At 37.2% G+C, this 72,089-nt stretch overlaps 1 pseudogene; it reads left to right on the top strand.

Moving 5' to 3' along the window:
- Window positions 1-12,197: 12,197 nt before the first annotated feature.
- On the top strand, window positions 12,198-22,086 carry LOC110575550 (annotated as a pseudogene).
- The last annotated feature ends 50,003 nt before the right edge of the window (window positions 22,087-72,089 follow it).

The following is a 72,089-nucleotide window of genomic DNA, read 5'->3' on the forward strand; positions in this document are numbered from 1 at the left end:
GAGCATGAGAGGGAGGAGGGTTAGAGGGAGAAGCAGACTCCCTGCTGAGCAGGGAGCCTGATGTGGGACTCGATCCGGGACTCCAGGATCATGACCTGAGCCAAAGGCAGTCACTTAACCAACTGAGCCACCCAGGCGCCCGAAAATTCCATTTTCTACCAGCCATCATTATATATCTTGCCTGAACTATTACAATAGCTTCCAACTTGGTCTCTCTGCTTGCAGTCTTGCTCCCTGTGATACAGTTTTAATACAATAATCATAATGATCTTTTTAAACTATGCATTAGATTATTAGCTCCTTTGCTCCAAATCCTCCAGATGATTTTCCCTGATTTTCTCACATCCTCTAGTCTGAGTCAAGTGTCTCTACTTTGTGCTTTTATAATATTCTTGTATACTTCTACTCTGCTATGCTGCAATAATTATTTTACTTGTGTCTCTCCTGCACTGAAATCTTTGAATTCAATTTATAGTATATTATCTGTTGTATCTACAATGCCCAACAATAATGAGTGTTTAGTAAATGTTTCCTCGAAGAGTGAAAGAATAAATGAGTATATTCTGAAACTGTAGAGCTAACAATTTTCTTTTATCAACAACTACTGAGTGTTACATTTACATGTTCTTTCTCCTTCTTTAGTATTCTCCACTCTAAATATAGCTGTCATTTCTTTCACATGTCATGCCATCAGAGCAAATGATAATCAGTCTTCAAAGATAGACGAAGATTGTTCAAGGGGAGAAAAAAAAAAAAAGCAAAACTTGGACTTAGAAACGAAAGACCTGGATCAAGTCTTTCAGGATTTGCTCATTGTCTGCCTTTGGTCATCACTTACTTTCTTAGTTTCTTCATCTTAAATGGGATTATTGACTTGTTATAAGATTCAAATGATAATATTTGAGAAAACACTTTGTAAGGTGTCAACTTCTACATAAATAGTAATATATATAAGACATTATAATTTAGGCAGCTGACACCATTCTAACGGTGTCAGCTATTTTAACTTAGTTAATACAACAGCTTTACAAGGTGACATGTCCCCATCTATATATCCCCGTTTTACAGATGAGCACATTGAGGCACAGAAATGTTATATGAAGCACCTATGAAAACACGGAAAATAAGTGACAAAGCCAGGATTTGATCCCAAGGGATCTGGCTCCAGATTCTGAGTTCTCAACCTCTCTTTCTCTTATTCCGCTGTACAGTGATGGCATCTATCTCTGCCAGAACGTACTAAAGGGACTTTGAGACTTCTGGACCTTCCTTGCCTCTGTAGTGTTGTTTCTCAGGAATAGCTCTGCCATACTTTATGAGCTTTTCTATAAAGTAAGCTTGAGGAGTGAGATGAAATGATGTAAAAAACAATCAAACAAAAAACCCCAAAACAAACAAGCAGAAGTTCAAGAGAAAGAATGACTCAGAAACATCATGGCAGGACTGTAACCTACCTCACTGTCTGGTTAGCCTGCTCTTACTAAAAACTATTTTTGAGGAAGGACAAGGCAGATTGAGGAAACCAAAAGTGTAAGTTATTTTTTTACACCTCCATGTTCTCTCTGTCCTCTTTCCCCAAATCAAGTCTTCCTGGATTTTTCTTTTTTCTTGCAGTTCACAGAGACATTGGAGCCAAAGGTGAGTGGTGGGGCTGGAGCTTGGCAGGCAGCCGCTATCAGGGCCTTGGCCAGCAGGCAGCCAGGATCCCTGCAAGGCTGGACGCACATCCCACTTCACCGTAGGCACTGAGAGAAGCATACCAAGAAAAGACATGTCAGGCAGAAACTCATGAGAGGGACAAATCATCTCAAAACCTGGAAATAGTAGTGTGTAGTCACTTCCTGAAAGCCACCCCAGTGGCTTTCAGCTCCCAGGTTTCACTGACCTGGAGCACAGCCCTTGTAAAAAGATAAGAGTGAGGAGACTTCTTAATTAGGCAACTTCTCAGCCACTAGAGAAAAATCTACTTTCATCCAGTTTTGTTTTTTTTTTTTTCTTGAATGGTAGAGAGATATTTAGATATTAGTTTTAATTTATAAATTTTAGTACCTCATAAACTCAAGGTTAGAGCAGTCAATGCATCAGAAAGGAGTTTTGTATAATCATTTGGATTAAAATAGTGATTCGTGCAGTAGCTCCAATCCAACAAACTAAAGAAAAATAAATATAGTTTAGCAAACGCAACACAATGGTTGATCATTTGAATTAAGAAACTAAATGTAACAGTTATATGGAAGGAGTGAGGAGAATTAATGATGCATGCCCCACAATGATATGCCACAGTTCGCACTGGACAACTTTATTCTGACTTTAATAAAAGAGTCACTAAAGGGGCACCTGGGTGGCTCAGTCGTTAAGCGTCTGCCTTCAGCTTAGGTCATGGTCCCAGGGTCCTGGGATCGAGCCCCGCATCGGGCTCCCGGCTCAGCCGGAAGCCTGCTTCTCCCTCTCCCACTCCCCCTGCTTGTGTTTCCTCTCTTGCTATGTCTCCATCTGTCAAATAAATAAATAAAATCTTTAAAAATAAATAAATAAATAAAAAATAAATAAAAGAGTCACTAAAATCTCATGGCCATTTTCAAGGACTGCAACAAGAAACACAATTAAAACTGCTCACTGGAATTTTTGTGCTTTCTCTGTGATGTGTGGGTAAATACAGGTCTTAAAAATTCTAGGAAGAAAGGGACGAAGGGGATACAAAAAGAAGGATTATTACTTCAATTTTCAGATTGAAACAATTTGATTTGAAAATAAAATTTTCATTAAGTCTTAGATGTAACTTCTCAGTACAAAACAAAACAAAAACAACAAAGTTAAATATATTAAAATACAAGTCATTTAGAGCTTCCTAATGGCAAACATTATCTCATAGTAAGTATTTTGACAATTGTTTATAATATGTTCATTCCAAATAAATCTTGGTTTTAAAATTTCTTGGAAGTAATTAATTGCCAAGAATGTATTTCATTCTTTTAACCCAAAGTACTTCGGCAGGGGTGTGGGGACGAGAACGGGGATTGCCTCATTATTTTCCTTGATATAATTTCTACAATTTAGTCTGTGTGCTGTGCATTACTTCTATAAGATACATACTCACTCAATGCAAAATAATAATTCTAAATAAATCTTATTTTTCGGTAGTGTGCATGAAAAGTATCCGTAGTTTCCAATGTTAATGGTGAAAAGTTTGACTGTGGTTATAGAAAAGATGGCCAGAAATTCAGAAGCAAAGTTAAAAATACATTGAAAGGAGCAATGACAAGATAAAATAGCATCAAAAGCTTATTACAGTGAGCAAAATACTAAGTACACGAGGATAACAAAAAGGATTTCAAGAGGAGCAGTCATTAAATATCGCAGTATTATAGTATCCTAAGTAAAGAATAGAGTACAGATTATTATGAACATTTTCTACATCCAGGATCCAAATCAACATCGACAACTGAACATGATCAGTATCAGTTTGAGTTTTGTCACAGTTAACAAGGCAAATTGATGCAGATCAAAACACCTTTTTCATGTTGGGAATAGAGCTTGGTTGTCAAAAAAGCATAGTGATGAGTGACCGTGGGGAAACATCCTGGCAATAATCAATCGTCAATCAGTCATGGAAAGTGCTTATTCTGCTCTTGTACGAGCCTCTTCATTACTGGCTGTGCACTGATCTCAGGAGAGAGAAGATAAAGGTTCCATTCAATGAATAAAGCAATAGTTTCTGCTCAGAGAGAAATGGAGAGAAAAGCAACCTAGATTGGGTTTAGAAATCACTTTTGCTTTCTAATTGTTTGGGGTTTTTTTTCCATTTAAAAAGATAGCTTTCTAAAAAAGTGGCAATAGAACTAACTAAAACGGTGCTAAAATTTGCCTTCTTCAAAACCAGTAATTCATCATTTCCTTAAATAAATGTCATAAGTCAGAGATCTAAATCTGCACAGTGGGAGCTGATTAATTGGAGTGAATATGTTCTCTTTAAATATATACATAAGAATATTTCTTTACGTGTATATGTGGGGAATGGAGTGATGGTACATGGCAGCAATATCTTAAGAATATTAAAAGGTTAATCATAATATTAGTTTTAGGTAAAGGTTACATAGTTAAATAAAATGTGTACGATTCGTAAATGTAAATGCAAAGGCGGAATACTCAAGTGGCTTGAATTTACAGATGCCCTTTTTTGGGGATATTAAAATTCTGTCCTCTTGGGATCTGTACATAATAACATTGAATCCCACCAGAAGGCCCAAGGAAAAAAAAAAGTCATTTCTTCTCTTCTGCCTGTTTATTTTTGAAGCAGATGCATTCTTTTCCCCTTAAGTGAATCCACAACCGCTTTGGCACCTACCCTGAGCTACTAAGCATAACTGAATGCTTATGGTAGGAAAGATGGTAAGGGAAATAACTTTCAATGTATTTTCATAGTGGAAAACAGGTTTGCCAAAATAGTTTGACTTTATGAAAGAGGAGAACAGCTGTATTTGGTTTATAATAAATCTTTCACAAATCAGTAAAAGCAAATAGACAGCACAACTGCAACCCATAAAAGTGGAAAATATTAAACAACAGGCAGTGAAGTTGTTAAACTTTCCCACAGACACTGCAGGTTTGTGGGGGGAACGGAAAGACTGTCTAGAAAATCCACACATGCAACTCACGTGAAAAAGTGGACCAAATCACATCAGAAGAGGAGAAGGAATTATTGCTGATTAGAAGCAAAATCCTATTAAGGTGACTTTTCTGGGCATCAGGATAAAGGTGTCCACAGCAGTTTCCTCCTCCTATTACCGAATGTTAGTGCAGCATAATTACTTGCTTGCCAAAAATGACAGGACATTGACCCTGCAGACTTATTGAATTCTCATTGCTTGCCTCCAGGCCATGTCGGGGGTTATTCAATTTTGCCTGAGGAGGACAATCTATTATGAGAGATGAGTCAAGAAGGCAGCCTCCTTGATTGCCCACCAAAACCATTATCCCAGCACAGAGAGGGCATCGGCAGGGAGTGGACAGACAAGACAACACTGATCTCGATTACCCAGGGACAAGATACAATTTACATTACTTGAAGCCACAGGACAGAGGGCAATCAGCCCTTGGGAATAGGGCGGCAGCCCTAGTGTGAACAGGTATTAACAGCAGAGTGGCATCCGGGCTATTTGCTTATGCTAGACGTGACCTTTAGCCTGACGAGGTAGGAACTGGTTTGATCTGTAATTACGTAAATAATTTTACATTTATAACCAGAATTGTTCTCAAAAACTAGAAGCAAAAACCAGAATCCTAAAATATGAAAATCTATGGATCATATTTACTTTATCATGTCTGGCTTAGATTTTCTGTTCTAAGGCAATTTCATAGCCATAGCATTATTTTGACCCATGGAACTTGTTGCAACCCAAATTGCCTTTTAGTAGAGAAAACAACAGCCTCAATCCTAATATGGTCACAATCCCCACAGCCTACAATCCCTCCTCCTCCTCCTCCTCCTCCTCTTCCTCCTCCTCCTTCTTCTTCTTCTTTTAAGTTCTGGATAATGAATGAAAGTATGAAAATATCCTTTGAGCGTAAGGCCCCAGTGTGCAACGTGCTGGGAGGGACGTTGTAAAATTTTGATTTAAGATTCTGCTCAATAAGCCAATTTTACGGGGCTAATGATAACATAGAAAAAAATCAAGTAATGTTTCTCTTTAGACTTGATCGTCAGCTAAACCTTACTGGATCCCAATATCTTGTTAACCTATTCTACTAAATTAGAAAATCGTACACTATTTTTATTTCAGTCAATGAGAAATGCTTTATTACATGTTCTGAAAAATGATTTAATTGAGAAAAACAAATGCTTATATTTTTCTGTGGTTATAAGGGTCAGAGACTATGGCAGGGTTTCTAAATATAACGATATGTTCAATTTAACATATTGGAATAATAGTATGCTCAAAAGACCTAGTAATGGGTAGATTTTTCTAATCTTGGGAGTTCCTGTCAGCATGAGATAAAATTCCAATAGAAACAAGGGTTCACATTTTCTAGATAATTATGTAAGAATCCATGGGAAACTGCTTCAAATATGGAAAATAATCCATGTTATTTCAGAATTCTCCTGCTATGCTATTAGGATATCTGCAGAAACTGAAAAGCAAATAACCTCTCATTCCCCCACGAACACTGGTTAATTAGGGCATGAAACCAGGGTGATTTGTGAAAGAGCTTTGCAAAACAAAAGCTTTGTGTGATTTTATGCTTGACTCCTATTCTGAATCAAGCGGCTCAAGAAATTATAGTAAACCACTGACTTAAAAATTAGAATATGTGTTAGACGTTCAAAAATAACTGTCAGCCCCTCTTTTCAAGTTAGAATTTGTTAAATGATCAAAATGCTTTGTTTGGGTTCAAGCCCTGCGTATGCACAGATTCATAGGCCCTCAATCCTGTGTCCAAGGCAAATGTGTCATTCAGTTTAAATGGTTTATGAAATTGGAATCGAGAGAAAGAAAGAAAAAAAAGATACTACTGAGTTTGGCACGTAGTAGACACTGAATAAATGTATCGATTGACTGATTATACAAAACGTAGATTTTTTCGCAAACCTTGTATTAAAGATCACAGTGTAATAAGATGTATAGGTGGGCCTGCATTTTACAGTTGAGGAGATGAGTCCCTCGTATTAAGTCGGGAGGGCACATACAATTTAGGGGTTAAGGGTAAGTCCCTGGAGTTAGACAGTTTGAGCTGGAATCATACTGTGTAGGTTGGGGCAATTTATTTAACCTCTTTGCGCTTCACTTTTCTCATATACAAACTAGGGATAATAGAACTTACTTCGTGTGGATGTTGTGCAGATAACTGGACTAATACATTCATAAGAGACATTTATTAGGCACTTGGCACAAATTCCGCTCTTAATAAACTTTAGTGTTTACTGTTAAGTGTAAAGCCAGATGTCATTCAGTTAGGTGAGGTTAGGGCATCCGTTGAAAAATAGGCTCCTCTTTTATTAGAACACAATAATCACCTCTCCTGTGAGGCTTTTTGTCATCATTGATGCTAATTGCATCAATTTCGTACATCCATTTAGATAAGATAGAAAATTCAGATCAACAAAACATATATATATTTTGAAATCATCCATAATCTCAACACTAAGAAAGAAGCAGAGTCAGCAGCTTGGCATCTGCTTTACCACATAGATTTATTTGTATGTGATGTATATACAGTAAAACTCTGTCATATAAATGGGGTGTAAAACTTGCAATATATAAAATATATAAAATATGGATAAATTTTCTTGCAAGATTAATGAGAAGACTAGGGTGAACCTGCACAGCTAGATGATATCTGAATAGGGGAGCAAAGGATCTGGTGATCAACTGCCAATCACAGGGGCTTTATCACATTTATTTGACACACACACATGGGTTCAACTGTTAACTCTGACACTAGCTGTGTATCTCTGAGGAAGTTACTAAGCCTCTATTTTTGCATTTGTAAAAAAAAAAAAAATTTAATCATCCCTACCCATCAGTTAGAATAATCCGTACTAAACACATAGTAGAATTGCATGACACTTAATATACTCTTCCAAAAAATATTAGTTTTTTTAATTTTATCTCTATGGTAATCTTACATGCCTGCCTAGTAGTCCATTTTGTGGCTAGAACATTTTAATTATCCAGTCAAGTCCTCAAACCTTAGATGTTTAGAGTTTTCCTATCATAGAAAATGCTATAGGTGGCCCTTCATTTTACAGGTAGGGACATGAGCCTCTTGTGTTAAGTTGGCAGGGAGCTTGCAGTTTAGGGATTTTGAATCACCTTATATATGCGTTTTTACCATTGGTCAGATTCTTTCCTTAGAAGCAGTTATTAGAAACAGGACTTCCTGGGTCAGAGAGTATAGGCATTAAAAAAATAAAACTTTGTATCATCTTTGAAATTGCTCTCAGAGAGATTATAACTACTCCATTTCTACCAGCATTATATAAGATTCCCATTTCCATATTTTCAATTTTCTAAATTGAGGTGCAATCTATACAATGTAAATTGCAAGATCCTAACTGTACAGTTTGTGGATTTTTACATACGAATACATCTGTGTAACCACAACCCCAATTAATACACAGAAAACCTCCAACACACCAGGATTCCTCTTACCTCTTTCCAGTTAATATGTTTCCAACACGGAGTTAAATTCTATTTTGACTTCTAAAACTATAAAAGTCATTTTGTTTTGTTTGCATCTTCTTGAACTTAAAATAAATGGAATCACACAATATGTATTTTGTGTATGCCATCTTTTGCTCAACACATGTTTTTGGGATCCATCCGGCTGTGTAACAGTAGTGTCTTCTTTTTTATTGTAATACATTATTCTACTCTATAAACATACCTCAATGTGTTCATATAGTTTCATAAGTTTAGACATTCAGATTGTTCCCAGATTGGGATATTAAGAATAAAGCTGTTGTCAGCAGCCATGTATATCTCATTTGGTGGACCTATGCCCTCATTTAAAAAAAAATTCATCTATGAGTGGAATTGCTTTTTCATGAGGGTGGACCTAAATTTGGCTTTGGTAGATAGTAACAGTTTTCCAAAATGCATAAAACAATTTGTACTCTCTTCAGCAAGATTCGAGAATTTTAGCTGTTCCACATCTTCATGGACAATTGATATCATCAGTCTTTTTAACTTTAGCTGTTTTGATTGGTACATATCTCACCGTGGTTTTAATTTACATTTCTCTGATGAGTAATGGTATAAACACTTTAAAAATATGTTTTTTAGGCATTTTGTAATCCTTTTATAAATTACTTATTCAATCTTGGCCCACTTTAGATTGCGTTTTCTTACTGACTTGTAAAAGTTATTTATACAATGTAAATACAAGGCTTTTGTCAGATATATGCATATCTGACTCTTTCTCTCTATATATTATGTATCTTTTTCCAGTTGTGGCCTGACTGTTCATTTTTTAGGTGATATGAAAATGATATGTTTATATAGCAAGAATATTTGAAAAATTTATAAACGTATTAAAGTAATATGGCTCTTAGCAAGATCTCTAATTTTCAGGTCAATATAGAAAAAATCAATAGAATTTCTGTACACAAAATAAAAAATTTCAATTTCAAATTGAAATCTAAAAGACAATACCAATTACAGAAGTCAAAAAAATATCAAATAACTAGAATAAATCTAAAGAAGAATATGGAAGACTTCACACTAAAAACTAAAAAAAAAAAATTGGTGAAATTAAAGATGATTTAAATAAATGTCTAATTAGAATATTTTAACAGATTAGAAGATCCAATATTGTTAGTGTACTGATTTTCCATAATTGATCTAGATTTATTGATTTAGGGTCAATAAAATGGAAATCAAACTCACAGCAGGAATTTTAAATAGATAAGTTGATTTTAAAATCTATTTGGAAGTACTAAGGACTTACAATAGACAAGACAATCTTTAAAACAAAGTATAAAATTTAAATAATTATGATAGAACCATAGTAACTATGGGAGTGTGATATTGGTGTAAAGGTAGATAAACAGACCAAGATAACAGAACAAGGAACCAAACTGTAGACTAGCATGTATGTATTCACTTGACTTATGGCAAAGGCATCAACACCATTCAAAGAGAAAGGATTTTTTTTCAGTAAGTCACCGTGAAGCAATAGGATATTCATAAGAAAAAAAGAAAACCTTGATCCCCACCTAACAGGTGCAAAACTTTAATTGGAGATTAAGGGTTTTTTCTTATGAATATCCTATTCCTAACTTAATACATAAAATGATGTCTTGATGATACTTCTATTTGCATTTCTTTGAATACTAATATAGTTTAACTTCTTAAATTTTCTGCTTATATATTTTTTCTTTATAATATCCCTCTTTGGGATTTTTTTGCTTATTTTTCTAAGATACTCATTAATTTTGTAAAAGCACTCTAAGAACTAAGAATATTAACCCTTTTTTATTATATGTGTGATTAATTCATAGTTCATAGTATTTCTGTGTCTCTAAAATTAACAGATAAATTTTATTTAAGCAAATTTATTAATTTTTTCCTTTATGGCTAATGTCATACATAGAGATCCTTTCTCCAATGTAATGGAGAAAGTATATTTTCTTCTTGTATTTTATGGGTTCATTCTATGCACTTAAATCTTAATCCAGTTAATATTACCTTTGGTATTTTATTTAAATTATGGCTATAACTTTATTTTTAAGTAATAGTTAGCCTGTTGTCTCACTTATTGAATGGTTAATATATTTTTTTCAATGTTTTGAGATGCTATCTTCATTACCTTCTAAAATTGTATGTATTTTTACATCTGTTCCAGGACTTCCTTTTTATTCTTTTGATCTGTGTGTTTTTACCTCTGACAAGAGCATTATGTAAAACTATCTACTGTTTGAAGGGGATAGATAGAATTGTATCTAGCACTGGCTGGAACTTAAACAGTATGTTAATAAAATTGATAATAATGGCAATCCTTGCGTCGTGCCTGACCAAAGCTTCCAGAAATGATTAGAAGACTCAGATGACTGACTCACACAAGAAAGAAAGAGAATCAAAAGTCCTGCTTCTTCGAGCACAACTTTATGGCAGCAATGTGACCAGGAGAGACAGTAGTTACCATATTAACAATAGTCGGCAAGTAAGAAAGGTTTCCTGTGGGTCTTCTTCAGTCCTTTTAAAATTTTATTGAAGTACGATTGACATACAATATTACATTAGTTTCAGGTGTACAACATAGAGGTTCAACATTTATATACATTACTAAGTGATCATCACAATAAACCTAGCTACTATCTGTCACCATACAAAGTTGTTACAATAAGAAACACCAAAAGTTGGGACGCCTGGGTGGCTCAGTCCATTAAGCAGCTGCCTTCAGCCCAGGTCATGATCCCAGGGTCCTGGGATCGAGTCCCACATCACGCTCCTTGCTCAGCAGGGAGCCTGCTTCTCCCTCTCTCTCCTTCTGCTTGTGCTCTCTCTGTCAAATAAATAAAATCTTAAAAAAAAAAAAAAAAAGAAACACCAAAAGTACTACATGGTTGAAACTTTGTTATAAAAACAAAATAAAACAAAAAACATTCCCTTAGTTTGTATTTTTCCTACCACAGATCTTATTGTGATTCATAGAGCAAAACTAAAAAGTTCATAGTATGGGTAGGTATCTTCATCCCTCAAAATGAACATAGTTAACATTTTAAAAACCAGTGGTCTAGAATAATGCATGAATCTTTTGCTACTGATTCCCAAGAAAGGCAAAAGGGAATAGGAAAAGAGTAATTAAAATGATTAAAATTAAAGATACTTCCATACATTTAATTATAAATTTCACTTATGGTTTTAAACCCATGAAGAGTATAAAAAGGATAAAATACTAAGTTGAGTAATGTATTCCTGAATGGCAAGAAAAGGAGGAAATCCTTTAGCCTTGAAAGGATTTATTGTGATACTAATACAAGTACATTACATATTGAGAGGTAAATACACAGAATTCGTTATTTCATGATGAGATTACAGGTGCTAAATAGACAGGTTCTAACAGGGCCTTAAAAATTCAATAGTGAGATGTACAGAGTAATTTAGCAGTGGAGTATAGAAATGGTATTTTAAGCCCTTTGAAACCAACAATTGGGAGGATTAAACCTTTGCTTTCCTCAAAATATTCTCTGGTACCTTCAGCAAGAGAGCAAACACTGAGATAGGAGGCATCATCAGTGTGACAACTTAAGCATATCCCCTCATTGTTCCATTCATTTCTGTAAGTTACTGCTTTTGATGGAACGAGATAGCATATGCTGCCTTATTTAAATTCCACTTTAAACTGAAGAACTCGGCTTATATTCCCTACAGAGGGATAATAGAACGGTATTACAAGTCAGTTCTCCCCAAAATGTCTGTAAGTTGGTGAAAAAAGAACGACCCTGTGGTTATACATACAATAATTCTTATCATACATGTTTCTATTTCTTTAATTTATTTGTCTATTCAGTTATCTATTCAGCAATTACTGTGGAGCTCTAGGCATATAAATTTGGCAAGGCTTTGGGGCTATCAAATACCTTTAGATTCAGGACTACTCTGGAAGAAGTCTACAGTCTAATGTGTCTTGTGACCATCAAAAATGAAACAATGTAGGTTCTCTCTTTCCAGACCTGGCTGAGCAGGAGAGCCATCATGAGAGTTGACACCTACCACAACAAGGACAAAGAGGTTCTGCGCAAGGAGCCCAAGAGCCAGGACATCTACCTGAGACTGTTGGTCAAGCTGTACATACAGGTTTCTGGCCAGATGAACCAACTCTACCTTTAACCAAGTTGTGTTGAAGGGGTTGTTCCTGAGTCACACCAACCTGCCGCCTCTGTCCCTTTCCCGGATGATTTGGAAGATGAAGTTGCTTGGCCAGGAAAACAAAATAGCTGTGGTTGTAAGACGTATAACCAATGGTGTGCATGTCCAGGAGGTGCCCAGACTGAAGGTGTGAGTCCTATGCATGAGCAGCTGGGCCTGGGGCTGCATCCTCAAAGCTGGGAGCAAGATCCTTACTTTTAACCAGTTGGCCCTGGATTCCCCCAGGGCTGTGGCGCCATCTTGCTCTCTGGTCCATGCAAGGGCAGAAAGGTATACAGGCATTGTGGCAAGGCCCCAGGAACCGCTCACAGCCACATCAAACCCTACGTGCGAGCCAAGGAATGGAAGTTCGATGGCACTGGAGGCCACAGGTCCAACTGGGACTACAAAAACCAACCCCAGATCCTGCCTTGTTACTACAAGATTTTGAATGCTGAAAAAGAAAGAAAGAAAGAAGAAAGAAAGAAAGAAAGAAAGAAAGAAAGAAAGAAAGAAAGAAAGAAAGAAAGAAAGAAAGAAGAAAAGGAAAGAAAGAAAAGAAAAAAAATAAGAAAAGAAAAGAAAAAAGAAAAGAAAAGAAAACAATATGGTAATGAAGATAATGGGCAGACTAGGCACAGAAGATGGAATAATCAACATCACCTAGGAAGGGAATAATTATAAATGGTCTTGGAACCAAAAAGATCAGGACTTGCATTTTAGCTGTGCCATGAAATAGCTGTGTGATTGAGGGCACTACCAGCTTACTCCTCTGTAAAGTAGATCTTTATTGACTACTACCTCATAGGACTGTTGGATGGACTCTGTAGACAGTACAAAGTCCTTAGCAAAATTATTACATGAAAGCTATTTTTAGCAATTGACTGTCCTCAATTTTCATTCATTTTTGCAACAATTTGACTCTTTGCTTATTTTACTCTGACAACCCCAAATTGCTTTTTAAATATCCAAATGAACCATTGATGCCAAAACTATCAAGGCATAGCAGGCCAATCAACCATCCCATTTGTTTAGTGTTATCATTTTTCTCTGTTCAACAGTTTGATTAATTAGTTGCCTCTTTAATTGTAAACTACCTTTACTTTCTTACAAAAATGTTTAAAAAAAGAAAAAAAATGTTTAAGAAGAAAAAAATGAAAATGACAGGAAGGCATTAGTGATAAGCTGCTAATTCTCATAAAATTATTGTAATTTAGGCAAGTTTGGGAATTATTAGGATTGACAGAGAAGCTGACCTTCAATCTCAAATTGAAGCCTACTCTGCAAATTTGATGTTTTATAGATATTTTATTTTATTTTTAAATGTTTTATTTATTTATTCATGAAAGTCAGAGAAAGAGAGAGGCAGAGGCAGAGGGAGAAGCAGGCTCCCCGCCTAGCAGGGAGCCTGATGCGGGAGCCTGATGCGGGACTCGATCCCAGAACACTGGGATCATGACCTGAGCTGAAGGCAGACGCTTAACTATCTAAGCCACCCAGGCGCCCCTTTATAGATATTTTAGAAATGTGTCATGGACAGTAGGAAAATACTTGTCATATTGTGAAGAGTTAAAGATGATTTAATCATGAGAATGGGAATGTCATTTTAAAAAGAAAAGGAGGATCTATCCAGATAGAGGAAATGTGGGTAAAAGCTTAAAGGCTTGGGTCATTTACATCACATGTCAATAGAGTTGTGAAAATTCAGTGTAATGAGAACACAGAAAGCATGCGGGGAAGAGAAGAATATTAGTTTAGAGAGGGAATGGACAAGTTTATGAAAAAAAAAAAAGTGTGTCAGGCTAAGGAGTTAGAATAATTTAAGAAAATTTGAAGAAATGATAAAATTGGACTATTACATGGCTAGGATTTTACAAAGAAACTTCTATTTGTGTCTATATAGGGGACATGAGTAGGGGATCGTTAGACTCATAGGAAGGAAAGGAGGAAGGAATTGTGAAAAAGCCATGCTTGGTAGAGTAATTTTAGAACAGTCCAGAATCCAAAAGCTAACATGGTACCTGGTTATTAATAGGCACTCAGTAAATTACAGCATGAATATAGAAAAGAGTTTAGAAATAAATTGGGGCTTATCTTTGATCAAATCTAGAAGCTATGATCTTACTACTTTTGCTGTGAACCAAATGTCTTGATTGTATTCCTAGAGCATCCTTCCCCCACAATTAAAGTAAGAAGATGTTATGTATATACATAACTATTATAACTTTTATAACCATAACTATTACAAATAAAGACCCTTGTCTCAAAGCTAAAAGTAAATTAAAATCCTTCATTTCAAAGTTATGTGTTTAAGAAACATATTTTTTAAATGTTTAAAATATATTTCCCGCTTCTAATTATTATTTTTTTTTAACTAACATACGATGTATTATTTGTTTCAGGGGTACAGATCTGTGATTCATCAGTCTTACACAACAGCCAGAGCTCACCATAACACATACCCTCCCTAACGTCCATCACCCAGCCTCCCCGTCTCCCTACCCACCTCCCCTCCAACAACCCTTGGTTTGTTTCCTAAGATTAAGAGTCTCCTATGGCTTATCTCCCTCTCTGGTTTCATCTTGTTTTACTTTTTCCTCTCTTCCCTTAGGAGCCTCTGCCTTATTTCTTAAATTCCGCATATCAGTGAGATGATATGATAATTGTCTTTCTCTGATTGACTTATTTCATTTAGCATAATATCCTCTAGTTCCATCCATGTTGTTGCAAATGGCAAGATTTCATTTTTTGATGGCTGCATAATATTCCATTGTATATATATACCACATCTTCTTTATCCATTCATCTGTTGATGGACATCTAGGCTCTTTCCATAGTTTGGCTATTGTGGACATTGCTGCTATAAGCATTGGGGTGCAGGTGCCCCTTCAGATCACTACATTTGTATCTTTGCGGTAAAAATATATTCCCCACTTCTTTAAGGGTATAATTCCTTTGTATTAAGCTATTAGATATATTTTTTTCAGTTTGAGGTGCCATATTTATTGTAATTCTTGTGAATTTCTTAACCACTTAGCCAGTATAAAACTGTACTTTTTTTAAATTAAGTTCCTGCCTTTTTTTTATTAGCTTCCTGTCTTTTTTTATTATTGTTGTTATGTTAATCACCATACATTACATCATTAGTTTTTTTTTGTTTGTTTTGTTTTTTTTTTTTAAAGATTTTATTTATTTATTTGAGAGAGAGAGAATGAGAGACAGAGAGCAGGAGAGGGAGGAGGGTCAGAGGGAGAAGCAGACTCCCTGCCGAGCAGGGAGCCCGATGCGGGACTCGATCCCAGGACTCCAGGATCATGACCTGAGCCGAAGGCAGTCGCTTAACCAACTGAGCCACCCAGGTGCCCCACATCATTAGTTTTTGATGTAGTGTTCCATGATTCATTGTTTGTGTATAACACCCAGTGCTCCATGCAGTACGTGCCCTCTTTAATACCCATCACCAGGCTAACCCCTCCCCTACCCCCCTTCCCTCTAGAACCCTCAGTTTGATTCTCAGAGTCCATCGTCTCTCATGGTTCGTCTCCCGCTCTGATTCCCCCCTTCATTCTTCCCCTCCTGCTATCTTCTTCTTCTTCTTTTTTTTTTTTTTTAGCATATAATGTATTATTTGTTTCAGAGGTACAGGTCTGTGATTCAACAGTCTTACACAATTCACAGCACTCACCATAGCACATACCCTCTCCAGTGTCTATCACCCAGTCACCCCATCCCTCCCACCCCATCCCCCACTCCAGCAACCCTCAGTTTGTTTCCTGAGATTAAGAATTCCTCATATCAGTGAGGTCATATGATATGTCTTTCTCTGATTGACTTATATTTTTTAAAGACTACTTCTCAAGATCCACAAATGGCATAGAAATTAACAAAACTAATACTTTGGAAACTTCCACACATTGTTTCAGAACAATTCTCACTCATTCTGTGATTTGGGGCAAGTGATTTAACTTTCCTGAGTTTCACTTCCCTCTTTTCTTTGGTAGAAGTGATACTCTGTTTCCCAAAGACTAGTTTTATTAATTAGTTAATATTGGCAAAGATTAATAGTATGTGAAGATGCAAATTATTATTATTTTATATTTTTATTCCTGAATTCACATTTCTAGAATAAAATTTGGCTTGGCTAATTTTGGTAATTATAAAATTAAACTTTATTTTTTTTAGCTATCATTTATTTAGTTTCCATTATGTGCTGAACACTAAGTTAAATCTATAGAACAATTATCTACCAAAAAAATCCAGATAAGTAATATTCTCATTGTATAGAATAGAAAAAATGAGGTACAGAGGAATTAATAATCTGTTCAAGGTTACACAACTGTAAATAAAGAGATTTAAGACCTCTGCTCAAAACTAACATATTAAAGTAGCTATTATTAATATCTGATATTCTGTATCAATCATAAATATTAATGGATCTGCTGCCTCTCACAGTCTCTAAAGGTTAAAGCTTGGCTAATCAATTTAGTTCATTCCTTTTAATCAGATATCATGTAGGTAATATGCAATCACTCACTGTTTGTTTTCACTAAATTTATTAACTGTCTGCATATACCTCTGTAAAATTTGTTTAGTAAAATTAGCCCAGTAAAGTAAAATAAGTTTTATTTAGTACGATAAGTTCAGTATCTTTATAGGTTCTTTATTTCTAAAACATAAAATAATTTTTATTATTACCAATACCACCTCCATTAATATTTCATTGCTCTAGGCCTATCAACTCATATGTTCGTTGAATATTACATGAATGAATATACATAAATATTATTCATTTGATATCTCAATATGTAGTGGTTTTTTATTTTAAAGAGTCCAAAATAGTCCCTGGTCCAAAATTTTAAAGGACTAACAAGTTGAAATTGTCACCACCTATGTTTTAGTATATACCTACTACAGTCTTTTATTTTCTTCTTTTGTATCTTTAAATCAAAAGACTTTCCCCAATATTACCATTTTTAATATAACAAGCCACTTTTTTCTTTTTCTTCTATTTTTTGGATCTCATATACAACGCTTATTCCTCAAGTTCAATTTCCTCTTAGTCTTCTTTATAGAGTATATTTTACCTACCAGTTTTGATATTCCAATTAAGAAAATGTTATCTTTCCATTTTTATTATGCTCAACAGGTCATATTCTCCATCATTTAGAAACATTTCCAGTTAATCTTTTTAATTTCCCATTTACTTTGTAGTTACTTATAGACAATTAAGTCCAGTATGTTAATATTACTTATCACTTATCTTATATTTCATCTTAGCTTGTAGAACTCCCTATTCTCTTCATTGTGCATGTTGAGATTATTTGGGCTAAGCAAAAGATCCTCCCTTAATACCCAATTTAAAGCCAACTTAATGAGCCCTGCCAGTTCCGAACACAACAGGGAGTTTGGTATCCCATCTGGTTAAGTGGAGACTACAATAACTTCCATGATGAGGACATCTGTTTAGAAAAATCAGAGTTCCATAAATCTAAAACTCTCCTTCCTGTACCACTAACACACCCATAATTTGTGCTTTATCTTTATTCTCTTCATGGATGATACCAAGATCTTCAAGATGACTCCCTTTCCTCGATTCCCTTAACTAAACTTCTTGGTACATATAAAATAAAAATAAAATAGCAAAGCTGAAATCATGTAACTGGTCCAGAGTTGTTCTTTTCATCCACAATGTTTGTTTCTGTCAAATACATTTAGAAAATGGTACAAGTATAGATCTGACGATGATAATAGAAACCATACTCAACATCTGTACAGTGTTCACTAAGTTAAGCCCTAGAAATTCCATATGCATTATTACCTTTAATCCTGACAATAACCATAAGAAGAAAGTAAATGAGTATTCTGATCACTTCTCCAATATTCATTCCATTCCTCATTAATTCTGTAGCAAAAAAAAGGACAATTGGTAAAAATACACCATAAAACAGCAGCAGCAACAACAATAAAAATAAATAAAACCCAGAAAGACAAAACTCCCTGCCTTCATGAAGTTTACATTCTCTCATTCTCCTGAAGCTTGAGCAACTGTGGACTCTGATGTATGAGCCAAGAAATCTCCTCATGTTATCTACTTTAATGTTATTGGCACAATTTTACAGGGAAAACAAATAAGGTTTGTGCTTTAGTTAAATAGATATGGGAACACAATGAATACCTTAACCAACCAAAACCAAAACAATAAGAGATAACAATAACAATACCTTTAATGTGTCAGATACTATAATCATCACTGAAAACACAAATAAAGTGAAATGCATGCCCAGGTTTTCAAGCAGAACACATAAGGTACCAGAAAGCAATACTTACTTAGTCTAAAGTAAGTAAAAGTAAGTAAAAACTTACCTCAAGAACCAACACGCATGAATACTACTCATTAACAAAAGACTCAGTCTCTCTCTCTGACCTTATTTACCTCTATGTTACATATCATTTTAACCTCCAGAAAGCCATAATGTCTAATATAAAAAGAAATTAAAAGAATCACTTGCTTATTTTAGTGAAAAGTGATTCTTTATCGCAGTAAGAGAAAGGCACACTTTAAAGGAAGATCTACATAGTTAAAATAAAAAAGTAAATGGAGAGACATAACATAGAGGCCAACAAATGGCAATAAACCCTAAGGAAAATACTCTTCTATAAACACATTGAATGATTAGTGGTGGTAGTAATTTCAAGTCATGTAATAGAGTGAAAATTACGACCAGTACATTACATTTAACAATTCAGGGGAGTATACCTTTTAAGTACATTTCTATTAAAATGAATTCTTTTTAAAGGATTCAACTTAAAGTTGTTAATCATCAGTTATCCAGTAAACTCGGTCATGCTAAATATAAAGTAGGTTTATTTTTGAAACTAAAATAATCTTAATAATTGTGAGCAGTCCCCAATGGTATTATGTACCTTTGAAACCTTCACTCCACTTTCCTTCCCCACTGATTGTAAACATTTCCCAGGAAACTCTCAGGAGGAAGCTGAGCTTTTACATCAATGCTTTTGGAAATTAAAAAAAAAAAATTCTTTTTTTTTTTGTCCACATACATGTTCTTTCTTATAATCTTAACCCTTTTACTCTTCCTAGAAAGAGTTAGCTCTACTCACTATTCTAGTTTTAATCTACATTTTCATTCTAAGCCTACTTCACTCTGGCTTCCAACCATTTTATAAAAGACATAAAGTGTCTTGCATATTCTTTTCAATTTTCATCACACTTCAACAGCAGTATTCCCCATGGTTGACCATGTCCTCCTTAAAATCTGCTATTCCTTTGGCTTTTGAGATACAGATTTCCCCTGCTTTCTGAAAGTAGAGCATTCCCCTGAAACCTTTTGTAAGTGGAAATGGCATAAAGCAAAGAAGCAATTACCATTAATTTATATGGAAATTTTTTTAATTAAGTTTTTTAATTTTAATTCCAGTATAGGTAACATACGGTGTTATATTAGTTTCAGGTGTCTAACATAGCGATTCAACAATTCTGTATATACGGAAAATTTTTTAGCAATCCCAGACCCAGTAAACAACCTCTCCTAGATTTTTCTGAAATCTGAGGACACATCTTGTGAAGGAATGCACAAAATAAATTGAGATAAAGCACAGATGCTCACAGACACAGTTCAAAGCTGTGGTGGCTGGATGCTGAGTGTCGTTCCCAGGGAAGGGGTTCGGCGGCGCCACTCTCGCTGCTTAGGGTGTGTGCTGCTTCAGTAATATCTCACTGATATTGCTGAATGCTGAATGCTATTTTTGCTTTCCGCCTTTTTTCATAAAAGCAAAAATCCTCTTTGGATTCTTTCAGTTACCAAAAAGGTATTGATGTAAGTCTTTCATAAAAGCAAAGTGGCCTAACGTGAGCTTTTGAAAAGCGGACCTGTATAATTCATGTTTTTTACCTATCTGGCTATTCTTCTCCTTGCTGGACTCATCCTCCTCTGCTTGTCTATTGCAAGTTAAATTCCTTGACCCTAAAATCTAATCCATCTCTACCTCTCATGCTACACTTTTTCCCCAGATGGTCTCATTCAACTAGATAGAGATGACCCATAAAATTTAACTCCAGATAAGGCATCTCCTCTGAGCTTCTGACTCATAAGGTTTTCTAACGGTTTAACATTTCTTGACTATCTCAAAAGCATCACAAATTCAACATAACCAAGACTACATTCATGACCTTTCCATTGCTTCCTTCCTCTAATCAGTGAATGACCTTATGCTCCATCTAGTTATACCAGCTAAAAAACTAAGACTCATTTCTGAGATCTCTCTCTCCTTCAACATCCTCAACATTAATTATTTTAATTAAGTATTAATTAAGTATTAATAATACACTCTGTCAATTTTACCTACTAAATATTTCTTGAATCTTTCCATGTCTTTGTTTCCCCCCACCACCTTCTTAGGCCAAGTTGCCATCACCTTTTGCCTGTTCTGTTATATTCTACTAATTTGTTTATCTATACTAACTTGTCTATCTCCATCTGTTTTGGTATCCTACCCACCCATTCTCCACAAAATAACCAGAGCAATCTATTCTGGAAGTAAGTCAATTTATATCATCTTCCTACTTAAAACTGTCCAGTAATTTCCCTTTGCTCATAGGTAGGCACAATTGAGAATGATCTACAAGGACTTATGTGGTTTGGATTGCTAGCCTACTCCAGTCTTATCTGGAACCATTACTATCCTTCTTCCTGCCCGTCATATCAGACTTTGGCTCGTTACTGTGTATATGCACCATGGTTGGTTCTGTCAAGTGTTTTTATCTGTACTGTTCTCTCAGACTGATACACTATTTCCTCCCCTCTTACCTAGCTAAGTCTTATTTAACCTTCAGATGTCAAATCACATGTCCTTTCTTAAGAAAAAGCTTCCTTGGCTTCTCTGAAAATATTAAATCCCCATATATTATAATATCACTCTATTTTTAAAAGTACTTTCCCGGTTCTTAGGTAGTGTACATTCTAGAGGGAGACATAAACATTAATCAAACACACACAAATGTAAAATTGAACCGGGAATAGAACTATTTTGACTCACTATTTAATCCCAAGGCCCAATACAGTGCCTAGAGCAGAGTTTCTATTCAATTATCAATAATCAAGGCTGAATGAATAAATGAATGACTATCTTCAATCTCCTGCTTAGTCTGAATAGATGAATGCTTTATTGAGCTTCCACTTGTGCCGAATTTTCAATATCTTCTTCCATTTCAGATAATTTAAGCTGTAATGAACCTTAAGTAATTTAAGGAGCAAAATCTTGAGGAAAAAAAAATGACTTTATTTGGTTATATACTCTTTACATTCCCTATCATTTTTAATCTTGATTTTAGCAATTTATATTTTCAGAAGCTTCTACCCCCTGTATTGTCCCACATTAAACAATATTTTTGGTGCATAAATGGTATCTCTTATTAAGTGACTTAACCACGATACAACTAAATTGTGATAGATACAGATCTAAAATCCTACTTATCTGACATCTAATTCTGTTGTGTTTCCTCCAAATGGGCAGCTATGAATTAGCCACTAAAAGAGAGAACAGACCATAAGAATTGCAGGTAATTCTTCTAAAATATTATGTAGGTCTATTTACCCTTTTTTTCACTTATAGGAAACATGAAGGCTGCCATTTTTCTACTAGATTTAGTTCAGGCATACAGGCCCCCAAAAGATTTGACGAGATACTCTTGTGGCTTCATGAGAAGTTGTGTTGAATCTTAATGTCTGGTCCTATATCTTCCTATTCTGGTAGTCCTATGGGTCCTTTCCTACTTTTTAAGTAGAAGATAAAAATAGAAAATGCTAGCTTAGTGTATGGCTTCCAAGAGATTGCTGATTCTTTGTCTATACCAAACTTCATTTATATGACTTCTTAAAGAAAAGATGTCCAAGAAAAAAGTGGTTCAAAATCACAGATTCATATCCAAGCACAGATACTTTTAGTTAAAATGGTATTTCTCTTTGATGGAAATATTTCTAAAATATAGTAATTATTTCATGGTTTTAATAAACTATATTTTTCAAAATGGAATGAATTTTGGTAAATATTCTCATTATGAAAATCATACTGGTCCCATATAATTGGCATGGTACTTGGCAATTTTCAATGTTCTCTTTAGTATTTTCATTGCACTATCCTGGGATTCATAATCCTCTAAGATGGCATTAATATGTGAAGAATATTTACCCTTGACAGGTTATAGACCTGGGTTATTATGGACCTTGAGACTGTTATACAAATTATACATATAACCCACCAGTCTTGAATAATATTGGGAATGGAATCAATGTTTGGAGTGATACATTCAGAAAATCCAAACTTGTGTCCATCCCTTATTTCTCGTTTGTTTGTTTTCCCTCAGTCATTTCTCCTATTTCTTCTGTTCCTATATTTGCTTCTATCCAGTTGTTTTAATACAGCAGCAACTGCCTTTCACTTCATAGTCACTAAAGAACAAAACCGAATGTTTCTAAGAGAAACTAAACAAATTCTGTGTGTTTTCCATTAATAATACTCATTTTTATAGGGACACTACAGTTAGAAGCAAATTTCAGGCATTTAGAAAATTCATTCCCCATGATATCAAATGAGATATTATTATGATGTATGCTTATTCATATTATGTATGTTTACTCACATATTATTGAGCAGTGTTTCATAAATACTTTAATTCATTACTTTTTTAGACAACATACAAATTCTGTATCAAATTTGTTATTTTACTTGTTAAATATTGGAAAATATATTCCAAATATAAACATATCATATATTCACTGTCTCCTACTCCTTCAACCTCTGTTCCTTGATGATCACCGATCATCAAAAAACAAGCTTCTTTTCTTTTATGGAACTTACCAGACTCCATTTTGTTAAACAGTGAGACATTAGGTGGTCCTTGAAGAATGGACAGGATTTCAAAGGGTGGAATGGTGGCAGATAAACATTTTTCCTGATGGGATCATGGCCCAGGGCAAAAGTGCTGTCGTGTTTATCAAATGATATGGCTAGGGGAGCCTGGGTGGCTCAGTCATTAAGTGTCTGCCTTCGGCTCAGGTCATGATCCCTGGGTCCTGGGATCGAGCCTTGAATCGGGCTCCCTGCTCAGCGGGGAGCCTGCTTCTCCCTCTCCCACTCCCCCTGCTTGTGTTCCCTCTCTCGCTGTGTCTCTGTCAAATAAATAAATAAAATCTTTAAAAATAATGATATGGCTAGAATGCAGGGTACAACAAGAATTTTATTATTTAAATGACTTCTCACTATACTACGGAAATGGTTTTTGTTTCTTTTTTGTTTTCGTTAACAGTTTTAATGAGGTGTAATTGACATTTAATGACATTTACGTGTTTTCAGTGTACAACTCAATGATTTTTGGTGTACTTACAGAGTGTAATTATTATGACTATGTAGCTTCAGAACATTTTGGATTTGTCTTAGACTATTCTAAAGTGATTTAAGATAGAATATAATTTTTAAGGAGAAAAAAATCCCCCATAACATTAATTTATTTCAAATATATAAAACAGCATCAGAATATAGATCCAGACTAAGCTCATGACAAATTTTCTGTTTTTTAAGAAAGTCAGTAAAGTGAGTAGTTTGGATTTAATGTATTGTAATATCAGCTATGAAAGACAGCATACCCACTATTATCAAAACCATCATCCTACCATTCTTTTGTATAAATTAGATATGACTAATGAACTCTAAAATTGGTTCCCTTTAGATTTTAAGACTAGGTGTAAAAGCCAACCAATGAGGGATTCATGTGAAGTTCGTGTCTGATAAGGGTGTGAGAGTGTTTACACGATCAAAGTACTAGTAGTTGAAAACTTCCAGAAAAATAAGGAAAAAAAAGTTGATATATATGAACCCACAAATGGCTAAGCTGGTTTTAAAACGCTAGACTTATCAGTGATACTCTTGTCAGTTATCAGGTGTTATTCTTCCTGAAGCTACAACTCCCAAATCAGTGGCAGCATATTGAGATTTTTCTTCCCAGGATCCAGAAACATTCTCACTTGCCAAAATGGAGATAATCTCCTAAAAAGTGAATATTCAGGAAACTTCAATTACATGAATCTCATTTATATCCAAATCCCTATCATAAGAAATTAAGCCATATACTCTGAATGAGAAACCCTTTTGCACATCTAATCCCAGTGTTTATCTGAATGAATTCCCTGTCACCCCACTCTTTTACTCAAGGATTTGCAACTGGTTCTACATCATTCCCTAGGCCCATTTTAAAGCCGATACAAGAATATGGGTGCCTTACATTTGCACGTCCACACACATTTGCATGTCCAAACACATTTGCATCTACTTGTGCCTTCTAAAAGCTCTGAATCATTGGTTCTCAAATTTGGCTGCACATTGTCAGCACCCGCAGAACCTTAGCCACAACTGGTGCCCAGGGTCTCTGGTTTCATTAGCATGGCAAGTTTTCATAGCTCTCCTGGGAATTCTAAGAAGCAGCAAAGCTTTAAAATCACCGCCCTCAACTACTGAGGGAAAAAAGGTAGACCATGCTCATGCTCTGTTACTGGTACTAAGGACTAATTCTGCTCTGAATGCATTACTGAGCACACGGAGGAATATATATTCTTAGTCTGAATATGAGACACAAAATCTTCCTGAAACAACAACAGTCTTTGCCAACCTCTAAGTCTTTGCCAGAGGGACTGATACACTTTCTGTTTCAAAATGTTTCTTCCTTGACCTTTTGCTGTCTACCAGATGCTTCATTATTTCTTATTATGAGTTTTACAGAATCAGATGAGTGCTATTTGCATTGGCCTCCATCACTTCCTGGTAAGGGGCAGATTAAAATCCCTATACTACCTTTAGAAGAATTTCTCTGTTGGCACCAGCTATATTCAGGAGACCTTTTAAAAGTAAACAAGAAAACCCTTCCTAATATAATCTCTATGGAGATTATTTCGGAGGATGGGATTTGTGGTTGATTTCACTCATATTACTATTTAAAATAAATGCAAAAGAGAAGAAAGGCACAAAATATAGAATATTAAGATAAAGTTTAAGTATAAATTAAAATAAAAATTTGAATTTTGGAATTCACTTATTTTGACTTATTTAACAATATTATTTGAAAGATCAGTAAAAAAAGTACTTTTAAGTTGTTGAATTTTAAGTTTTTCTGAAGCATTTTTTTTTTTTTTTTTCCAGCCGGCGGAATTCTCTGAGGCAAACTGAGTGAAATATTTCGCTGGAGGGGATACTTTACTTTCAAGAAGCATTCTTTTGCATCATGAAATATATGGAGGGAAGGAAAAAAAAATCAAAGACAATGCTATAATTTGTGGCAGGCAAGAAAAAATTAATATTAACATGGTCATGAGATCTCTTAATTTTCCTACAGCTTAAGTCATGATTTAAAAATCTGTTAATTATTCAGATATTAAAACATACACCCACATAGTTTTTACTTCTTTCATTTAAATATTTGTTGTTTTTCCCTTTGATGGCATGTCAAGGGAAGAGAATGCCCTTTACTACTTATCTCAGACATCTGCTGCTGAGGAACCTTCTGTTAATTATCCTGACATATCTAACCTGTGAGGATTTTTTATTTTTATGAGCTGGAGACTAAAAGGTAAAGAGAAAATAAAAGAGGGACTACAGTTAAAGCATTCCATAATTGAATGATACACCTAAGTCATTTTCACATTATTAACTTGGTTCATACAATTCATAGTCTCTTTAACAATTTAAGGTCTAAATATTCAGAACATGCTTCACGAGCAGTTGTGAGGCAAGCGAGGTACAGCAAATGGATGTTCTTTTTGTGTTTGAGGCTCTCTGTCTAATAGATTGTGTGTATTTTTTTTTTTTTTTTTTTTGCTATAGTTAGTACCTTATGCCCTTAATAGTGTCTTGCATTGTTATTGTTAAGGAGGTTCTTGCCTGAAGGAAAAGAGAAGATTTATTCCTATGAGATTTTCTAAGATATTGTGTGGATTGTAGATGGCATAGTTTTACATTTATTGAAATTGTCTTTCCCCTTGGGTCTTAAGAAAATGTGCCTAAAGCTATTATCGTATCTATTGACTCTGTGGGATTTCATGGACGCGGCTCTCTGTCCCAAGTGGTTCAAAAATGACCTTTATGAGCCAAAGTTCAAGCTGAGTGAAGGTTCTAAGATGGAGATTAGAGACCTGTCAGTTGTCTGAAAGGATAAAAGTGTAAAATCATATGTGACGCTCAGTTCAGTCACATCAAACACTAAGAAATGTATACTGAATGAACTACACCATCTCTAATCATACTTTTCCCTTAAGTATCCACGTTATCATGGGCCCCAAACACCGAGAGAGGTTGCAAATGAAGAGCTCCTAATAAGTATGCACCAATTAGAGCAGGCATGTGCTTGCACCTTAATTTCGCACAGCAATTATTTTTACTGTTCAAATGAATTTGACTTGTTTTTAGAAACTCTCCATCCCATTCTTCCACTTCTTTCAATAACTTTTCAAAATTAAGAGAGAAAAATCTGAGACATCATAACACATTAAATATGGTGGGGAAAGCAAAGGCAAAATACGTGTTTACCAGAGCACGATATGGAAAATTTCTCAACCGTGGTGCTTTTCAAGAATAAGTTCCCTTTTTGCATAGTTCTATATATCTAATTTCTAGTAGTAAAAAGAGGGGCGTCAGTGACAAATGCAAAGTAGGCAACTGTGAAAGTACGACTTGCAATTTCTGGAGGTCAAATACTATTCTCCTGCTGCAGACACCACTCCCGGTGAAAATGAATCAAGCCGGAGTGGAAAGCCTCGGTCGCAATGCATCCCTCTCCCTACCCACCGCCCGTGGTGCTGCCACGGTCTTTTAATTTGCCATATCTTGGTTGTAGTTTTCTATTCTCTGAACAGCTGAACGCATATTGCATGCCTCACTGATGCATCATTTGGAAAAAATTAGCACTTATCATCTTGTTATATTACTAAGAGGCAATATTATAGGCATTTAGCTACCTGAGATGTACTTACCTTTGTTGGAAAAATAATAAATTAAGTTAGTGAACTATTTGGGATAGTAATCTAACTACTGAAAAGACAAATACTAAGAGAAAAAAAATGTTAAACACATAAAGCTGGACCCTGGAAGTTCTATTATTTAAACAGCTGCATAGTTTTATTAGCTATTCAAAAGTAGTTTCACTGTAGTATTGTACATTATGTGTTTGGAGGTCCAAATATTTTAATGCATTGTTCTCCCCATGAAATAGCTGTCAGATTATAATTGGATTCAGTATTGCCTTAAAGCACATGTGTTTCCTTTAACATTTATCTTTAAACAGATTTCTACCTTATCATTAGTTCCTTTTTTTAATGCTTACACAGAGAGCTGATTTCCCTAAGTTATAATTTAAATAACTCTTGGTCTTCACTAATTCCAAATTGTGTAACATCATAAAATAATCTAATTAAAAAAAGCAAAGGCCTCTACTTTACATAATGTATTCAACAACCAACAACTAAAAACTCCTGTGATTTTTTTTTTTATCTGTAAGGGAATTATATAGACAAGAGCTTAATTAAAGTTGATCTCGCTCTATTTTATATCTTTACAGATAGAGGCTTGGAAGAATAATGCTTAAAATTTCTCTAACATATCAATCTCCACCACCTCAAAATAGTTCTATTTTTTAAATGGAAGAAAGACAATTTAAAAATATCTTTCGTTATCCAAAATTGAATCATGAACACCATTTAAATGATACCTAGAATGCTTAAGCTGTTTAGAGGATCTTTGTATCTCCCATCAAAGTGTAAATTTGTGACTTATGATTCCCTCTCCTTCAAAAAGGCCATGGATTTAAACAAAATATGGACTCTCTCCCTAACAGTCAAGAGAATTATCATCAAAAATGAATTTTTAAAAATATGTAATAAATACTTGCAAATTTTTTTCTGCTTTATCAAACTACAAAGTTACAACTTGAGGAATGTTATTACAAATCCTCACAGCCTAATGATCAATGGAAAATCCCCTCCTACTTCTGGCAGCAGAAGAGGAAAAGTAACCATTCCTAAATATGCCCAGAACTTTCTGTTCTTAACAAGGTCTGCTGTTAAAGTAAACTATTTTACCAGAGCCTAACCAACTGAAGTTTTACCAAACCCTAACAGACCTGGAAAAGGAAGATACTCAACTCCAACCCCCTTTAGCCTTTAATGTGGAGGAAGCGAAGTATCCAGCTTAGGCTCACTAGAAGATTGAGACCTTACTATAGGACCTTAGAGAATGCTTCCCGTGTCCCACACCTTACTACAACATTGATAGGGCTCCTGTGTAATCACAAGGGTTAAAGCCAAAAGAACTGCAAATCTCAGTCCCCAAGGAGGCTCTAGGGAAACTCAAAGACAACAGGGGAGACAAAAAAAGGACACTAGAGGAAATTTTAGCCCATGACACCACAACTACAGCAAACAGTGAACATAGTCTACTGCTAGCCATATAACCATAAACCTTACAATGAAGGCCCATCTACCTCAGTTCCTTTCTCCTGATACACCATGTCTGACTTTGAATAAAGTCATGTTAAAAGGCAAAGACATAGTCTGAAGAAATAAAGCAAGTATCAGAACTAAACTCAGGCATGGCAGAGAATTTGGAATTATCAGACTGGGAATTTAAAATAACTTGATATGCTAAGAGCACTAATGGAAAAGGTAAACAGCAAAAACAGATGGGAAATGTAAGCAGAAGATTGAAATTCTAAGGAAGATCCAAAAGAAAAAGCTAGATATCAAAATCACTATTACAAAAATAAAGAATGCCTTTAATGGGGCTCATCAGTAAACTGGACACAGCTAAAGGAAAGTCAGCGAGTTTGAAGGAATGTCACTAGAAGCTTCCCAAACTGAAAAACAAAGAGAAAGAAGAATGAAAAAATATATATGGAATAGAATATCCAAGAACTGTGGAACAGTTATGAAGATGTAACATGTAACATACACCTAATGGGAAGAGGAAAGAAGAAGAAATATTTGAAGTAATATTGACTGAGAATTTTCCAAACTTAATGAAAGATCCAGTTATCTGAGAGAATACCAAACAGGATAAATATCAAAATATCTGTGCCTAGGTAAATCATTTAAACTGCAGAAAATCAAAGACAAAGAGAAAATCTTGGAAGAAACTGGGGTAGGGACGGGGGGTGGGGTATTACCCATAAAGGAAAAAGGATAAGAATTACATTGGACATCTTTTTAGAAACCATGCAAACACAAAGAAAGTGGAGCAAAATATTTAATATGTTGATTGAAAAAAAATCCCACCGACCTGGAATTTTATTCAGTGAAATTATCTTTCAAAAGTGGAGGAGAAATACTTTCTCAAACAAACAGAAATTTAGGAAATTTGTCACCAGAAGAACTGCCCTGCAAGAAATGTTAAAAGAAGTTCTTCAGAGAGAAAGAAAATAATACAGGTCAGAAACTTGAATTCACAAAAGGGAGAGTATTAGAGAAAGAATACATTTCTTTAAAAAATTAAAATGGGCAGGGCGCCTGGGTGGCTCAGTTGGTTAAGCGACTGCCTTCGGCTCAGGTCATGATCCTGGAGTCCCGGGATCGAGTCCCGCATCGGGCTCCCTGCTCGGCAGGGAGTCTGCTTCTCCCTCTGACCCTCCTCCCTCTCATGCTCTCTGTCTCTCATTCTCTCTGTCTCAAATAAATAAATAAAATCTTAAAAAAAAAAAATTAAAATGGGCAAAAGATTTAAATAGGCACATCACAAAAGCAATGTCTAAGTTGTCGATAAACATAAGAAAAAGTTAACAAAGATAAAAAGTTAAACAATAATGAAATAAAACTATATAACCCTCCACCCAGTCACCCACTGACAAAAGCTAGAAGACAGAAATTATCAAGTGGTGGTAAGGGTGTTGAGCAGCTGTAATTCTATACACTGCTGAAGAAATAACAACTGGTATACCCGCTAGGGAAAACCATTAGGCAGCAACTTTAAAAACTGACCATATCCACTACACTCTAGGACCCTCTAATTCCCTTCCTAAGAATATACCCAACAGAAATGCAAATATAAGTTCACCACAAGGCCTGTTGAAGAATGTTTATAGCAGCACTGTTTGCACTATCCAAAATCTAGAAATTATCCAAATGACCATCATCGATAGAATAGATACATTACTTGTGGTATAGTCACACAATAGAATATTATGAAGCAATGAAAGGTACTTTACATAACAGAATAATATAGATGAATTCCAAATGCAGTGCTGAACAAAAAAAGCCAGATACAAGAGTCTGTATGCTGAATGATTCTGCTATGTCAAGTTCAAAAACAAGTAAAACTAATCTATGGTATTGGAGGTCAGGATAGCGATCATTTATTGAGTAAGGATAGCGGTTGGGAAGGATATGACTGGGGCTTTTGGGATGTTGGTCAAGTTTAGTTTCTTGGTCTGAATGTGTTCCGAGTAGTAAAAATTCACTAATTTGTGCACTTATGTGTAATTTTCTATGTATGAATACATATATAAATTCTGTGTATGAATATATATATATATATACATAGTCTGTGTAGATAGATATGTCAAGAGAAAGTTGACACAAATCTTTAATTTTTTAAAACAGAGATCATTAAATAGACAGTGGTTTTCAAACAATTTAGCTGGAACCCTTTTTTTTTTAATTAGCATATAATGTATTATTTGTTTCAGGGGCACAGGTCTGTGATTCATCAGTCTTATACAATTCACAACACTTACCATAGTACATACCCTCCCCAGTGTCCCTCACCCAGCCACCCCTCCACTCTAGCAACCCTCAGTTTGTTTCCTGAGATTAAGAGTCTCTTATGGTTTGTCTCCCTCTCTGGTTTCATCTTGTTTCATTTTCCCTCCCCTTCCCCTATGATCCTCTGTCTTATTTCTCAAATTCCACATAGCAGTGAGATCATATGATACTTGTCTTTCTCTGATTGACTTATTTCGCTTAGCATAATACCCTCTAGTTCCATCCACTTGTCATTGCAAATGGCAAGATTTCATTTTTATGCAGCCAATCAAAAAATGAAATCTTGCCATTTGCAATGACAAGCAGATGGAACTAGAGGGTATTATAGGTAAAAAAGATGTGCCACATCTTCTTTATCCATTCATCTGTTGATGGACATCTAGGCTTTTTCCATAGTTTGGCTATTGTGGACATTGCTGCTATAAACATTGGGGTGCATGAGCCCCTTTGGATGACTACATTTGTATCTTTGGGGTAAATACCCAGTAGTGCAATTGCTGGGTCATAGGGTAGCTCTATTTTCAAATTTTTGAGGAACTTCCATACTGTTTTCCAGAGTGGCTGCCCCAGCTTGAATTCCCACCAACAGTGTAGGAGGGTGGGGAACTCTTTTTTAAAATAAAAATTAGAGTGGACACCTAAGATATATAATATATAATACAATATAATATAATACATAAATTACATGGAAGTGGATAAACTCTGGATAAAATCAGAGGGCTTTAAACATTTAAAAAGGACTTGAGCATTAACCCAGCATCCGTACACTTTTCCCTCACCCGTTTACCCCATCCTACACTTTTCCAGCCATAACATTCTTAAAAGAACTCCAGGGACTTTGGAGAAAGCTGTTGAAAAACTACAAGCCTATAGAAAGAGAGGAGTGCTCCCCCAAATCTAGTTGATTATTTGTCTTCTTAAGGGAGCTTGTTCAGACATACAGGACTCATTCCAGACCTACTAATCAGAATGTCTAGGGTCATAGTAGAGGCATCTATATCTCTAATGAACAGTCCTGGCCATTTTTATGCTAAGGCAAGTTTGGAAAGTGCTGCTCTGGAAGCTATCATAGAGCGGTGGTTCTCAAACTTCAATGGGCAGGATCATTAGCGTACTTCTTTTAAAAAGCTAATTGTAGAGCCCCATGCCAAAAAATCTAATTCACTACCGTGGGGTGGACTGCAGAAATCTGGATTAACATTTTCTTACTTTCAGAAACATGCCTTAGACACTGTATAACTATAGCCAAGGAAGGTCTGATCCTGAGAGGGGAAGGTACCGGGTAAGGTTATAAAGCCAAGGTGGAGCCAAGAATGGAGCTGAAGTCTCCTGACACAGTTCAAGACTCCTTGCCCATCACCCCTCTCTATGGCCCACTCATTTTTATCCTCTGAACAGAGACTACCCACATGTCATATATTCTCCACTTTTATTTCATCAGGAATCCCTTACAAGATCACATTTCACATTACTTCTTCAGACACACCAAGCTACATGGAGACACAGAACTGTGAAACAGTAAAAACACTTTGGACAATTAGGAAATGTATTACTTTCAGAGGCACTCTATGGATTATCTGTTTTCCTCGCTCTCCTGATAATGCCGCCATAAACATAATGGCTTCTGTGTGGTATCTTGCTTTTCGTGTTATGAGAAAAGAATAGAGAGTTTATAAATTCATTAAGACTCAGGTCAGAGGTGAAGTGGCTCTTAAAGAGAGATCATTGGCGTGCATATTATTTATTTTTTTCTAAGAAAAGGAAATCCGGAAAAGAAAATTCTCCATCAATGCCAATGGGGACTTTTAGGCCCCCTATGATTAGTCATGGAGTTCATACCTACTAAAAGGATGGGCAAAAGTTTTTGTTACATTGGGATTCTGCTACATAAGATAGTTAAGTCATCTTTACTACAAAGATCTTTTACAAATATTTTTCCCAGATACGAAGAGTAATAACAATAAAAATGTGCAATCAAAACCAATACGAAAGGGGCACCTGGGTGGCTCAGTCGTTAAGCGTCTGCCTTCGGCTCAGGTCATGATCCCAGGGTCCTGGGATCGAGCCCCGCATCGGGCTCCCTGCTCGGCGGGAAGCCTGCTTCTCTCTCTCCCACTCCCCCTGCTTGTGTTCCCTCTCTCGCTATGTCTCTGTCACAAAAAAAAAAAAAAAAAATCTTTAAAACCAATACGAAAAAAAGAAGGAAAATACCAAATGTTGGTGGAATGTGGAGGAAATGGAGCTCTCATGCATTGCAGGTGGGAGTATAAATTGGCACAAACACATTGAAAAACTATACAATTAGTTTTAAACATATGCTAACCTTATGGTACACAAATTCTGCTTTAGAAATATACCCAATGGAAATGCATATATGTGTTTACCAAAATACATGAGTAAGATATTCATAGTAACACTATTCATAATAGACCCAGTCTGGAAACTATCCAAATGTCCATCAATAGTAAAATGGATAAATATGCTGTCCTATCGTTACATTAAGGGATACTATCAGCAATGAGAATGAGTAACAACAACTACACACAGTAAATTGGCTGAAACTTGTGAAAACTGAGGGTAAGAAATCTGATATAAACGAATACATACATTGTGACTCCATTTACATTAAATTCAAGAATAGTCAAGGGTGCCTGGGTGGCTCGGTCGGTTAAGTGTCTGCCTTCGGCTCAGGTCATGATCCCAGGGTCCTGGGATAGAGTCCCACATTGGGCTTCCTGCTCGGCAGAGAGCCTGCTTCTCCCTTTCCCTCTGCTGCTCCCCTGTTTGGGTGCTCTCGCTCTGTCGAATAAATAAATAAAATCTTAAGAAGAAAGAATAGTCAAAACTAACCTATAGTGTTCAAAGGCATGATAGGGATTACCTTTGGGGAGGATAAGGAGGTTTCTGGGTACTGGTAATGTTTTGTTTCTTGATCTGGGTGCTGGCTACATGGGCCTTCAGCTTGTGAAAATTCAAGTTGTTGTGTATTTATGAGTTATGCCTTTTTGTGTATGTTTATCACACTTTGATAAGTAACTTTATAGGTGGATGATATACATATACTGTCCGTTACAAGCAAAAGTCTTATAAATGTGTTACTGAGATACCTAGTCCTACACACTTAAGGTTGATATGGGCCCTGATTCCATCTGAATGCCTGCCTTGTTTCTGGATGATCAGTTGGGATGTACATCCATATTTATAATTGCAGAAGGTGGGCTTAGAATCAGATAGACTGGTATAAATCCCTGTTCCGTCTCTTCTTAGGTTTGTGATCCGGAGGAAGTTAAGATATTTAAACCTTAGCTCTCTCGTGTGTAAACTGGAGATAATACCACCAACACTCTAGCATTATTGAGAGGGTTAATTGAAATTATGAAAATATTTAGTATATGTCTGACACATAATAGGTGTTCAAAACTATAGTTATTTTGACAAGGAGATGCTTATGGAAGTATTTCTGTTTGCCTGCTAATCTCTGCCCTGGATAAATACATTTACCTTAATTAGATATCCCTTACTTGAGGAAGGGCTCTTCTTTTTTTTTTTTTTTTTTTTATTTGACAGAGAGAGATACAGCGAAGAGAGGGAACACAAGCAGGGGGAGTGGGAGAGGGAGAAGCAGGCTTCCGGATGAGCAGGGAGCCTGATGCGGGGCTCGATCCCAGCACCCTGGGATCATGACCTGAGCCGAAGGCAGATGCTTAACGACTGAGCCACCCAGGCGCCCCAAGGAAGGGCTCTTCTTGATGATCCCATACTGATATTCAACATTCTGACTTCCAGGCGTTCTCAACTCTTAAGTATTTTTGCACTTAGGTGGAAAAACTCTGTTTTTGTCTCTGAGCTTTTTTTTTCCTTTTCACTTTAGTTGTCTTTGCATTTACACTTTCAAAAATGTTTACAGCGCTAATTTTTTGCTTGGAGCCATCACTAATGAAATTACCGTTCCCTGGGACTCAAACACCCTCTTCCTGATGGTGTCGTCTTACCTGATGTTTCATAAACAAGCTGTTGCCACTGAAGAGAAAGAGCCTGAATTGCCCACCCCAGGGAACCACCCCTCACTCCAGAATCTGGTCCTGGCTGCGTATTTGTTTAACCTGCTTCGCCTCAAATACTGTGTGCATTTCTGCCGTCACCTAAAGACCCTTTCCTTTTTTTTTTTTTCATTTTTCATTGGTATTTTTAAAGTGCTTTTCAAACATTCACTGCCAAACCTCCCAGCAGTCAATAAAACAGGTCAATGTTATTAGCCCCATTTTACAGATGAGGTTAAGAGAGGTGACCCAGAGGTCACAAGTGAGTTAGTGGGAAAGGAGCTAGCAATTGACATTTTCTTGGATCCAGGGTTTTATGCATACAGGATCCAGGGCTATCAGGAGAATGTTGTTCACTGCTAGGTGGCGGGGGAGGGGAGCAGAATGGCTGAGGGTAAAACTTGACAGAACAGGAAGCTTTTCCTGAACACTTTTTGTTATAATGGCATTTGCAGTATTAAATTTCTAAGAAAAGTCTTATTTTTTTCAAAGATTTTATTTATTTATTTATTTATTTTAGAGAGAGAGACAGACAGAGCATGAGCAGGGAGGAGGAGGCAGAGGGAGAGGGAGAAGCAGACTCCCCGCTGAGCAGGGAGCCCGATGCAGGACTCGATCCCAGCACTTTGGGATCATGACCTGAGCCAAAGGCAAATGCTCAACTGACTGAACCACCCAGGTACCCAGACAAGTCCTATTTTTATGATGTTCTACTACCTGTAGTTTTACAACTAAAATACCTACTGATCTGTCTGCCTATCTATCCATCAGCTATCTATCTATCCCCTTCCTCTCTCTCTCCCTCTAATATTTCAATCACTTTTATTTTTTCAGTCACTTTTAAATTACAGAATACTCATTAAATATCATCTCAGCATTCCTAAGAACAAGTTGTAGGAAATTCTTTTCAGATCTAGAGCGATAGCGTAAGTAATGAAGACTACTTGTTCTGAGCCACTAGGAGATTTTACTAAAGGTCTGTGAAAGGGAGGGAGAGACTGGGAAAACAGCTTAGCTCTTCCCATCCTCCTGGGGGTGGCAGTTTCAAAGGGCATCTCTCACTCCTCTTTCTACCCCAATTCAAGGTCACTGGGGGACCTGAATTACAGGGAATGGGATTACTCTATGACAAGGCACAGGGAGACTATTGCTTGTTATTGCGATTTTTTTTCTAAACTAATAGTTGTGTGTTTCCTTTAGTTATGTGCCGATTTAAAGATGCTTGGTTGAGTATGGTGATGTCAAGCATTGCAGATTGAATGGAAGATGATGAACACAGAGCGACAAATGATCTAATGTCCTTATTTGAAGCTGCTTTAGATAACAACAGGAATAATAAAAGTTTCAAAATCTCTTTCTGACATTTTACCCTCCAAATGTGCAAGTTAATTAACTAGTTAATTAAGTGTGAGGTAATAATGTCATAATTTGATGACAAAGCTCTAGGAAACCCAGCATGTAATGTAATGGTAGATTATATTTCTATGTAAAATAAGATAAACGATGTGTGTGTTTGTTGTGTGAGGGGTAGGCGATGGAAAGTGAGAAAGGACGAAGATAGTCATTTATCTGAAAGAAGCAAATTATTTAAATTATTTTTGAGCTAATATCAAATGTGAAGCAATGGGAGTATAAGGCTCCCTAAGAAACAAGATTTAAAATGGATTTCTAGATATGAAGATATGTAAAAATAAACAACATGCCCACAATTTATTTGCTAAATTTGTATACAAATAGAATTATAGACTCAGTACGATACTATGAAAGCATATTGGAAGGAACACACATAAATAACATACTAATATTAACACTTACATATCTTAACTACATATACATTAGTGCCAGATAACTAAAAATATAAATAAAACAAGTCTTTTTTCAACATATCCCCATTAAAACACTATCATGTTTCTTTAAATGTTAAATTTAATATTTGTGCTTCATAAGATTAGGGGAAAGTAGTTTCTCAGCTTGTAACTTTTTCATAAAAACTGAAATTTTGTAAGATATGTACTTAAAGAAAACTTTCTGAAAATTTTTTAACTTGTAATTCAACAACAGTTGGAAGGTTTGCTTTGGGCTTAATCTAGGCCAGGATAAGCCATGCTAACTCTTCCATCATATGTTTTCAGCTCTAATAAAATGACTTCTTTTTCATTCGGAAGTCTCACTGCTTATATGGAGTCCTTTTCTATTTATACTATGACAGAAGTGATTAATTTTACCCGGGTACTCTCACCGCGGTGAATCCTCTTAGTTTATTCATTCTAATTTTTGTAGAGGCACAAAATATTCTATGAATTGATGTCAATAGGCTGTTTCTCTTTGATAGCATGAATGGGGGGGGGAAGGGAAATCCCTATCAAAAATTAAGTGATATGCAAGGAAAATTTTTGGAAACCAAATGAGATTTTCCTTGTTATTTTGTCTTTTTTATATGAGTTTCTAGTCATGTCAAATTTGTTTTCTGACTTCTCTAGATTTTGGTGGTTCTTTTTATTGCTTTTTTTAAAATTTAAATTCAAAATTTAAATCATTAGTTTCAGGTGTAATGTTCAATAATTTATCAGTTGCGTATAACACCCAGTGTTCATCACATCATGTGCCCACCTTAATGCCCATCACCAATTACCCCATCCTCCCGCCCTTCTCCCCTCCAGCATCCCTCTGTTTGTTTCCTATACTTAGGAATCTCTCATGGTTTTTCTCCCTCTCTGATGACTTTCCATTCAGTTTTCCCTCCGTTCCCTTATCATCCTCTGTGTGTTTCTTATATTCCACATTTTAAAATAAAATTCTATTATCACCCCTTTATGTGGAATTGCTCTTATCATTATATATTAAAATATAGATATTTCCTAATATCTATCTTCAGGACTTGCTGAAAATGACTACCATTTCTAATAATATGAAAGTTATACAGTTATAATTAAAACTTTGCCTTCCTTTGAGGTTTAGGCACTAAGAACTAAAAATATTTAAAAATGTGAGTTACCAGGGCCTAGCCTTGTAGCCCCAGGCAGTTATTCAACTATGATAAACCAGAGAGACATAGATGGTAATATTTAGAGTGGCCTTTCAGGAAACCGAACTGGCTTGGGAACTAATTGGTATGTGGACAGCTGCACATGCAGATGAAGATTCAGAATTCCATGAAGAAATTGTCTGTGTTAGTTTGCTAGGGCTGCCATAACAAAGTGCTACAAACTGGGTGGCTTAAAACAACACAAATGTACTGTCTTACTGTTCTGGAGGCTAGAAGTCAGATAACAAGGTGTTGTCAGGGTCATGCTCTCTCTGAAACCTGTAGGGACATTCTTCCTTGCCTCTTTCTAGACTCTGGTGGTTTTCTGGCCATCTTTGGCTTTCTATAGCCTGTAGATGCATCACTTCAATCCTTGGACTTCACATGGTGCTCTTCCTGTCTTTTTTTTTTTCTTTTTTTTAAGTTTTTATTTAAATTCCAGTTAGTTAACATACAGTGTAATATTAGTTTCAGATGTATAGTACAGTGATTCAAAACTTATATGCAACACCCAGTCCTCATCACAAAAGTGTACTCCTTAATCCTCATCACCTATTTCACCCATCCCTACCCCACCTCCCTTCTGGTAACAATCAGTTTGTTCTCTATAGTTAAGAGTTTTTTTTCTTTGTTTGCCTCTCTCTTTTTTCCTCTGATTGATTTTTTTTAAATTTTTTTATTCTTATGTTAATCCCCATACATTACATCATTAGTTTTAGATGTAGTGTTCCATGATTCATTGTTTGTGCATAACACTCAGTGCTCCATGCAGAATGTGCCCTCAATACCCATCACCAGGCTAACCCATCCTCCCACCTCCCTCCCCTCTAGAACCCTCAGTTTGTTTTTCAGATTCCATTGTCTCTCAGGGTTCGTCTACCCCTCCGATTTCCCCCCTTCATTCTTCCCCTCCCGCTACCTTTTTCTTCTTCCTTTTTTGTTTTCTTAACATATATTGCATTATTTGTTTCAGAGGTACAGATCTGAGATTCAACAGTCTTGCACAATTTACAGTGCTTAACAGAGCACATACCCTCCCCAGTGTCTATCACCCAGTCACCCCATCCCTCCCACCCCACCCCCCACTCCAGCAACCCTCAGTTTGTTTCCTGAGATTAAGAATTCCTCATATCAGTGAGGTCATATGATACATGTCTTCCTCTGTTTGACTTATTTCGCTCAACATAATACCCTCCAGTTCCATCCACGTCGTTGCAAATGGCAAGATCTCATTCCTTTTGATGGCTGCATAATATTCCATTGTATATATATACCACTTCTTCTTTATCCATTCATCTGTCGATGGACATCTTGGCTCTTTCCACAGTTTGGCTATTGTGGACATTGCTGCTATAAATATCGGGGTGCACGTACCCTTTCGGATGCCTACTTTTGTATCTTTGGGGTAAATACCCAGTAGTGCAATTGCCTAGTCATAGGGTAGCTCTATTTTCAACTTTTTGAGGAACCTCCATACTGTTTTCCAGAGTGGCTGCACCAGCTTGCATTCCCGCCAACAGTGTAGGAGGGTTCCCCTTTCTCCGCGTCCCTGCCAACATCTGTCATTTCCTGACTTGTTAATTTTAGGCATTCTGACTGGTGTGAGGTTGTATCTCATTGAGGTTTTGATTTGGATTTCCCTGATGCCGAGCGATATTGAGCACTTTTTCATATGTCTGTTGTCCATTTGGATGTTTTCTTTGGAAAAATGTCTGTTCATGTCTTCTGCCCATTCCTCGATTGGATCATTTGTTCTTTGGGTGTTGAGTTTGATGAGTTCTTTAGAGATTTTGGATACTAGCCCTTTATCTGATAAGTCATTTGCAAATATCTTCTCCATTCTGTCGGTTGTCTTTTGGTTTTGTTGACTGTTTCCTTTGCTGTGCAAAAACTTTTTATCTTGATGAAGTCCCAATAGTTCATTTTTGCCCTTGCTTCCCTTGCCTTTGGCGATGTTTCTAGGAAGAAGTTGCTGCGGCTAAGGTCGAAGAGGTTGATGCCTGTGTTCTCCTTTAGGATTTTGATGGACTCCTGTCTCACATTGAGGTCTTTCAACCATTTTGAGTCTATTTTTGTGTGTGGTGTAAGGAAATGGTCCAGTTGCATTCTTCTGCATGTGGCTATCCAATTTTCCCAACACCATTTGTTCAAGAGACTGTCTTTTTTCCATTGGACATTCTTTCCTGCTTTGTCAAAGATGAGTTGACCATAGAGTAGAGGGTCCATTTCTGGGCTCTCTATTCTGTTCCATTGATCTTTGTGCCTGTTTTTGTGCCAGTACCATACTGTTTTGATGATGACAGCTTTGTAATAGAGCTGGAAGTCCGGAATTGTGATGCCACCAGCTTTGCTTTTCTTTGTCAACATTCCTCTGGCTATGTGGGGTCTTTTCTGGTTCCATACAAATTTTAGGATTATTTGTTCCATTTCTTTGAAAAAAGTGGATGGTATTTTGATGGGGATTGCATTGAATGTGTAGATTGCCCTAGGTAGCATTGACATCTTCACAATATTTGTTCTTCCAATCCATGAGCATGGCACGTTTTTCCATTTCTTTGTGTCTTCCTCAATTTCTTTCATGAGTATTCTATAGTTTTCTAAGTACAGATCCTTTGTCTCTTTGGTTAGATTTATTCCTAGGTATCTTATGGTTTTGGGTGCAATTGTAGATGGGATCGACTCCTTAATTTCTCTTTCTTCTGTCTTGTTGTTGGTGTATAGGAATGCCACTGACTTCTGTGCATTGATTTTATATCCTGCCACTTTACTGAATTCCTGTATGAGTTCTAGCAGTTTTGGGGTGGAGTCTTTTGGGTTTTCCACATAAAGTATCATATCATCTGCAAAGAGTGAGAGTTTGACTTCTTCTTTGCTGATTTGGATGCCTTTTATTTCTTTTTGTTGTCTGACTGCTGTGGCTAGGACTTCCAATACTATGTTGAATAGCAGTGGTGATAGTGGACATCCCTGCCGCGTTCCTGACCTTAGGGGGAAAGCTCTCAGTTTTTCCCCATTTCGAATGATATTTGCTGTAGGTTTTTCATAGATGGCTTTTATGATATTGAGGTATGTACCCTCTATGTCTATACTCTGAAGAGTTTTGATCAAGAAAGGATGCTGTACTTTGTCAAATGCTTTTTCTGCATCTATTGAGAGGATCATATGGTTCTTGTTCTTTCTTTTGTTAATGTATTGTATCACATTGATTGATTTGCGGATGTTGAACCAACCTTGCAGCCCAGGGATAAATCCCACTTGGTCGTGGTGAATAATCCTTTTAATGGACTGTTGGATCCTATTGGCTAGTATTTTGGTGAGAATTTTTGCATGCATGTTCATCAGGGATATTGGTCTGTAATTCTCCTTTTTGATGGGGTCTTTGTCTGGTTTTGGGATCAAGGTAATGCTGGCCTCATAAAATGAGTTTGGAAGTTTTCCTTCCATTTCTATTTTTTGGAACAGTTTCAGAAGAATAGGTATTAATTCTTCTTTAAATGTTTGGTAGAATTCCCCTGGGAAGCCATCTGGCCCTGGGCTTTTGTTTTTTGGGAGATTTTTGATGACTGCTTCAATTTCCTTAGTGGTTATAGGTCTGTTCAGGTTTTCTATTTCTTCCTGGTTCAGTTTTGGTAGTTGATACATCTCTAGGAATGCATCCATTTCTTTCAGGTTATCTAATTTGCTGGCATAGAGTTGCTCATAATATGTTCTTATACTTGTTTGTATTTCTTTGGTGTTGGTTGTGATCTCTCCTCTTTCATTCATGATTTTATTGATTGGGGTCATTTCTCTTTTCTTTTTGATAAGTCTGGCCAGGGGTTTATCAATCTTGTTAATTCTTTCAAAAAACCAGCTCCATTTTCGTTGATCTGTTCTACTGTTCTTTTAGTTTCTATTTCATTGATTTCTGCTCTGATCTTTATGATTTCTCTTCTCCTGCTGGGTTTAGGCTTTATTTGCTGTTCTTTCTCCAGCTCCTTTAGGTGTAGGGTTAGGTTGTGTACTTGAGACCTTTCTTGTTTCTTGAGAAAGGCTTGTATTGCTATATACTTTCCTCGTAGGACTGCCTTTGCTGCATCCCAAAGATTTTGAACAGTTGTGTTTTCATTTTCATTGGTTTCCATGAATTTTTTTAATTCTTCTTTAATTTCCTGGTTGACCCATTCATTCTTCAGTAGGATGCTCTTAGCCTCCATGTATTTGAGTTCTTTCCAACTTTCCTCTCGTGATTGAGTTCTAGTTTCAAAGCATTGTGGTCTGAAAATAGACCGGGAATGATCCCAATCTTCTGGTACCGGTTGAGACCTGATTTATGACCGAGGATGTGATCTATTCTGGAGAATGTTCCATGGGCACTAGAGAAGAATGTGTATTCCGTTGCTTTGGGATGGAATATTCTGAATATGTCTGTGAAGTCCATTTGGTCCAGTGTGTCATTTAAAGTCTTTATTTCCTTTTTGATCTTTTGCTTAGACGATCTGTCCATTTCAGTGAGGGGGTTCTTAAAGTCCCCCACTATTATTGTATTGTTGTCAATGTGTTTCTTTGCTTTTGTTATTAATTGCCTTATATAATTGGCTGCTCCCATGTTAGGGGCATAGATATTTAAAATTGTTAGATCTTCTTGTTGGATAGACCCTTTAAGTAGGATATAGTGTCCTTCCTCATCTCTTATTACAGTTTTGGTTTAAAATCTAATTTTTCTGATATAAGGATTGCCACCCCAGCTTTCTTTTGGTGTCCATTAGCATGGTAAATGGTTTTCCACCCCCTCACTTTCAATCTGGGGGTGTCTTTGGGTCTAAAATGAGTCTCTTTCAGACAGCATATCGATGGGTCTTGTTTTTTAATCCAGTCTGATAGCCTGTGTCTTTTGATTGGTGCATTTAGCCCAATTACATTCAGGGTAACTATTGAAAGATAAGAATTTATTGCCATTGTATTGCCTGTAAGGTGACTGTTACTGTATATTGTCTGTGTTCCTTTCTGGTCTCTCTTTGCTTGGAGGACCCCTTTCAAGATTTCTTGTAGGGCTGGTTTTGTGTTTGCAAATTCCTTTAGTTTTTGTTTGCCCTGGAAGCTTTTTATCTCTCCTTCTATTTTCAATGACAGCCTAGCTGGATATAGTATTCTTGGCTGCATAGTTTCTCATTTAGTGCTCTGAATATATCCTGCCAGTCCTTTCTGGCCTGCCAGGTCTCTGTGGATAGGTCTGTTGCCAATCTAATGTTTCTACCATTGTAGGTTACATATCTCTTCTCCCGAGCTGCTTTCAGGATTTTCTCTTTGTCTATGAGACTTGTAAGTTTTACTATTAGATGTCGGGGTGTTGACCTATTTTTATTGATTTTGAGAGGGGTTCTCTGTGCTTCCTGGATTTTCATGCCTGTTTCCTTCCCCAAATTAGGGAAGTTCTCTGCTATAATTTGCTCCATTATACCTTCTGCCCCTTTCTCTCTTTCTTCTTCTTCTGGGATCCCAATTATTCTAATGTTGTTTCATCTTATGGTATCGCTTATCTCTCGAATTCTGCCCTCATGATCCAGTAGTTGTTTATCTCTCTTTTTCTCAGCTTCTTTATTTTCCATCATTTGGTCTTCTATATCACTGATTCTCTCTTCTGCCTCATTTATCGTAGCAGTTAGTGCCCCCATTTTTGATTGCACCTCATTAATAGCCTTTTTGATTTCTACTTGGTTGGATTTTAGTTCTTTTACTTCTCCAGAAAGGGTTTCTCTAATAACTTCCATGCTTTTCTCAAGCCCAGCTAGTATCTTTAAAGTGATGATTCTGAACCCTAGATCTGACATCGTACTAATGTCTGTATTAAGTAGGTCCCTGGCAGTCATTACTACCTCTTGTTCTTTTTGTTGAGGCGATTTTTTCCATCTTGTCATTTTGTGCAGAGGAGAATAGATTAATGAGAGAACAAAATGCTAGCAGAGTAACAACATCCCCAGAAAATATACTCTAAACAAATCAAAAAAGACCTGAAGCAGTGGGAAAGGAAAAGGAAAGAGAGAAAAAAGAAAAAGAAAAAGATAAAAACAAACAAAAACAGAACAAAACAAAACAACAACAAAAGAAAAAACCAGAATGTGATCAAATATGATCAGGCTGGTATATAGATCAGTGCCACACACTAGATTTTGGGTGTATTTTGGTCTGTTAGAAGAAAGTGCCTCCCAAAATTTTAAAGAAAGAAAAACTTATATATGTACAAAAATAAGGATTGATATGATGAAGGGATGGAATATGACTGTAAAGATGGAAATTATAAAAAATTTTATAAAAGGAATTGATAAGAAGTTGTTTGAAAAAAGAAAGAAGAGGATTTAAAAAAAGAAAAAAGAAAAAAAAGGGAGAGAATGTGATCAGGCAGGGGAGTAGAAAAAAACATATACTAGAGATTTAGGGTATATTTTGATCTGTTAGAAGAAACTATCTCAAAATTTTAAAGAGAGAACAACTTATATATATATGCCAAAAATACGGGTAACTACTATGAAGGGATAGAATATGACTCTAAAAATGAAAAATAAAAATGTTTTTTATTTTTTTATTTATTTTTTATTTTTATTTTTATTTTTTTAAGATTTTATTTATTTGCGAGAGAGAGAATGAGAGACAGAGAGCATGAGAGGGAGGAGGGTCAGAGGGAGAAGCAGACTCCCTGCTGAGCAGGGAGCCCGATGTGGGACTCGATCCTGGGACTCCAGGATCATGACCTGAGCCGAAGGCAGTCGCTTAACCGACTGAGCCACCCAGGCGCCCTAAAAATGTTTTTTAAAAAAGGGATTGATAAGATGTTGGTTGAAAAAGGGAAAAAGAAAAATTCAAAAAAAAAAAAAAAGAAAAAAGAGAGTTTAAAAAAAAAATTAACTTTGAAAGACTAAAGAATCATGGTAAAAAATCCATGAATTCTATGTGTAGTATTCCCCTAGCACTGGAGTTCTGCCATTCTCATTGATCGGTAAACTTGGTCTTGGCTGGCTGTTCTTGCTGATCTTCTAGGGAGGGGCCTGTTGCCGTGGTTCCCAAATGTCTTTGCCAGAGGCGGAATTGCCCCACCCTTGCCCGGTCCAGGCTAAATAATCTGCTCAGGTTGCTCTCCGGAGCTTTTGTTCCCTGCGAGCTTTCCGTACAGCTTTGGAGGCAGAGAGTGAAAATGGCGGCCTCCCAATCTCCGCCCCAGAGGAGCCGAGAACTCGGGGCCCTGCTCCTCAGTGAGCCCCCAGAGAAAAGCCGTCAGTCACTCCCGGCTCCCCGGTCTCCGGCCTCACTCCGTGCTCACTCGGCCTGTGACCGCGCGTTTCTATCTCTGGCACCCGACCCCGGGTGGAGTCTCCAAACCCAGCAGATCCCTGCGGTGCACTCCCGCACTGCTCCTCCCGGGGGAGGAAGGTGAGTCTCCCCGGATCTGCCACTTGTTGGGTCCCTGCTGAAGGAGCAGTGGCCCGACTGTGCTGCGGATCACGGTTTATGACAACCCCGAGCTGAGAGCCTGCGCCTGGGCTCCGCCTCTGCAGCCGGCTTCTCTGCTCCATTACCTGGGAGCTCTGCCGCAGTCAGGCACCCCGTTCTTTCTGTGCCCCTGAGGGTCCTGAGACCACACTGTCCCGCGAGGGTTCCACTCCCTGCTTAGCAACCGGAGTGACGTCCCTCAGCAGAGCAGACTTTTAAAAGTTCCGATTTTGTGCTCTGTGGCTCTATCACTTGCCAGAAGCGGCCGACAGAGGCCCCTCCCCCGCCATCTATCCTCCCGAATATCACCTCAGATTCACTTCTCCGCATGTCCTACCTTCCAGAAAGTGGTCGCTTTTCTGTTCAGAGAGTTGTTGCTATTCCTTTCTTCGATCTCCTGTTGGGTTTGTAGGTGTTCAGAATGGTTTGATCCCTATCCAGCTGAATTCCTGAGAGGAGACGAAATCCAGGTCTCCTACTCCTCCGCCATCTTGCTCCGCCCCCTCTTCGTGTCTATTTTGGCATCATATTCCCTCTGTGTGTATCTATATCCAAATTTCCCCTTTTAAGGACACTGCCATATTTAGATTAGGGCTCACCTTAATGTCCTCACTTCAACTTAATTACCTCTATAAAGACCCTCTTTCCAAATAAGGTCATGTTCCAAAGTACTGAGTATTAGGACTTCCATATATCATTTAGAAGGACACAGTTTAACCTATAACACGCAATGAAACAGAGCAGGCAAGCCATCACTAGAAGAGACTACCTAGAGAAGAGCAACATAAAAGGAGTCCGGGAAAATATGAGAGCCGTGGTTCAACATGTAGTTGTAGAAGCAAGATTTTGAGACTGAGCGAAGAGAAACAGCTTGCAGAAATGTTTTGTGGAATAAGTATTCCCAGAGGGGAAGCAAGTTTTTAAAGACACACACCAAGGCACGATCCTCTCATTTCAGTGGGCAGTACTACTATGGCACAATAAATATGACCACAAGTCCTTGGCAGCTTCTCCTGACAAGAGGTAGAGTTCGTTTTCCTGACGCTTGAGTCTGGGTTGGGCTTATCAATGGCTTCTCGATAGGCTGCAGCGGAAATAACATTGTCTGAGTTCCAGAGCTTAAACCTCAAGAGGCCTTCAAACATTTACTTTCTTTTTCTTGGAAATTGCCCTGAAACTGCCATGGAAGGAAGTTATTCCAGCTTACTACAGGATGAACAGCCATATCAAGAAGAACGGAGGCATCTTATGTGATAGAACCAACTGCCAAACATGAGTGAAGCCATCTTGAACCTTTCTGCACAGGCAGCCTGCAACTAAATATAATCACATGGATAACTGCAAGAGAAACTAACAGAGAAACCACGCAGTAACCCACAGATTCATGAGAAATAATACATCTTTATTATTTAAGTTAGTAAATTTTGGTACAATTTATTATACAGCAATTGTTAACTGATACAGAAATGTTTACTGAAAGAGGGGTGTACTATATGTTAACTAACTGGAATTTAAAGAAAAAATTTTTTAAAAAGAAAAAAAAAAAAAAGAGAGAGAGAGAGAGAAAGAAAATCCTCAAACATGTGGCACTGGGTTGTGAGCAGCAGTAGCAGTAAGAAAGATGGAAAAAAAATCTGTGGAGGTAGAAAAATAGAAAAAGAACTATTGGAGACTGGAGAAAGAGTGACTTGTGTTATATAGTACAGAACAATTGAAAAATTGTCACCTGTGGTAATTTGGAAGACAAGCAATATACCTAATAAATTTCTGGTTCATTCTTCATTTCATGAGCCAGGACGTCTTTACACTGAATCTTGAAAGTGGCAATTGGCTCGTCTTAGCTGAATAGGGTAAGATGCAGGAAGAAACAGATGAGCTAAAGGAAAACTTGTTCAATGTGCAAAAAAAAAAAATTAGGGAAAATATAGAAAGCCCCAGGACTTATGGAGCTTGAAAATAAGTCTTTCAGACCCTGCCTCCACAGCTGGCAAAAATACTTAAAGTAAAATAAGGCTTGGGATCAAAAATCAAATCAAGGGTGTGTTGAGAGCTGAGCTGCCAGGATGTCAATTAAGACAACAAGCCAAAACTTGGTTCAACATCCACAAATCAATCAGTGTGATACAACACATTAATAAAAGAAAGAACAAGAACCATATGATCCTCTCAATAGATGCAGAAAAAGCACAGCATCCTTTCTTGTTTAAAACTCTTCACAGTGGAGGGATAAAGGTTATATACCTCAGTATCATAAAAGCCATCTATGAAAAATCCACAGTGAATATCATACTCAATGGGGAAAAACTGAGAGCTTTTCCCCTAAGGTCAAGAACACAGCAGGGATGTCCACTATCACCACTGCTGCTCGACATAGTACTTGAAATCCTAGCCTCAGCAATCAAACAATAAAAAGAAATAAAAGGCATCTGAATCAGCAAAGAAAAAGTCAAACTCTCACTTTTTGCAGATGATGTATTACTTTATGTGGAAAACCCAAAAGACTCTACCCAAAACTGCTAGAACTCATACAGGAATTCAGTAAAATGGCAGGATATAAAACCAATGCACAGAAGTCAGTGGCATTCCTATACACCAACAACAAGACAGAAGAAAGAGAAATTAAGGAGTCGATCCCATCTACAATTGCACCCAAAACCATAAGATACCTAGGAATAAATCTAACCAAAGAGGCAGAGGATCTGTACTCAGAAAACTATAGAATACTCATGAAAGAAATTGAGGAAGACACAAAGAAATGGAAAAACGTGCCATGCTCATGGATTGGAAGAACAAATATGGTGAAGATGTCAATGCTACCTAGGGCAGTCTACACATTTAATGCAATCCCTATCAAAATACCATCAACCTTTTTCAAAGAAATGGAACAAATAATCCTAAAATTTGTATGGAACCAGAAAAGACCCCGAATAGCCAGAGGAATGTTGAAAAGGAAAAGCAAAGCTGGTGGCATCACAATTCCGGACTTCCAGCTCTATTACAAAGCTGTCATCATCAAGACAGTATGGTATTGGGACCAAAACAGACACACAGATCAATGGAACAGAATAGAGAGCCCAGAAATGAACCCTCAACTCTACGGTCAACTTATCTTTGACAAAGCAGGAAAGAATGTCCAATGGGAAAAAGACAGTCTCTTCAACAAATGGTGTTGGGAAAATTGGACAGCCACATGCAAAAGAATGAAACTGGACCATTTTCTTACACCATAAACAAAAATAGACTCAAAATGGTTGAAAGACCTCAATGTGAGACAGGAATCTGTCAAAATCCTTGAGGAGAACACAGGCAGCAACCTCTTCAACTTCAGCTGTAGCAACTTCTTCCTAGAAACATCGTCAAAGGCAAGAGAAGCAAGGGCAAAAAGGAACTATTGGGACTTCATCAAGATAAAAAGCTTTTGCACAGCAAAGGAAACAGTCAACAAAACCAAAAGACAACTGACAGAATGGGAGAAGATATTTGCAAATGACATATCAGATAAAGGACCAGTATCCAAAATCTCTAAAGAACTCATCAAACTCAACACCCAAAGAACAAATAATCCAATCAAGAAATGGGCAGAAGACATAAACAGACATTTTTCCAAAGAAGACATCCAAATGGACAACAGACACACGAAAAACTGCTCAACATCACTCTGCATCAGGGAAATCCAAATCAAAACCTCAATGAGATACAACCTCACACCAGTCAGAATGCCTAAAATTAACAAGTCAGGAAACGACAGATGTTGGCGGGGATGCGGAGAAAGGGGAACCCTCCTACACTGTTGGCGGGAATGCAAGCTGGTGCAGCCACTCTGGAAAACAGTATGGAGGTTCCTCAAAAAGTTGAAAATAGAGCTACCCTCAGACCCAGCAATTGCACTACTGGTATTTACTGCAAGGATACAAATGTAGTGATCTGAAGGGGCACATGCACCGCAATGTTTATAGCAGTGATGTCCACTATAGCCAAACTATGGAAAGAGCCTAGATGTCCATCAACAGATAAGTGAATAAAGAAGATGTGGTATATATATACACAATGGAATATTATGCAGCCATCAAAAAAATGAAATCTTGCCATTTGCAATGATGTAGGTGAACTAGAGGGTATTATGTTAAACGAAATAAGTCAATCAGAGAAAGACAAGTATCATATGATCTCACCGATCTGAGGAATTTGAGAAACAAGACAGTGGATCATAGGGGAAGTGAGGGAAAAATGAAACAAGATGAAACTAGAGAGGGAGACAAACCATAAGAGACTCTTTATCTCAAGAAACAAACTGAGCGTTGCTGGAGTGGAGGGGGATAGGATGGATGGGGGCTGGATGATGGACATTAGGGAGGGTATGTACTATGGTGAGTGTTGTGAATTGTATAAGACTGATGAATCACAGACCTGTACTCCTGAAGCAAACAATACATTTTATGTTAATAAAAAAATTTAAAAAAGATAATAAGCCAATACTAAAGGAACAGTCAAGACTTCTATCATTTACTATGGATCATATAAATAAGAAGCTAAACAAACAGAATAAACTACCATTAACCTCAGTGTTCCAGTTCTCCAATATTCCCAATTTTTCCCATGGTGTGTTGCTGGCTGAGGGTCAGGTGGATCAGGGAGGTGTAAGGGATCATCTCGCTGCCCAGGGAACCCAGAGTAAAGCTTCTTGCTATTAATGAAACTGAGTGTGGAAGTGGAAAAGTACTGAATACTGAATTACAATGGAGAAAACTGCTTTCGAGATACTTCTCTCTCCCTAAAAAGAAGGTCTCAGCAGAGATACCTGTGGAAGGAATGAGCTGAAGTCCTTGATAAAGAGGCCTCCTCCAAACAGAGGCATCTAGGCTAAGATGCAGATATGTGTAAGAGTGTGAGAACCAGGGGTCCCAGGTCCTTCCATGATGGCAACTCCCTTTAGAGACTGCAGTGTGATTGCTGTGCCCCAAGTCTAGTGTTGGGGGGCAGCTTTATCCTGTGGGGCCTGCCAGGTACAGTCTTTGTAATTGCCTGCAGTCAGGCTTACAAGATCGCACATAGGTCTGGGGCCTATAGCCAGACTCCATGGGTGTGGCTCTTTGCTCTTTTTATAACTTTTGTAAAATCTCAGATGGTACCTGATAGACCTTCTCAGTGATAAGAATCTTAAGGACATTGTCACAGAGCAGCCTCACACAGAGCTCAAAGTAGAGTCAGGCCTCTCTCAAAAAGAATTATGGATGTGGCTTTTAGAACTTTTGGTGGAACCCCATCAGGTCCATAGAAAATCCACAAAATTTTAATATAATGGTATCAAAAAATACTCTGAGTTTTGATTAAATGAGATTAAGGAAAAAATAACAAGAAACCTCTAGGTCCCCAACTTTCTTTTCTTTCTTTTTTTTTTTAAGATTTTATTTATTTGACAGAGAGAGACACAGCGAGAGAGGGAACACAAGCAGGGGGAGTGGGAGAGGGAGAAGCAGGCTTCCCGCGGAGCAGGGAGCCCGATGCGGGGCTCAATCCCAGGACCCTGTGACCATGACCTGAGCCGAAGGCAGACGCTTAACGACTGAGCCACCCAGGCACCCCTAGGTCCCCAACTTTCTATGAGAAGGAAGCAGAGAGCCACTCAGTGGCTAACACATATGCTTCTTGTCTAAAACCTAAGACCTCTCAGAGAACAGAGCCAAGTTCCACTCCCAGAAACAGAAGCAGAGCCTGTCAAGGACTCTTCCTTGCTCTCAGTTTGAGGGTGTCCCAGAGCCCAGACATGAAGAGAACTTGCAGCCCTGCCTTCTCTCTCTCTCGGGCCACCGTCTTTAGACTGTCCTAAACAACAAATGTCTTTCACATCTGTACCTTGAAAAGTGGGCACCACCTTTATTTTACATCTGAGGAAACTGAGGTGTTAAATAATTGATGATTTATGTGAATGGCAAATGGTGAAGCTGAGATTCAAACACAGGTCTTTCTGGATCAAACAGGTGTCTCCTTTCACTTTTTTTTTCCCTTCATTTGTTATGACCTGCCCTTTTCTGGAAAAGGATTGTTATGGAATAAATACATTCATAAATGAAGTTTTCATATATGGGGTCTGACCATGCTTTTATTCTTATAATGTTAGGCATCCCTAGAATTAATCACAAAAGTGAATTCCTTCCTATAAAGTTGCTTTATTGCAAAATTGATTGATAAAACATCTCCAAGGTTGTACCTAACTTTTGAGGAACTTTTACTGATGATGATTATATCAAAGTACTTTGTATCTATTAACTCATTTACTCCTCACATGAAACTTATAAATAGGAGCTATAGCTTTAATTTACAGATGAGGAACTTAAGCACAGAGAAGGTAAGCAATTTTCCATAGCAAGAATGTGGTAGAGACAGACCCTTTCCTATGATTCACTATTCTATGTGGCCTCCAAAAATGTCACTTTGATAATATTACCTCCACTTAAAAAGAAGAAGAAATCACTCTGAAAGTAGGATAAACAGTTCCAGAAGTAGAAATCTTAATAAATGACATCTTATTAAAAGAGTTGGAAATGTTTTATAAGAGGGCTGGGAGATTCCTATTACCATATGTTGCTTATGAAGGGGGTAGAGATATGGATATACTAGTAAGACCAGAAGAAAATAGTAGGAGGTGACTTCCCCAGTTCTGATGGTAGCCAGTAACTGCTCAAGGAATATAATGAAAAACTGGACAATCAGTTCATCCCTGTGTAATTGAAGTAGTCCTGCATGGGAAAGTTACTCACCTTGACGCTATAGAGAATCAATTAAAGTTTCATTCCGATCTAAACTTTGCCATCAAGTAAGTGCCCCACAATTTTCATCCTGTTTTCTGATTTACTTGTTCATATTTTAAATATGATTGCATATAATTCTTTTAAGTCCTTTTTGAAACAAACAAGAAAGTAAAAAAACAGTATCTAAGCAAAGATGATAGATAGATAGATAGATAGATGGATGATAGATGGATAGAGATACATGTATCTCATCTAGCTGTAGAGATACTTTTTTCAGATTAAAAGGAAAAATAAAACAAAGGGATAACTTGAATTAAAAGTAGAAGACATAAATGGAAGAAAAATATCAGTTATAAAATGAAGCCAGGAAGGAGACCCTTAAAAAAACTCCTATCATAAAGACTTGCTACTGGTAGCCTGCAAATCTGGCCCTAAGCTCTCTCGGTCAGTGGGAAAACAGAATCCTCAACACTTACACAGTTTACAAGGTACATAAGATAAAATCACAACAGTTGTTAGGAGAAGCAAAATTATTGCTGTTACTAATATCCGACAGAAATGTTTCCCCATGGTCCTCATAAAACCAGTAGCATGTAATATACTGGCTTACATGTTCAACTGTGCTTTTAGAGTAGACACAAAGACAGGTTTCATAGTGCTGTTGGCATCACTCTTTCAGCAAAGGCAATTCTATAAGGTCAATACAATACCTTCCAGGTAGGCAGCCATCCTCTGATCTGACCAAATCCAGGAGTAGATTTTAAAGTGTCTGGGATAATGGGCAGATTTCATCTTTTAAGCAATCCTTTCTATATATTGTTTCTGTCTACAGATCTTTTGATAGATACTGGGAAGCAATGAGTTTGAAATTAACTTTTTGGCAAGCACTCGGAATTCAGATAATTTGTACCCGTGGTTAAATATGGACCTAGTCATTTTAACCAACAGTTTATCTGATACAGAGTATTTTCCATCTCTTAAGAAAAAAAAAAAAAAAGCGGAGGTAGGGGGCACCTGGATGGCTCAGATGGTCAAGTGTCTGCTTTAGGCTCAGGTAATGATCTCCAGATCCTGGAATTGAGCCCCTCATCAGGCTCCCAGATCAGCAGGGTGTCTACTTCTCCTGCCTCTCCCCCTGCTTGTGCTCTCTCTCTCTCAAATGAAGAAATAAAATCTTAAAAAAAAAAAAAGGAAGGGGGAGGAGGGGAGACCAGGGAATGACCTATAACTGAATTAAAGACCAATTCTTCTGTACTCAAAGATTAACTGATGGAGAACACATAGCCTGTTCTAAAATTCTCAGAAAGTCTATTTAATACATTAGACAACCGAGGCCATAAAATATGAGCCTGGACACTTGTTTTAGCTTATACAAGTGCTTTAACTTCCAGGTAATCTTAATAAAGCACCTGGACAATGATTAACTTTGAGCTCTCCTAATAAATGATATTTTGAATTTCTGCTCAATTTGAATTCTATCAAGAATAACAAGTTTTAGTTCTGGAAGGAGACTTAGAGATCACTTAATCGAATATGGAATTTAACAGATAATAAACTTGTATTCAAAAGAGGTAAAATCACTTTCACAAAATTGTATGTACCCGAAGAATGACAATGCAAGAGGGAAAATCCAGGTCTTTCTTCACACCATTCATTGACTGCTCTCAGTCTGTGGACACAGGGTCGCATAGCCTCAACAATTCCAAGGAAACCCTTTGAGCACTTCCTTTAGTCCTGTCTAGTCCATCACCATGAAAACTGGTCTTCCAGGAGAGGACGCTAGTCCTTTAATTCATATTTTTCCTCTTTTCCTTCTTTCCTACTCTGGGTGTCATTCCATCTTAATTTAAGTTGATTTTCATGGCTTACTCATTACCTGGAGTAAACAGAACATTGCAATCACAATATAGCTATGAGTTCAATTACATGAAGAAATATGCTTATCTGATAAAATACTCGATTTGGTTAACAGAAGGAAAAAAATATTCCCTGACCTTCAGCTGACAACGTATTACAATGACATACCAAGTCAAGATGCGCGAGACAAAAAGACACACATTTGATTAGCTGCCATACTGCGGAGAGTACTTAAAGCTTCAAGAGCTGCCAACTTCAAGCCACGGTGGCTCGCCCTGTGTCTTCCTGTCGTCCTCTGGGTCTCTCTGTACCAAAATCTACCATTTTGGCATCACTTGTCACTTCACATATTCAGTCTCTAAAGCTGTTTGTTGTTCCATTCTGCTCTATGTCTCCCCTAGGAACACCTTCATTTTAATATAGATAGAGCGTTTCATCATGCGATGGCACGGACTCATAGAAGGTAGGACTCTCAATATTACTGGACATGCTGCATATAGATCTATTCCAAAAGAGGTCTAAAAAAGCAAAAATTAAAAAAAATTTAATAAAAGGGTATCAGTATGATTTATCTAAATATAATGCAAGCCATAGGTCTGTAACGGCCAAGAGTAAAAACTGAAGGCGAAGCTATAACATTTTGTGTTTGTGGCTATTGCCAGGAAGCGGCTACGGAACAGATCCTATAGCTCTCAGCCATGTCTTTAAAACTCAGATTACCTTCATTGCCTTCAGTGGAATGAGGGTCACTTTTGAACCCCTGGTAATTGATTAATAGGCTAGCATTCTTCTGAGTTTCGGGCAGTTACAAATATTTTACGAGAGATGTTCTGAGACATAGTAATGTTAAGTGTAAATCCTGGCTTGTCTCCTTCATCTTGATTTTGAGGGGATGGGGTAAGAGCGGTCACAAATTAAGGTGACCAGAGCAGTTTTTTCTTGTAGGCCTGGCCTCCGTAAGACTTCCTGGCGGTCTCAGGAGCCTTCCTGTAGCTCCTGGCAGTCTCTTGGGCTAGTGTCTTTCTTTCTTTTTTTTTTTTTTTAAAGATTTTATTTATTTATTTGAGAGAGAGAGAATGAGAGAGAGCACATGAGAGGGGGGAGGGCCAGAGGGAGAAGCAGACTCCCTGTCAAGCAGGGAGCCCGATGCGGGACTCGATCCAGGGACTCCAGGATCATGACCTGAGCCGAAGGCAGTGGCTTAACCAACTGAGCCACCCAGGCGCCCGAGCTAGTGTCTTTCATTGTCATTCCCCCTCTGCCTCCTAGTGGCCTGGCACCAGTTCAGGCCCAGCATCCGGCAGTCACGGAAGTGATGCTACCACCAGGACCCCGCAAGAATGACCAGTTACGGGGCACCTGGGTGGCTCAGATGGTTAAGCGTCTGCCTTTGGCTCAGGTCATGATCCCAGCGTCCTGGGATCGAGTCCCGCATCGGGCTCCCTGCTCCTTGGGAGCCTGCTTCTCCCTCTGCCTCTCTCTCTCTCTCTCTCTCATGAATAAAAAAAAAAAAAAAAAAAAAAAAAAAAAAGAATGACCGGTCACTGCCTTTGCCCTCCCCACTGTCACTGATCCCCTCTTGCATCATTCAGGAAGATGATTCTCTCCCTGACATTGACTGAAATATTTATTAGAATTCCCCAACATAAGCCCACGGTCTTATTTCATACTGTACAGTATACATAGTATACACCTTTCCCCTGCAACAACAAACAATCCTTTTTCCCTACAGAGCAAAGGTCCAGCAGAAGATAGACATAAGCAAACAAACAAAAGAGGATAGATGGAAACATTTAGGAAGACAAGACCATCATACTTAACAGGATTCCTTTACACAAATCCTGAATCAGCACCTTGGAAGGTAGTCCAGGCAAGTACCTTAACTGTTTTCTACCTTAGAGGCGCCTTGAGATCTACCTGAAGCCTTTCTGCTTCCCTTACCACAGTTGGGTGTCTTATATTTCATTTTGTTTTTTGGTTAAAAAATATCAAATTCACTTTAAGTCCCCATATCCTTCTCCCTGTATCTCCCAATTGGAGTGCTGGTGGTGTGATAATACGACCAAAGTTTCCAAAGTTTGGTATATGGCCTAGACTTCCTCTAGAACTACTGAAGTGCTAGTTGTTATGTGTCAAATCAAATTATGTTTTGATTTTTAAAAATTTAATATCTCTATCAAAAACATTTATAATTTAATAGTATAATCACCATCTCCTAACACATATATACATACACTTAAAAATGATTTTGAGCTGTTGATTTTTAAATGGTGCTTCGCTGCTCATTTTGAAAATAAAAGTTAAAAAATATTTTTCTCTTTCCATTTTCTCTACCATCACATTTTATTTTATTTTACTTTTTAAAGATATTATTTATTTATTGACAGAGAGAAAGAGTGAGAGAGAGCACAAGCAGGGGGAGCTGCAGAGGGAGAGCGAGAAGCAGGCTCCCCGCTGAGCAGGGAGACCGATGCGGGCCTCGATCCCAGGACCCTGGGATCATGACCTGAGCCAAAGGCAGACACTTAACCGACTGAGCCACCCAGGCGCCCTTACCATCACATTTAAATCAAAGGAAAAAAACATAAAATGTATCTTATGTCCCTCTTTACTTAATCTATACTTTAAGTCAGGAGAAAAGGTTAGGGAGAAAGCAATATGAAGTCTGGGTTTTTTTAAAAATAGATATTAACAAAGTCCAAAGTGATAGAGCAAAAGACAGGGGCAATGGTTATTACTTACTGAATGCTGATGCTATTCCAAAATTATTTCATTTAATTTTTACCTACATCCTTCTGAAGAAACTTTGTGTTCTGCTAGACTTAGACCACATAACAGGCCTTTGGAGGAGCAGTGTACAAACCCAGATTCTATAGTTTCTGCTTTTTCTGCTAAATTGCCCTTACTCCCACAAAAGAAATGAATTGTAACTTGTTTTCCTTTAACAATTTTTTTTAAGTTGAAGAATAAAACCTTGCATAGAATATGGTCAATTGTTTACTCTATATTATGTGTTTTATATGCTACCACTTCTTTTTCATCAGGAATAGATGCTTTTTACCCCAACTCCCTTTGAGGTTTCTGTTTAAAATAGTTCTTTATCTTTCTAACCATCTTATAGCATTCCTTTTTTTAAAAAATATTTTATTTATTTATTTGACAGAGAGAGACACAGTGAGAGAGGGAACACAAGCAGGGGGAGCGGGAGAGGGAGAAGCAGGCTCCCCGCAGAGCAGGGAACCCGATGTGGGGCTCGATCCCAGGACTCTGGGATCATGACCTGAGCCGAAGGCAGACGCTTAACAACTGAGCCACACAGGCACCCCCATCTTATAGCATTCTTATAAAGATTTTATTTGAAATCACTGTGGTGTATGGGTAAACACAGACATGATATTTCCCAGCTACTCTCATCAAGAGGTAGGGGCCTTCTATCTGGGCTGGTCTGTGACTTGCTTTGAACAACAGAATGTGGCAGAATTTAGAATTCTCAAGCCTTGGCCTCAGAGGTCTTCAATCATGAGACCACATGTGGAAAGGGACCCAGACAAGAGGCAGCATCAATGCCTCAGATATGCTGGGGGGGCCATTTTTGATGCTCTACAGATGAGCTGCCAAAAGGCTGCCATCACATGACTGACTGTAGGCCAAACCAACAGAAGAATTGTCTGGCTAAGCCCAACCAACCTGTAGGGAACTGTGGATGTAACAAACCACTGCTATTTTAAATCACCAGGCTTTGTTTTGTTTTATTTTTTAGTGTAGCAGAATTAATTGATGTAACATTTGTAAGGAAAAGAACTTTGGTACATAGTAGGTACTCAATAAATGTTAGTTCTGATCTTTTATTTCTTTATTTTCTGTTTCTGTACAACTAAATGGTAATTACTTATTGATTTAAAACAATGTAACTGTTTCTCTGGTCTGTAGAATACTATCAAATGGACTCAGTAAATATAGCTGGCATCTAAATAGACTAAAGGGTTATAACAGCAAATCTTTATTTATGATGTAGATGTGACTTTATGTGAACATGTGCAGAATGTGCAATTTATGACGATCCTACCATAAGGAATAGAAAATAAAAGTGTGTTTGATGAGAAAAAATAATTAAAGAGTTGATGCATCCAAAGAGAGCAATTTTGTTTGACAAATTCAAAGTGCACACATGGAAATGTGTGATTTGGGCAAATAAAAAATGCAACAGTAAGATGTTATCGCCAAGAGTAACCTGGGATTTTTTTGGGGGGGGGGTGGAGGGATGTGAAAATACATGCAGTCTATTTCCTGCAAACTGCTCCCTGGAAATAAAGAAAGGTAGGGAAGAAGAAACAAAATAGGAAGACAGGAAAGAAGGGAGGCAGGAAGAACGGAAGGAAGAGCCAAAGGTGTTCTGTCTGTTGCACAGTCCCATATACGATTAGAAAATGCTATATTTTCTATCAACCCTCTTCTTGTAAATTCTTAACTAAGATCCTAAACCCTGAGAAGGCTTTTACTAGAGAAACCTGTTTAACTTGATTAAAGTCACAAAGTTTTCAAATTTAGTTTAGAATTGAACTTTTCAAAAAAAATTGTTATAACTACTAACATTCTTTAGGATGTGCTTTAGGCAGTATTTTTCAAACTGCAGATTATCAATGGTTAGTAGTTTATGAAACCAATTTAGTAAACATGCCCTTCACTTGAAAAGCATAAAATAAGGGTGCCTGAGTGACTCAGTCGGTTGAGCATCTGCTTTTGGCTCAGGGGGATCAAGCCCCACGTCAGGCTCCCTGCTCAGCAGGGAGTCTGCTTCACACTCTCCCTCTGCCCCTCCCCCCAATCAGCCCCTCTCTCTCCCTCTCTCTCTTAAATAAATAAATAAAATCTTTTTTAAAAAGCATAAAATAAAATGGGTTGAAAAGGAAGAGAATATAATAGATCAGAGCATAATACATACAAAAGCAACATTTTGTTTCATGAAAATTTTTTTCTTCACTTTTTATGAATCAAGATAAAAAATTAGTTATATTTCCAATTTTTAAACAAATGAAACTTAAAAAGTCATCAAGTGATAACACAAATATATTTTTTCAAGGAAATAACATTCCTTTTTATAGATTAACAACTGAAAAATTGTAACAAGCTACATGATTAATAATTAAATTCTTGAATACACAGCACCATTCTTTAAATAATAAAAGTAAGTTAGATAGTTAGATGGTAATTTTGAGTGTCATTCTACAAACTAATTTAACTATTAACTTTGATTTAACAACCTGAATGTTGAATGTTAAAAATGTAATAAGCATCAGAATCTCACTTTTTTACAAATTTTTAACTTTGTTCAAAGTGACTTACTTTGTTTATTGCCTTTACCAGTAAATCTAATATTATTATTATTCGTAACAAATATTATTTATTTATTATCTATTATTTAGCTATTACCTATTTATTTATCATCTCTCATTTAATATTTGTTTAGGGTATGGCAGGTACTATCCTAAGCAATTGATATTCATTATTTAACTTAATACTCAATAATCCAAAATGATTAAAACTTAATAGCCCCATTTTACTTCTTGAGGAAACTAAAGCCGAGATCATTTAAGTAACATGCCCAAGGTCACTCCTAGGAAGGATTGAAGCTAAAATTCAAACTAGGTATTTGCCAGGAGACACTAATGTGAATACTAAAATCTCTGAATAGGAATCAAATGCCATCATCATTTCAAAGATTTCATTATAATTAAGTAAAACTAAGGCACAAAACCCTTATGAAGAGATCGAGACTTTTCTAGCTTTTGTTCCTAATCCTATTATTAAGACAGATCACTTTCCATTGAATAATTTATCTTGAGACCCCAAAGAGACCTTCATATTAATCTATTGATATAAGAAGGAAGCCTCTTTTTAATTTATTTATTTAATTTAATTTTATTATGTTATGTAGAAGCCTCTTTTTAATCAGATTAGGTCAGAAATGTTCCTGAACAACACCCAGTCCCACCACTCCTACCTGGAAACTTATCTCTATTCTCTCACCTATGCCCTTCATACCACAAGAGCAGAGTAGATGGGATGGTCAAGAGTTGGTGCAGAGAGAGCATTGTGAAGGGAAGCATTACACAAGGTCCCTAAGACACATTGCCAGCATGGAGAAGGGTCAAAATCAACACGAGGGAGCACCTGGGTGGCTCAGCTGGTTAAGAGCCATACTCTTGATTTTGGCTCAGGTCATGATCTCAGGGTGGTGAAATGGAGCCCTATGTAGGGTTCCATGCTCAGTGCAGAATCTACTTGTCCCTCTCCCTCCCCACATCTGTGCGCATGCTTTCTCTCTCAAATAAATAAATAAATAAATAAATAAATAAATAAATAAATCTATTTAAAAATGTCAACATGAAGTCTAGTTTTTTAGAAGTGAAAGTCCAAATGGAGAACTAGAGAATTAGCCATAGAATCACTAATTCGAAATTTCAAAAGGGTAAATTCAAAATGTGACATTAAGTGTGACAAGACATAAAAGGGGACTTGGCTCAGTCAGTGGAGCTGTTCTCAGGGTTGTAAGTTCAAGCCCCGCTTTGGGTGTAGAGGTTACTTAAAAATAAAACCTTAAAAAAAAAGAAAAAGAAAAAAAGAAATACAAATGCTCTGAAACATAGGAAAGGGAGTTCAACCTCATTAATAATAGAATAAATTCAGATTAAAACTACTACATTTTTGGTGAAAATCTCATACATGGCTTATACATTTCTAGAAGGAATGTGAAACGGAAAAAACAAACAAAACCAATCTCATGGAGCTCAACTGGGAAATAATCACCAAACTAACAATTGCATTTAGTTTTTGATTCAGCTATCTCACTTATGTAAATGTATGGGCAGATTCACTTGCACATGAGAAAACAATATATGTGTAAGTTATTCATTAAAGCATTACTTCTAATGACTAATGATTGGAAACACCTTAAGTACAGTTAATGTAGGAACCCACTTAAATGAATCATTGTGCATATGTACAATGGAAGATTTTGTCCCTATTTAAAAAAAAGAAAAAAAGAGCCATTCTATAAAAACTGAGATAGAAAGATAACTAGGACATATTATTTTTAAAACTATACTTCAAAGTGGAAGAAATACTAAGGAAAAAAATACTACTTTCAAATGGAAGTCAAACGCTTCTACCAAAAGCAGCTTATTATTTTTCACCAAATATGTTTTATCCAGACATGAAAACATCGATGTATGATATATTGATCATACAATTAGAATTGACTTTATCTTTTATTTTGGCAGCTATCAGTATACAAATATTCCAAGCTTATGATAATTATTGATATCCAATTAGAGGTACATTTGTTTTAAGTATTTGGCTAATAAACTCAATAGTTACACTTGTAGGTTGTAAATTCTTTCACATTTCTGAATGTGGCATGAATTGGACTGGCAGATGAGAATGTCTTCTTACATATTCTTGTCACCAAGACCCTGCTCACACAAATCTCCAAAGCAGTCTACAACTCATAATAACTTGAATATAAATGTGTTTCAGCTACACTGGAAATGAAATGATTACATAAATTTTTACTTTAAGGATTTAGTAGTACCAAAGAAAGACGATTTGACATCTGATCACATTACTATTATTATTCTGGGTATGTGCTTCTTTCAGAATTATTTCAGCTATTCCGGGAGTCTCATCAATGCTGGAAATAAAATAATAACTCTCATTCCAATTTAGAATAAAGAATTCCAGTTACAAACCAAGCGAACAACTTAATGTGTTACTTTAGGGTTTCAAATTTCCATCATGATAGGTATCATTAACTGAAAGATAATAGATTTGAGGCAAACCTATCATGATGTCAATCCCCTCTGCTGTAATATTTGCAGTATATGATGAATTTGTCCTTGGAATTATAAAATCTCTACCTTTTAATCATTCTTTTTACTGTATTTTGTCTTGAAAACTAAAATGAATATGTCCATCTTTTTAGGATTTATTTTGATAATAATTATAGTCTTGTTCATTTCATGTCACTTCAGTGTTGCTGTCATTGTTGGCAGAAGAAAATACCACAGACTGAGCTCAGTAGTCATGACATTTTCTCCATGTCCTTCATTGAGTATACACTCTTCTACCTGGTATTTTAAAATTTTAGGTTAAAACGTTACATGTATATCCTGATTATAAAGAATGTCCACTTTCAGTTAGAAATTTACAAAAGGCAATCATGAAGCAATTATGATGAAAGTTATTAACTCCAGAATAATTTTTAGATATGCTCATAAGGTTCTTTTGTGTGTAGAGATGATGTGAAAACTCACTCACAAGTTTAGACTTAACAATAGGCATGGGGACAAAAGAAGCCTGTGAACACACAAGCAGATTGATATATTCATTTTTCTTCTTTTGCACCATTTAGAGCAAATCCTTGGGTCAGAATCTTAGAACAGAAAATTTAATTGCTGTAATAAAAGCTATAATAAAAATGAAAGTTCTTGGATTTCCTACTATGTATATGTTGCCTGGTGAACATGACTTTATAATTGTTCAAATCTAATGAAATTTACATGAAAATTACCTTAATTGGGCTCAGTAGAATTTGTATGACCCTAATTTTTTAGAATTAGATGAGCAGTTTTTATAACTATAACACAGGCATTTAGAATAGTTCCTGGTTAGGGGGACCTGGGTGGCTCAGTCAGTTAAGTGTCTGCCTTTGGCTTGGTCATGATCCCAGGACCCTGGGATTGAGTCTTGCATCAGGGTACCTGCTCAGCGGGGAGTCTGATTCTCCCTCTGTCCCTCCTACTCTCTCTCTCTCTCTCGCATGTGTGTAAAAACAAATAAATAAAATCTTTTAAAAAAATTGAATAGCGCATGGTTCAGAGTAAATAGTCAAACATGTTAACTAATAGTAAAATTAATATATCAGAATAGGAACTCTGAGTTTCGTAGGCACTGCAATGTAGAGATTATTCAGAAGAGTCTGGAACTAAGAGCCTGGAAAGTAAGTGCACCCACTATTGTGAATCACATGCTTGAGAACGATGCAGCAACTTTTAGGAAGTGAAAGTCAGAAATTGAGGATGGCAGTAAGTGATATGTGTTAGTGACCAGGAACGTCCAGGAGTGGTAACAATTGGTATAATAGCATGGAGGTCAAACAAGGCAGCATATACTCTAAAAATAGAAAATTTGCAGAAATTATTTTTTATTTGAACCATTCAATAAACATTACCGAAGCAACCACTATTATCACAAATATATATATATATATATATATATATATATATATAGTACATAGACTGCCCCTGATCTTTGAAGGTTGAAATCATAACTATAAAACTGCATAAGTAAAACCATAATGATGATATTTTGTGAAATGTCCACTAATAAAGCCAAAGAAGGCAAGCAGGTGGTTAAAATTCAAGAGCTATGGGAATACATGGTCACTTTTCCCAGTTGGGGATTCAGAAACATAATCCCAGCCTCAGAGAGGAGCTGAAAGGACAAAGGACTATCCCAGAGGAACTGTATAATCAGCCAAGTTCAAGGTTAAAGCAGGTTCAAGGCACAGACTCAAACATGGAAGAACAAAATAGGAACTAAGTGAAACAAAGATTTAAGGTGGGGGCTTGGTCACAGGAATCAGTCAGTAACCAGTTACTAAACCAAAGGATCAGCATGGATCGCAATATGGTCAACTCTGTGCTGTTTAGTCTCCATGTTGAAATGGAGCCCTGCAAAATTTGCTTCACTCAAATCTCGTAAAGTTCCTTTGTAAAGGAGGAAAAAATATGGCTGGCTCAGAGGAAAAATAACTGGCTGAATAACTACTAAAAACCTACTGGCAAGTGAATTGATATCTCTATGTCCAGAAATGAAATATGATTTGTATCAGTGTGCTACTGACAAAGTGCCATTCAGTAGTTTTACTAATAGGCAATAACAATAAAATACATAAATATGTTTCAAAAAGATCCTCATCAATATGATCAATGCACTTAAGATTAGCAAGAAGATATTGGACACCAAAAAGGTGAGCAAAAAATATAGACAGATATAGGTATAGACACATTGATGTGTTCATATATGTTTTAGGAACAGTTATGAAATATTTAGTTGATTTACTCTATTACCTAACAAATATTAGCCAACCTTATAGTAACACAGTTATTAATACTTAAGATGCATTAGCAGTAGTTGTTTGCATTGATAATAGAAGATATAGCCCCACGCTAGGAAGAAATGAAAGATCTGGGGTCCCAAATATACACAGGTTAACCTTGGTGAACAGGATAGAAATTTTTATTACTGGTGAAATAGACAAGACGAAGAGGTAGGAGGTCCAATAATAATGCAAAAAAAATAATATTAGGGCGCCTGGGTGGCTCAGTCGTTAAGCGTCTGCCTTCAGCTCAGGTCATGGTCCCAGGGTCCTGGGATCGAGTCCCATATTGGGCTCCTTGCTCTGCGGGAAGCCTGCTTCTCCCTCTCCCACTCCCCCTGCTTGTGTTCCCTCTCAGGCTGTGTCTCTCTCTGTCAAATAAATAAATAAATTCTTTAAAAAAAAATAATATTATATCTCAGCAATAAAGGTGGGGGAGGGAAGCACTGAAGTCAGACATACCTGGATTCAATACTGATCCCTCCAATAACGAGTCAAATATAGAAGTATATCAAGTTTAAGGGAAGCTTTGAATCAAGTTATCTTATAATAGGAATGTTGTAACAAAGATCACATCATATCATGCTTGGATAACTTCTTTCACATATAGAAAACTCCTTGAAAAACTAAACATATAATATTAAATGCATACAGAGGCAGCAAAAACCATCTACTACCAGTGACTGTTTCTAGTTGCTGCAGTTAGGACCTATATCCCCAGAAGTTGTATTGATATGGATTTTAAGCTATATTTAGTACTAAACTGGATGATAAGACATGGAGGGCAAAATCCAAATTCCCAGCAGTGACCTGCTCTTCCAATAACAAAATGCCTCCTAGGCTGGCCCTCTGTGGAAAATAAATAGCAAGAAGCAACCATCTAGAAATTGGACAATCATGACAAGCCAGATAATCAGACACCTTTTCAAAACCAAGTTGAGAAAACAACCTCGAAAGTGGGAAACTGAATGATTCAACAGTGCACAAGACAGAGTGACAAAAAATCTTACTTTTCCTGCCCATCACGCATTAGCTACGTGACCTTAAACAAATACTCCAACTCAATGTCTAGAACAGTGCCTAGCGCATGGTAGGCACTCAATAAGTGTGGGTTGGTTGAATGTATGAATAATCCTAGCTTCTAGGGGACAAATTTCCTCAACTTTGTAGTGAGATGTACATACTGGATGACAATTTATGTAACTTCTAGCCAGCATTGCTCCTAAATCGTTTCCATGGCTATGGGTTGCTCAGAACACCTAAGACCCAGACACCACCAATTCAGGGCACTGAAGCCAGATAAAGTGGAAACTCATTTCTCACAAATGTGTTTGCCAAAGAGAACACAATGAAAAATAGGCTGAGGTTCAGCAGCTGCCAACCTACAAATATTTTCAGTTTCGTGTTATTGCAAGCATTGAAGACTACTTCTTGCTTATTGTTCTTTTTAGACATACCTGCATGAGGCCAGCCTTAAAGTCTTGATAGCATACTTTTGAAATATAGGGACTTATGAGCATGCTTCTAGGAAAATATGAGCAAAACTTTAAGTGTTCATGTGTTTTTATTTTTCTTCACTTTATTTGGATAGTTCATGTATCAACCTGGCTTTCATTCCCTCTCCTTTGAAACCATAATATTTATTTTTGTTGAAATCATTTTCTGCTTGGTATGAAAATATACTTTAGTAAGCATTAATGCTAGTTAGGGGTTCAGTTTTAATGAAATTTTAAGGCAAAAAAGTCTTAAATCCAGCATGATTCACTTCAAAAGCATAGGTCAAATACCATACTCCTCAGGGAAATCTTTTTCCCACCATTCCTTCCTTTACTCCTTAAACATTCTGACCTTCCATTCAAGTTGTAATATTAGGTGTCACTAAACAAATAGCTTCTTTCCTAGCCTCAATTTGGTCTTCCTTTCTTCTCTCCCTTCCTCCTTCACCTCCCATTTCCATCTCTGCCACCCTCTACCATCATTTCTGCCTTTCATTCTGTTTTCAAGATTGTAGGACTGCAGCACTCTGGAACCCATGTGCCTGGGGTCAAATCCAAAACCCACCATTTAGTGGATGTGTGACCTTGAGCAAGTTACTTAAATTCGCTACAGCTCAGGTACTTCGTTGATAAGTCGGTGATAATATTTAAGAATAGAACCGACCTCAAAAGGTGGTTGCGAAGATTCAATGACTTAATGTATTTACATTTAAAATCACGCTTCGACCATACCAATGTCATGGTGGGTGTCTAATATTACTGCTGTAGTTATTTCACAAATGTCTATTTGGCTCCTCTGGGCACCTTGTTCTACTCAAGATACTGCACGGTCCCTATCTCAAATACTCCCGGGTGTTCTTGGCCTGCCTGTCACCTCTCCCGCCCCAGGTCATATTCATACATATATTTAAATGATCAAGAAACTGTATCAGTGGAATCCACTTCTACCCACCCCCTCACCTATCCATACCCTGCCCTCCCTGCTTGGTTGGCTTTTGCAGACAGAAGGCATTCTCTACATCTGCCCTCAACAATAAACCTGCAAGGAAATAGCTATAACTCACAGCCATGTATCTATTTGTGGCTCTGAGTCTTTATATCACCTGTGTTAAAATATCACAATATTTCAGCTGTTAATTGAAGCACTCTGGCGTCTTGAGTTATTTTTATAGTCAACTTGAGATGACATGTGATAGTTCAGATTAATGGAAGCTGTGAGTCAGAAATTCTGTCTCTAGTTATGGTTATAACTTTTAACATGTGCTAACATGTGATATCTGTAGATCATGTGACCTGTAGTTATTTCTAAAATGAGTATTTGAAACACCGAACTTTTGTCATGGTAACGCTTTATGCTAAATGAAAGCAACACTTTAGTCTCATAATTTTTTTTTTTTTTTCTGGTACCACATGTCTTAATAAAAAGCAGTCATTCTAATGTTTTTCAGATGTCTTCAGCAAACCCAAGGGTATTTAAAATAAGCAAATACCAGGTGAAATAGGTTTACCAACCTTTACAAGATTATTTATAAAATGCTGATCATGAGTGAGAAAACAAAGAAAACTCATTTGTGAGAAAGAAAGCCCATCTACTTTTAAAGTTCCTCTGATATGTAGAGAATAGATTCTTTCAAAGTCTAGGAGGCATTCAGGAAACCAATACAAAGAAAGTGTAAAGTCTCTAAGAAGGCAGCCTGGAGATCCTTTTAAGTGATGTGAGCAGTGAAGCTCTTAAAATGGGGCTAATTAGCTGTTTGATGTACTTGACAGAGAAAGATGTATGCAAGCAGAGAGAAAAGACTGCAAACACAGATATCCCTGATTGCATTATTGTCCAAAACTTTAATTAAATTTCTTGAGGACTATCTTTTCCATAATTTAAAATGGTTTAAAAGATGTACAACTAACAGGTTCAAAGTGTTTCTTTAGCTAATCACTTGCACTGCAGGAGGCTGAAAATTATAGAGCACATTTTATACACTCCTCAAGCCATCCAAGAATTACTTTTACAGGTTCTGGCTTTCATTCTTCCTCTGTTTGCGTAATGGCATTGAGAAATGTGTGGCTTGACTTTACTGATATGTTGTTCAAAGCCACCACTCACTCCTCACAGCACAGAAGGTATAACTGTCTTTTGGCATGAAAATGTTCTGTTGGCATATTCCTGTCATGAGAGATAAAACTCTAATACTGGTTATGGGCTTGGTTAAGAAACATGCTTTTCTAGAGTTTAAAATAAAAAAGGTTCCTTCAGCTAAGATGACATGTTTCTGTAAAACATAGATTATAAAGAAAAAACAATTTGAATATCAACTGGAGACAACTTTCTGAACAAAAATTATAATGGAAGTTTGTAGCTATAGTAACAATTGGAACATAAACATGCAAAGAGGTATGAAGTTGTCTCCATTTATTTTAGTTATCCAAACATAAATTACAAATTTCATTAACGTTTCTTATTTTCTCTTAGTGAATATTTTTTTTTTCATTTTTTGTGAAGTTGTATAAGAATATTCAGGATGAGATATGCGAGGATAAGAACCTTAATGTCACATTCTCTTACAAGCTGTCGTGTCATTATGGAGCACTTCAAATATACTAAGTTTAGTTAGTAGTCAAGAAATTGTATTGAAAGGGACTTTTGTTAGGGGTAGCCAGGATTTTTGCCAAAATCACGGAGGACACAAATCCTATGAGTTTTTCAACTTCTACACGTATACACTATTTTTATGTATGGGTATCCATGGGAAAATTCATTCATTCCTTCAATACGTATTTAGTGAAGACCTCCTAGGTGTTCCTGTTATTGGTGATACAGCGGAAAAGTAAACAGAAACTTTCTTTACGGAAATCACATGTTAGAGTAGGGGGTTTGAATAAACAACACAAATAAGTAATGCAAACCTTGTATGAGACGGTGATATGCTCCTTAAAGGGGATGGAACGGAGTGCATCATGTGGGGGCTTGTGGCCCATTGGTGTCTACATGGAATGGGATGGAGAGATTTTGAGCAGAGGAGTAGCCAGATCTGACTGCATTTTAAGATTCACTGGCCGCTGTGCCGAGCTTATTCTAGAGTGGACCCAGAGTACAAATAAGGAGGCCACTTCAGGGGTTATTACACTGATCTGAGCAAGAGAGGATAGTGGCTTGGGCCACCACTCCGTTGGAGCAGGAGAGCTGTAAGCAAACAAATGGTTACAGTCCACGGGGGTGTGTAAGGGCAGGCACACAATGCTTTCCTTCTGTGCTTTTGATCTTACCTTTATCATCTCCTTCTGGACTGGGCTCCATCAATTATCCCAGCCGATCAATCTCTCCAACTCTGCAGCCTTCTTTCCCAAACAGGCTCAAGCCTCTCTCATTAAAAAAAAAAAAAAAAAAGAATGTATATTTTTTTCCTTTAACCTTTGTAAATGTCAGAGAAGAGGTGATGTTTGAGTTGAGACTTAAGGAATGAGCAAGAGTTCAGCATGCGGATGAAGAAGAGGAAGAATCCGGGCGAAGGCGACCACCGCATATAGTAGGCAAAGTCACGGGCTTGAAGAGGCGGGCACTCGGGGAACTAGGAGTAGCTCGCTACTGCCGGAGTATCTTGGGGAGGGGGAGGGGAGTGGGCAGTTTGAGACGAGATCCCCACGTGCATTGATATTGCTCTCAAAATTTGGTGTCCTGCTCTCACACTATAGTTTAGGGTGGTGGATAATGGCTCCGACTGGCAGAGGAGGAGGAAGGTGTTGCCCTGAGACCCTGAGAACCCGAGAACATCAGAGCAGAGGAGGATGAGAATTGACCCTGGCCGAGTCCAGGATATGGAATAACAGCAGCCTCTTCTTATAGAGGGCACTGTATGTGATGGAAATCTTTGAGAAGACGAGGCCCAGCTATCAGGGGGAGAGCAGCTTGTTCGCTGGGAGGGACAATTTGTGTTTAGGAGTCGACCTGTCCAGAGCACATCAGGGATGGTCAGAGATGGGGCTCCCACTCACCAAAGTAACCCACTAATCCTTTTAAAAGCAGCACCGTAAGTTAATAACATAGGTATTTCAAACATAGCTTTGGGGCCTAAATTCGAACTATAATTTTACAAAGGAGAGGCGCTGGACTGCTTTCAGGGGACAGCCTGGTATCCAAAGAAAGGAATTCTCCCTAATAACATGCTATTTTCTGAGGGTCTCTTAGGCTCTGACATAAGGGGCCCCACCGAGATTGTGGAGAGCCAATGGGAATTTCTAAAAAGAGGAGAAATATGACGAGATTTGTATTTTAGGAAGATGCCTCTTTCCAGAGGCAAGGTGTGGGTGGACTAGGGAGGCAAGAGACTGGTTCTGTTGAGACCAATAAGGGGGCTATTGCAATACTTCAGGCAAAAATAATGGAGACTTAAAAACGTAGTGGGCCAACTCCTGCACATACATCAGTATCATATAAACGCCGGTCATAGGTAAGGAGACATTCGGAAATAAATTCTGGAGGAGGAAAACATAACAGCGGGAAATCCTGCTGGCATTGAACCTCCTTAATAGCGAGAGGCTGAGTACATTCAAGCAGCAATTTATTTGATGGGCAATTGATATCTGGCAGGCTTGTGACAGGCTTGTTGCCAAGAGAGCATGGTTACAGTCTCAGCCTGTGACTTTAAAAACTTCACTGGGGGGAGAATTACAGTCGGGCAAGCAGCAGCAGGGCATGGCCTACGGCACAATATGCCGATAACTAAGTCCCAGGGAAAACTGATTTGTGGCTTCTGAGAACATGCGTTGAGAGCCTCTGCTATTGACCAGTTGTGGTTCATCGGGATGTAGATCTATCTTGGCTAACAAGAAAGCACTAGAGGTCTTCATTGAGCCACTGAGCCCATCTCCAGAGACTGCGCGCGGCTGTCTTTACCTTCTTACCAATCAACACATCAAAAGCAGCAGAATATATTTTCACTTTCAAAAAATGCAAGCTGCAAGCGAGATAAAGTTGCCAAACTAGACTTGAAAAGGGGTGAATGATTACAGCACTGCTCCAGATATAAAGAATAAATCATGTGTGCCCAGCCGGAATTTTCTTATGCGCGTCAACAAGAAAGATAACTGAGTGTCTGTGTCCACAGGACATCCACACCACATTCATTCGACTAGAGAGGATTAAAACCATTTACACTGGATTTCTTATTTGAATAATTGGAAGCGGCACACTTTGACCGAAAATAACTGCTTGGAAAGAAATGATTAGGATATTCATCTTTGTAACCCTCACATAATTACTTTGCATGCGTTTTTCACTCCAGCCATAGAGCTCAAGGCAAGAATACATTTTGTTTTTCATTTAATTTCAGCCAGTTCAGCCTTTCCCGGGAGTTTGAGATTCCGTTTGAAATAAATTCTGAATCTTTAAATGTTTTGTCAAATTATCAGCTCTTTTGACATTGATTCTAATATTATCAAGACCTTTCCTCCCAGATGTTTTCCAGGAAGACTTAACTCACAAAAGGTCATCAATGTTTCCCAGCTTTCAAGGATCATTTAGTTTCAGCACTCTTGATTTGGGATGTGTGCAGGTGCATGAAAAAGAGAGAAGGTTACCCTTTGGTAAGCTCTATTTAATTCTCTAAAATGAGTGAAAGGTCATGCCGAGAAGGTAGGCTCCTTATGCATTTGAAGTAAAAGCCAGCGTTTTCACTTTAAATTCCAGGTGGCCCGGTAAGGAATGGAATGCATGGTTTGGACAGCTTCCCTTCCAGTTACCTCTTAAGAGAGATGCCATTTTGATTTACTGGGCTAACCGAAGCAGGTTCCTTTGGGGCTGTTAGCAAGACAGGTGCTGGAGTGGCACATCAGTGTATGTATTTCTAGGTGCTGTCAGTTCCCTTATTGGGAATCTGACTGGGAGGGGATCTCCTTTGGCTCCAAAATGTCCGGTCACAGAGGTATCTCCTCGCAGCATTTCTTCGCAACTATGTGGGAAGATTAATATTAATCCCATTATTTTACATATCTAGTACGTCGATGAACTGATGGCAAGTGGTGATTGGTGATATCACATTGTGCACCAAATGCCCTGTTATCGTCTCCCTCATTAAAAAAAAAAAATTAAACATTAAAATTAATTTTAAACCAACAAACATGATTGTGGGATGCAAAAACAA

Source organism: Neomonachus schauinslandi, chromosome 2 (genome assembly GCF_002201575.2).
Source record: "Neomonachus schauinslandi chromosome 2, ASM220157v2, whole genome shotgun sequence".
NCBI classification, from domain to species: Eukaryota; Metazoa; Chordata; class Mammalia; order Carnivora; family Phocidae; genus Neomonachus; species Neomonachus schauinslandi.